The sequence below is a fragment of the Dendropsophus ebraccatus genome, chromosome 4, assembly GCF_027789765.1.
Source record: "Dendropsophus ebraccatus isolate aDenEbr1 chromosome 4, aDenEbr1.pat, whole genome shotgun sequence".
Lineage (NCBI taxonomy): Eukaryota > Metazoa > Chordata > Amphibia > Anura > Hylidae > Dendropsophus > Dendropsophus ebraccatus.
In genome coordinates this window covers 142,251,342-142,323,430 of record NC_091457.1, presented here as the reverse complement: position 1 = coordinate 142,323,430, position 72,089 = coordinate 142,251,342, and the positions used below count along the sequence as shown (strand labels likewise).

Here is a 72,089-nt window from a genome sequence, read left to right as displayed (position 1 = left end):
CTTTACGATATAGGGAAATGTCTGGAGGAAGTGAATGGGCTCAGTCCTATCATTAGTTCATTTGTGAAATTTTGGAATAAAACATGACAATTTTCAAGTTTTTCTATTTAGTTTCATGAAGGAATTTTATTTGTTTTGTTATTTTATACATTTTTCTTATTGAGCTACATCATTGTTTTTAAACCAGTGTCTTTCCAGCAGGTGCAAAACTGCAACTCGTACCATGCCCGGACAGCCGAAGGCATGATGGGAGTTGTAGTTTTGCACCCGCTGGAGAGACATAAGTTGGGGAGCATTGTCATATAAATACATTATGTTAAATTGTGCGTCTGCCCCCCAGACGTCTGCAGCCAAAACCACATACACACATAATATTGCTGGGATAGAGCAAAATTGCGTTACTATAGGTAAATGTGGTTTGTTCACCACAAAGTGGCCTTTAAGGGGTTATCCAGGCTTACAAAAAACATGGCCTCTTTCTTCTAGAAACAGCACCACTCTTGTCCTCAGCTTGGATGTGGCTTTTGCAGCTCACTTCCGTTAAAAGTGAAAAGAGCTGAAGTGTAATACCACACAACCTGAGGACATTGGTGGCGCTGTATTTGAGCAGTGGCAGGTCAAGGTGCTGTCTGCAACTAGTGCTGAGATGCAAGCGCTAGTGCGTAAGGGACACAAGAGCCACAGGCAATATTACCGTATGTATGAGAACCCTTAAAGGGAACCTGTCAGCTGGGATGACGTCGCCGAGCTCACCCTACCCCCTCCCCCCCTGCGGTGGAGCCCAAAGCTGGGTGCACTGCAGAAGTTTCCAGATTTCCTAGTAAATGCCCTTTTACACCAAGCGATTGTCGGCCGTATTTGGCTGATTATCGAACGTTACGGCTGATAATCGCTTGGTGTAATAAGTCCTGTTAAAAGGCAATGATCAGCCAACATGAACAATGTCAGCTGATCCTTGTCTTTCAACATGTTGAAAAAACTAGAATAGCGTTGGTCTGCTGGCCGTCGCTCCGTATAGTAGAAGCAGCCGCTCTCTCCAATGGGATCTCTGAAGATCGTCCTGGAAAAGGGCTGTCATAAGACACCATCTTGTTGTCTACAAGTTCTATCACAGGGATACACAGGGTGGAATATCTATGCCTGCAATAAACACGAGTGGTACCTAGGAAAGGGCCGTACTACACGTTTTGTGTAATAGCAGGCAACGATAAAACGACCAACGAGAATCGTTTGATAGAATTTGAACCTATTTTAATCGTTGATCGTTCACAAATCGTTTGAACAGAGTTTGGTGTAATAACACGTCGTACGGCCGTTCCCTGGTTTATCTGCCAGGAACTGACGAGTGCAATAACGACCATGAGTAACGATCATCTTCCTGTGTAATAGGGTGAACGATTGATTTAAGATTGTTCATTATAGCGGTCGTTTGAGATCGTTTATCGTTAATAGTTAAACAACGAAAAATCGTCCAGTGTAAAACTAGCCTTATGGTCCTTTTGCAAGGAGCGATCAATGTTCGAATTTTCACGATAACGATCGCATTTGAGGGATAATCGGCTCGTGTAAACACAGCAAACGATCAAACGATGAGCGAGAGATCGTTCATTTTGATCTTTGAACATGTTCTCAAATCGTTGTTGATCGTTCGCAAAAAATTTGCTGATCGTTCCGTGTGAACAGTCGTTCGACGATTTAACCAATGTGTGAGATAGGCTTAAGTGTTGGCAAAACGAATTTTGCGTACGATATATCGTACCGTCTAAACACTGATCGTTATGGAAAAAAAAAACTTACTCTGACATCGTTAATTGTACGATCGGGCCAATTATCGTTTAGTGTAAACGTAGCATAAGGGTGGGTTCATACTCGCACATAATGTCCGCGGAATTCCGCTGTCTGTCTGACATGTCACTTCTTTCGGCGGATAGAGGAATACGCCGGCCCATAGAATGGTGTCTACGGAGCCGGCGGAGAGGCGCGCGGCCGTGCGCGCGGACAGACAGTGGGATTCCGTGGACATTATCCGAGATAATTCCTCAGTATGAACCCACCCTAAGGGTCCATTTACACAGAAAGATTATCTGCCATAGATTTGAAGCAAAAGCCAGGAATGGATTTGAAGAGAGGAGAAATCTCAGTCTTTCCTTTATGACCTGATCTCTGTTTATAGTCTGTTTCTGGCTTTGGCTTCAAATCTTTGGTAGATAATCTGACAGATGATCTTGTAAATGGACCCTAATTCTAAATCATTCCTTCTTTTGCTGGGATCAGATGGAGTAAACGATTGTTCTGTATTATATGGTGAACGATTTCAGGTTAACAATATACAATATTGTTTGCAATCGTTTATTGTTAATCGCTAATCGTTAAAAATGGCTTAGTCCAATAGGACCCTAACAGTGCTTTAATACAGGCAGACCCATGCTCAATATGAGCCCTGATCTAGCAGACTGGCACACATTGGAAGCAATTTGTCTCCATTCACTGTATAATGGTAGCAAAGTGTAACTGCAGCTCCTGTTCAAATAAACGGGTGTTGGCACCCTGCCAGTTTATTTTGGCCTGAAAACCCCCTTTAAACTCTCAAGGACATATGCCGTACTGGTACGGCATACGTCTGCAAGAGGAGTTCAGAGGGGGACCGTGCCACGACCCCGCTCTGAACTGCCGTGATCCCGACTGCTATCTGCAGCATGGAACCGCAGCCTATTGCCGCTCCCGCTAATTAAGACGATTAGATGCAGCTGTCAAACATGACAGCTGCATCTAACTGTCTTAAATGCAGCCCATTCCTGGTGTCTAGTGGCGGGATCCCCACCCCCTCGATGCGATGTCGTGTCATAGGGCACTTCGTCCCATAGACAATTAATAAAGCAGCATTGCCCATGTGAATGCTATTCTAGTCAGATAAAAGACTCTTATGGTGGGTTTACACAGGCAGATTTATCAGACAGATTTTGGAAGCCAAAGCCAGGAATGGATTTGAAAAGAAGAGAAATCTCAGTCTTTTCTTTATGACCTGTTCCCGGTTTATAGTCTGTTCCTGGCTTTGGCTTAAAAAATCTGTCAGATAAATCTGTTTGTGTAAACGCACCATTATGTTCTGTTCTCCAGTGTACAGAATTTTATATAACTGAAATATACAGACATACATGTTATGTAGAGACAAGTACCAAAGACATTATCACAATACCACTTCTTCAATGCGCGTGTAGAGATCAATAAAACTAAACTCTGTAGAGATGTAGCAGTCAGCGACTTCCTGTCCTGACATAAATAAAAGCCTCGCGGCGGCCCCGCCCTCTTATTCCTGGAATGTAGTGCGGAGGAACACCTCTCACACACTCGCAATGCTAGCGCGGAGGGATATGACTTTTAGCGCTGCGCCTGTATATAACAGAAGACCGCGGCTCGCGCCACGTCAGTCTGCAGGTGTAATGAAGGAGAAGACGTAGAGGTTGTTGCCCGGTACAGGCCGTCACCGACTTCACTGAATTCCTTAAGGCGTTTCCCGTCAAGGAGCCCAGAGACTGTCACACTCCAAAGAGCGCGGATCAAAGCCCACAGCCATGGCTGTATAGCGGCAGCAGCGGCCAGCGGCACCCCCCTCCCCAGGCCCTTGCAAGGCGGCAGCACCCAGCGGCGCTGGCAGCACCAGGCTTCGGCAGCAACATGGCGTAAGTACCCGGGACGTTATGTACGGGGTATATATTTGTGACTATTATCGTAGACGATGTGGGTGACAGCTGCTGTGCGCGGGCTCACATGACAGCGGGTTGAGGGGATGCTTTACGGCTGTTTGTGCGGATTACAGAGCTGTTATCTTGATGATTGACGTAAAATAAATCATTCGTGGGTTAATGTGCTAATAAGTGTAATTTTCCGGCTGCCATCTCGGCTGTATCGGCATCCAGATAAAGTAAAATGGCGGCGGTGACCTGAGGGCGGGGAGGGAGACGCGAAATGGCCGCGGTGTCCTCGTGCTGTGTGGGCGTGGCCCGGGGGGGAAGCTACCATATATGGTCATGGGGAAGCAGCAGCTGTCAGGCCGGTGTATGAGGAGACTACACATGGTGACAGGACAACATGGCCTCTCTATCCCTATGGAGTTATTTATCCTGTATCTTTTTTTTTCCTATAGGCTCCCCAAGGTATCCCGCAGCAGCCTTGCTGTATACGAGAAAGAAAGCTCAATATCCATTCTCTACCTGAAAGCTCTGATACCTGACAACTATGAGCCTGTTGAGCGAAGAGATGTTGTTGGGGGACTTCTTGTCCCCCTTCAACCAGTCGTTTTTGGCGGCTGAGGAAAGTTTGGGTCTCTTGGATGACTGCATCGAGGTGCCCGGGTACCTCCCGGTGCATGGGTTGTCCAGCGATAAGGCTAAGAATGGTGTCTCTGACCTGCTGGAGGAATCTCTTGGCAGTTTCCAGGGTAAGGATCAAGGTGGTAACACTGGTTTGACAACACATGAAAATAATTTCCTCAAATGGGAGTTTGGTAATAAAGTGAGAACTACAGAGAGTTCACAGGTCTTAAAGGGGAAACTTGGTGATAAGGATATCCTTTAGGGTAGCTTCACATGTACCGTATCGCTGCGTCTTTAACGCTGTGTTTTTGGTGCGATTTTTACATGAGTTTTGATTTTCACATGAAAATCATGTGAAAATCAAAACGGGCATGTAAAAAATGCAGCGTTAAAGACGCACCAATACGGTACGTGTGACGCTACCCATAAAGAGTAGAATCAATCAACATCACCACCTATAATGGGTTGGGGAATGGTGGCCTTCCAGCTGTGGCTAAACCTACAATTCCTATCATGCCAGGATAGGCATGATGGGATATGTAGTTTTGTAACAGCTGGAGGGCCACAGGTTCCCTGTCCTTGACCTAGTAGGTGATTGATGGCCATTAGAAGGTGTAATGTTTGCTCCCGACACTGATGTGAAGGGACCCCTAGGGGTGGGTTAAGTTAGTGCTATTTGTGTTACATTACAAAGTCTATGTAGGATCCAAAGGGTTAAGATAGAGAATTGGTATATCCCTTTAAAATACAGTTCAGTCTTGCCCAACAGGAATCATTGACTATCTTTACACCTTGTAGAAAGGTTGCCTGTTTGTAGCTCATCCAGGTGTTGGGGACTATAACACCCAGCATACACTGACAGCTAAAGCTGAGATTTGTGGTTTTGCAGAAGCTGAAGGAGACTGTAGATAGCACATGTAAACACAACCTGGAAAATTTCTGTCCTTTGACTGAGAATTTCTTGTCTCCAGGGGACGCCTTCTCCGGCATGGATTGGATGGTGGAAAAAATGGACCTGAAGGAGTTCAACTTCGATTCCCTGCTCGGGATGGAAGATCTAGAATCCACCGTCTCACCAGACGAGCTCATGGCCACGTTGGATGACTCGTGTGATCTCCTAGAGGACCCACCTCTCCCAGTGGTGCTTGGCCAATTCTTGCCATCACCAGACACCATCTCTCTTGCAGAACCTTCACTGGAGGCAGATCAGGTGGCCCCTATGAGTCCAGATTCTGTACAGTCACAAGTCTCTAGTCCAGACCATTCCTTTATATTAGATGTAGGCAGCGAGGTAGATGTTGCTGAGGAGGAGAAAAGATCCTCGGCCACATACACCTTAGAAGCTCTAAAGTGCGAGAAGGAAGAGTCTTCTGATAATGACAGCGGCATATGTATGAGCCCATCCTATCTGGGATCTCCCCAGCAAAGTCCCACATCTACTGTCGAATACCCCAGTAGTGTTCAGTCCTCCTCCCCTGCTTCCCCTATATCTGAGAGACCCAAACCCTACGATCTTCCCTCTAAGGATAGAGAAGTCTCGTCAAAGGTAAAAGCTGTAGGGCAACCCAAAGTAGACAAGAAAAAGAAAAAAATGGAGCAGAACAAAACAGCAGCCACTCGCTACCGGCAAAAGAAAAGAGCAGAGCAAGACGCCATATCTGCAGAGTGCAGAGAACTGGAAGGGAAGAACGACATCCTGAACGAGAAGGCCGAATCTTTAGCTAAAGAGATCCAGTATCTGAAAGACCTGATCGAAGAAGTCCGCAAGGCCAAAAGCAAGCGAGCAAAGAGTCCCTGAGTCAGGAGGCTGTTGGGAGCGTTGTGTATGTTGTATATAGTGTATGGTGTAATGTGCTGAGTGTCTACTTAATAAATTATTTTATAGTTAAATGTATATCGTGTAGTGGCTTCAGTTCTGTGTTCTTGAGGCCCGGGATCACACTCTGCAGTAGTGCAATATGGCATTACCCATATATGTATTCCTTGTTAAATCTGATAAGCGCCTCACTACCATGGTTAACCATGTGCTGACGAGATGACTACTGCATGAAGCCTTCACCATAGAGGTAAGTCTTACAACTTTAGTAAATATATACAACAATGCTTGTCCTGATGTTGGCCATCGGTGTTGAGTATTGGTACATTTCATGTAAAGCATATATAAATGCATGTGTAGGGTATACAGGTATGTATATAAACATGGATTGTACAGGAGGTTTTAATGTATCCAAAGCCATACGTGCTGAGTTTCTCCCCCCCGATATAAGGCTATGTTCACACACTTCAAATTGAGTGCATAGCCACCATTATTTGAAAACAACCATTGCCATTATTTGAAAACAACGGCTGCTGTTTTGAGTTATTGGCCGTTATTTGACAATAAATGGTAGCTATTAAGAGATGAGCGAATCGGGTTCGAGTCCATTCGAACCCGAACGTTCGGCATTTGATTAGCTGGGGCTGCTGAACTTGGATAAAGCTCTAAGGTTGTCTGGAAAACTTTGATTCAGCCAATGACTATATCCATGATTTCCACATAGTCTTAGGGCTTTATCCAACTTCAGCAGCCACCGCTAATCAAATGCCGAACATTCGGGTTCGGATGGACTTGAGCATGCTCGAACAGCGTGTGAACATGGCCTTTCTGTGTTTACAATCCACTCCTGGTTTTGTTGAAAAATACTGAGCGATACTATGTAAACAGCCTAAGACTATACTAGGCTGGAATTGCACATGCAGTTTATGTGCCAAAACCAGAAAAGGGATTCATTAGAAAAATACAAATCCTCATTTTATATTTTCCATCCCACTTCAATTCTGTTTATTTTTTTTGTTTTGTTCTTTAAACTTCTTTGTTTCCAGCCTAAGCGAGGTCAGACAGTGATGATGGAGGAGGCCTGGCTTGCAGTCTGTTTTGGTTCATCCTAAAGGTCTATGGTGGGGGCTGAGGTCAGGGTTCTGTCAAGTGCAGACTAACCCTCCATGTCTGTATGGACTTTGCTGTGTGTACACTGGTGCGCAGTTATACTGGAACTGAAAAGAGCTGAACACAATAAAAATGACACACCCACCTTTAAAGGAGAACTCCAGGCTGGGGTGAATTTTGGCAGGATACCGGGGAGGATGAAAGAACATGCTCCAGCACTGGTCCTGAGTGGGAATGTGATGTTAGGTCTGCTTTACTTCTCCATATAAAAGTCAGTTGTTGCAAAACTACAATTAAGGCTGTCCAGGCATGATGGGAGTTGTAGTTTTGTAGCAGCTGCAGGGCCTGAGTTTGACACCTTTTTGATATAGAACAGGGTTGGGGAATCTTTAGCTCTCCAGCTGTTGCAAAACTACAATTCTCATCATGCCTGGACAGCTAATGCTAAAGCTTCGGCTGTCCAGACATGATGGGAATTATAGTTTAGCAACCCCTGATATACTTGTAGAACACACGCTACTGACAAAGTACAATGAAAGCAGAGAAGAATGCTATAACGGGGTTAGCTATAGGCATTACCTGGACTTTGGATTAGTTGGGGTTTTCCTATTGATTGCAATAAAGGAAAGAACAAAGCCACAGAAGTAGATTTTCCCTCCGCTCCAGCTCCTTTCTACTTTTAATATGTCCTTATTATGTAAGTATAGACATGTTTATCCCAGGTGGGTTTACATTCACTTACTGTAGATTTACCAACCACATTGTTTCATATGCTCCCCCAATAACCTCAGGGTGTGATCCCTTGTGTTTACTTTCTTATTTGACACTTAAAACCACCTGTACATCGGCACTGTCATTTCCACGTTGTGCCAGTTTTTCATAGACTGCAGCACTGCTCACACGTTACATATTCTCAGTTTAGCTGCAGGTAATCTCATTGCTTGCCTAAAGTGAGACTATACTCAGAAAATCCAGTTTCCCGTACTGAAAAGGCCAGTTTAGTCTGAAAGTATCACCCCGCCCTATGTGGTCACTGTAAGGGGATAGAGAAGACGTAGAGCGTGCTCACTCACGTCTAGCCCGTCTCACGGATTTTCCTAACAGGTGTTTGCTCACAACAAACAAAGCCGCGTGACGTCTACAAGTGATTACCATGACGGCCGGCGATTGTTTCCAGACCACTTGCTGCAAACGATAACATAGTCCCATTAAATACTCCTTTCCCACATAATCCATCATTGTTATACATGACTACGCAGATGGAATTATAGAAACCTTGTAGAGCGTATGGTTCTACAATTCCCATCATGCCTGGATAGACTAAGCTTTAGTTGTCCGGGTATGATGAGAAATGTACTTTAGCAACAGCTGGAGGGCTGCAAGTTATACACCCCACATGTACAGAAGAGGGGTTCCTTAGCATGGAGCAGTGTCGGCACACACAGTCTCTAATCCTTGCTTTTGCCCCTCCCCTCTCCATAGACTGCTACTGGCAGCTTATAACTGACCCCTCAGTGAGCCAATAGTCCATAATGACTCTGCAGATTGATTTCAGCTGGTTAGAAGTAACTAACCTGATATGTCCCTAGTGTTCATGAGGGGCTAAGGATGAAGGTAAGTTTCTTACAGTCACCCTCTGCACCATTTCCATGATATGAGCAGTTAAATAAATATGCTAATAGGGCATTTTGGTGCGCGGGGGGCGGGGCTACTGTTTCCAGTGCACTAATCTGGTTCGTCAGCTGATATTCAGTAAAAGGAGTGTGCTGGCCATCAGATCATCACACTGGGGGCAGGGATCGCACCCCCAGTGCACCAACACACCTAATTAGCATATGGATTTAACTGGTATTATGGAAACTGCGCTGTTACAGGTTTGTGATTAGGCACTCTCTATGGAAATTAATATCAAGAACTGCCGGGATGCTGTAGTGGTCATGCTGGTCAGCATTGTCTCTGGAGCATGTCCACACTTACATGTCCCTTTAAGAGGAAAGTAGCAGGTTAGACGAATCTAACCTGCTGATAGTTCCCTATTGCACACAGGGCACTGAGGATGATGGTATGTCTCTTACCTTCATCCTTGGTGCCGCCCCTGTGCTGTTTGAAGCTCTGGGGGCTGGGCTAGCACCCACAAAAATGCCGATCTGCCCTTTGGTTGGCCCACCCCTTCTAATGATTATCAGGGCCGGCGCAATGGGGGCAGTAGCCCCATCCCCAGTGCACCAAACAGCCTTAGAGGGCACGGGAATACAAACTGCACAGGAACGGCGCAGAGGATGAAGGTAAGACACATACCATCATCCTCAGCGCCTCCTGTGCAATAGGGACATATAGGCAGGCTAGATTTGTCTAACCTACTGATAGTTCCCCTTTAAGTACACTTGTTATGTTGCTCTAATATAGAAGCAAATAAAAAAATAAATATATATATATATATACTGTGTGTATGTATATATATATATATATATATATATATATATTTTCTCTCTTCGCCCGATGACGGCACCCCTGGAGAGGTCCACCCCCTGCTCCCATAGGACAGGAAACAGGATACAGGAAATCCCTGGATCTTTTAAAGGAGTAAACTCCCCTCTCGTCAGTTTCTGTTTCCTGTCCCTACGGGAGCAGGAGCTGGAAGGGGTCTCTCCCTTCCCAACCCTGGATAAAAGAAGTGACTGGGGCTTTCCGTGGTATACCTTACCGGCGTCCCGGCGGCATCAGACTCCGCTGGTGGAGCAGCCTTCTAGTCTCCGGAAGACGGGTCCCCGGGGCTCCCCCGGCTCTCCTTGGTGCGGCTGGTGCTCCGGTCTGCGGCGCTGTGGCATGGGTAATCGGAAGCACTGGGGAGGGGGTTGCTCTGCCGGCCGTGTTTGGCAACTTCCGGGGCTTATGCCTGCTCGGGGAGAGCGCCGGGAGGGTGGCGCCGTATCAGCGCGCGGCATAGGGGGCGGGACCAGCCGGTCACAAGGGATTCGGCGCCAAATTCAAAAGGTGCCGAGGACCAGTACATCCGAGTACTACAGCTGCTCCTTTCAGTGAGTAGCTGCCCGGTGCCGTTATACCGCTTCACTGAAGCTGAGCTGCAGTGGAATATCTGACCTCCTGATCATCTGTTATCGCTATGGAGGCTGAAAGCGCTGAAGCTATTGAAACCACTTCACCTTCGACACAGGCTCTATCGGTATGAAGTGGGTAAGAGGGGAGTTTTCCCCAGACAAGCTTATTTCTCCTTATCAGTTATTTGTCTAATTTATTTAGGAAGGGTCATCCGGTAAAAGCCAAGCTAAAAGCAAGGAATGCCCAGCTTGTAGAAAACGACTTAGTAGCTCATACAATAAACTTCTCTGTGGTAGCTGTATGAATAGAGTATTGGAAGATCAGGGAACTTCATTTGAACGTAACATGAAAAGCATCATTAAGAAGGAAATTAGGGTACGTAAAGAAAAAAAGGCTGCGAATCCGCCTCTGCCTATGGCTGCTCCGGTGGTTATTCCAATTATTGATCTTGAGGAAGCTGAGCATAGTATGTCTGTGTCTGAACCTCCATCCTCTATAGGAGATGAGGAGGAACAGAGTCTGGGCACAGAGGCAGAGGACCTGGGTGCGTCAGGAGTAGAGGGCTTAGAGGTTGCGACTGATCCTTCTCCAACTGTAGATATCAAAGCAGTAAGAGAGACGATGGGCATAGAGGACACTCCTGAATCCCAGACTATACAGGACCGAATGTTTGGAGCCTTAGCACCTAAAAAACGCTTGGTGTTCCCTATCCATCAGAATATCAAGACCTTAATCAAACACGAATGGTCTAACCCGGATAGGAAATTCTTTATTCCTGCTGCCGTGAGTGTCCTTTCATATATATAGTAGATATAGGTATATACCTATTTCTATTCTGAGATAATACGGTAGGGAGTGCATGATTATTATACATCACCCCCCCCCTTTTTTTCTTGGTTACAGTTCAAGAGGAAGTACCCGTTTGACCAGGAAGAATCTAGTACTTGGGGTGTTGCTCCCAAAATAGATCCTCCAGTGGCAAAGATTTTCAAGCAGAATGCTCTTCTGTTTGAGGACTGTGCCTCCTTAAAAGATCCTATGGACAAACGGGCAGAGATTTATTTAAAAAAGGACTGGGAGGCATCCACAGCTCTATTTAAGCCTTTGGTGACCGCTACTTCAGTCTCTAGAGCCTTAGAAGTATGGTTATCAGAGCTAAAAGAGATGATTAGCAAGGGTACACCAGCGGAGGAACTCCTTAAACCCTTTGATACTCTTGAAAAAAACATGTCTTTTGTGTCTGAAGCTTCGGCTGACGCACTTAAACTTTCCGCTCGTTCGGCTGCAGTGTCTAATTCTGCCCGCAGATCCTTGTGGCTTAAGGAGTGGAAAGGAGATGTTACATCTAGATCCAAGCGAAAAACAAAAATCCCACAGCACTCCAATCAGTTCAAAAAGAACTCCAAAAAATGAAAAAATCAAAAAAATCAAAAAAACGGATGAAGCAAAGTTACATATTCCGTAGTCCAACAGAATCAAAATCTATACAAAAGAAAAGTAACAGCATCCAGGCGTTTAAAGTGCAAAAAGCAAAAAGTGCTTTATTACCTCATGGCACATACACAATAGCGACGTTTCGACCTACATGGTCTTTCTCAAGCTGGTGTACAATGGTAACAGACAGAGTATATATATCATTGCTAACCAATCATGTTTCCACAGTTTATCCACGAGGTATCCACCCATTAATACTTTATTAACCCATCTTCACCCACAAAGTGAAATAGTGCATATATAAAATAAACAAAACTATATAAAAATCATTACCAGATCTTGTGTGCAGCCAGCTCAAGTCGGAATCGCGCGCCACTGCACCGGCGTCCTGCCGGTGCTACAGCGCATGCGCGGAAAAGAACCAATCGAAGAGCCGTCAGCTGACACGGTCACGGTCATGTGACCGTTACCATGACCGCACAGACGCTCAGCGCGGCACAAGAGGAGGAGAGAGCAAAAAGGAAAAAAAACAAAAATGATAGACATCCACTGACTGCGGATAATCCAAACACTAAAGTCAAAAACCAAAACACAAAAAAAACTATAAAATAAGCAAAAAAAGTCTATATTGTCTCGGGCATCAAGTTTTCAGCAAAGCATCTTTAGTCCAAACGGACCTACATACTCCATAGTTGCTGCAAACAGTCCGTAATAGCTAAGACATCAAGTTGGAAATCTTCAGCACAGCACCCCCAATCCGAGTCAGCAATCTAGGGTATATGGAGCACCTCGTTGCCAAACTTTCATACACCGTCCACAATCGGAGCGAACTCGCTTGATATGCAGCTGATATCACTTGTCAAGGTTGCGATCTGTTGTTAAAAGTCATGTAATAGTAACATGCGAACAAGAGCAACCATACCCAGTCATAGATCTTCACCTGTGTAGACAGGCATCATATACAGTCTCACCCATATACTACAGGATCATCCTGGTGATGTGGTCAAAAATCTGCTGCGGAGCACCAATCGACATCCACTGTGGGAAAGCAAGTAGACCCATACCGGACAGGCTCCCGATCCATTCCGGACCTCCAAAACACCACACCGGTTAAAGGGATCATCCACAGCCATACAGTCACAATCGGGGTCGACAACCGTATAGGGCCTCCATAGGTCTCATGACCGCCACAGCAGTATAGGGTAAGATGATTACTTCCATCGCTCATAGGGGGTGTCCATGTGCCCAACTTCTGTAAAAATAATCATCAGATGCTTAGCATAAAAGCTCAAACTTGTGAAGTCACGATCTCTCATTTCCAACTCACAATGGTTGACGGGACCATGAAGCTACTCAGCACCCGTCATCACCATTCACCGGACCTTGCTCCAATGGTTCCAAAAAAAATAAATAAAAAAGCGGAAAAACAAAAAAACAAAAGAAACTGCTCTCACATCCTCCAATTGTAGCCTGCCACCAAGCGCATTCCCCGCGAAGCTTAGAAGCACACAAGATGGATGGAATCTATAAAACAAGAAAAATATATAAAAACAGAGAAAGATATAAAAACAGATACAAAGTTTAAAAGCAAGATACATATATCAATCCTGACAGAAACCAATAAAAATACAGATGAGGACCACTACATACCCGGAAGGACTTTGTATTCTAAATTGAGTCCCCTAGGGCTCAATGTATCGAGTACAAAAATCCATCTTAGTTCCAATTTCTTCAGCTTCAACTCTCTATCCCCCCCTCTGACTAATGGTGGTACATGGTCAATTATCCGAAACCTCAGTTGTCTAACAGAGTGTCCTGCTTCAGCAAAGTGATGAGGTATAGGTAGATCAAGCTTCTGCGTTCTAATAGTACTTTTATGTTGCTGTATTCTTAATCGTATCTCCTGTGTCGTTTCTCCAATATAGTAAAGCCCACAAGGGCAAACTATAATATATACAACATAACTCGATCTGCACGTAAACCTTTGTTTGATCATGAATTGTTCTGCAGAGTGTGGGTGAGAAAAAGTATCACCCCTTAGAAGACCATTACAACATGAGCAATTGAGGCAAGGAAAACAACCATTTTTCACAGCCCTCAGTGTAGATTGTGTTGCACCTCTAGTGGTTCCAATATCTGATTTGACCAATCTATCTTTCAAATTGCGGGTACGTTTATAGGACATAATCGGTGGAAGACTAAACTCAGCTACCTTGGGGCAACCTTTACTCAAGATACTCCAATGCTTCCTCAATATGGACCCAATGCGTCCACTTAAGGGGCCATATGTGGAAACAAATGGAATACGCTGAAATTCAGGACGCTGTTTGCGTGTAAAAAGCGTATTTCTGTCTAACTGTCTGGCCCTATCACAATGGGCATGCACTAACTCTTCAGGATAACCACGCTTAACAAACTTATTGCACATATCTTCCAATCTAGCATCAACTAGATCTTCATTTGCCACAACCCGTCTGACTCGCAACAACTGGCTCCAAGGCAGTGAATCTATCATCCGTTTAGGGTGATTAGACTGATAGTGTAATATGTTGTTCCTATCTGTAGACTTCACAAAAAGGTCTGATTCTAACACACCATTTTTGATGGCAATATTAGTATCAAGAAACTGAATCTGTTCATAGGACCAAATCATAGTAAACTTAAGATCTACATGTATCCTATTTAGTTCCAACAGAAAACACTCCAACTCCTGAACAGTGCCATCCCAAATCAAAAAAATGTCGTCTATGTACCTTAGCCAACGACGGACATGTCTCCAGTGCGTGGATGTATACACGACCTCCTCCTCCAGGACCGCCATATAAATGTTGGCATATGTGGGGGCCACATTAGACCCCATGGCGGTCCCACGACGCTGCAAAAAAAACTCATCACCAAACGCAAAATAATTCTTACGGAGGATGAACTCCAGCAGCATCAGGAGAAGGTCGGCGCGCTCAGGAGACATGTCCGAGTTGGCCAAGGTACGTCCCACAGCTTCCAAACCCCTATCGTGCGAGATAGATGTGTACAGTGAGACGACATCGAAAGACACCAACATGCAATTACTTGTCAGCTCTACATCCGCAATTTTCAACAAAAAGTCTGCAGTGTCCTTCACATAAGAACGAGCACTAGTGGCAAAAGAGCGTAAAACACGGTCTAGAAAAATGGCGGTATTAGCAAAAATAGATCCTCGACCCGACACTATCGGGCGACCCGGGGGGGATTTCAGTGATTTATGGATCTTTGGCAAAATATAGATGACCGGGACTACAGGATGGTCAACTACCAAAAATTCTGCAAGTTTATCATCTATCAGTTCTGATTCCTTAGCTTGTGTCACCAACCCCCGCAACTCCTTCTGAAAGGTATCTGTGGGATTGCCTGATAGTTTACAATATACCTCTTGGTCATAAATCTGCCTAAAGACCTCCTGTCTGTATGCCATCTAGATCCAAACTATGTGGTGTCCCATGTGAAGGCAACCTGCTTTTTGGTCCAGCTCTGGACAGTATCCTTGAGAAGGCCTCAGACAAAAAGAAGGGGTTTCCTTTGATTCCTCAACAATCTAATCGCCCCTTCAAGGGAAAAGGAAGGAACACACAAAGGGCTCCTAATACTAATAAGAAAGAGTGGAGACCCACGAAAAAATCTAAAGGGTTCCTATTCAAGAACACAGATAATTCTAAAAAGTCTACACAATGACGCCGGGTCCCTGTGGGAGGTCGTCTTTCATGTTTATTCTCACAGTGGTGTGGTATTTCCAATAGCACGTTTGTTCTAGATATAATAAAACATGGATTGAAAATTTCCTTCTTGTCCTCCCCAGGGGAAAGATTTGTGGTTACAGATTTGTCATCAGATCCTGAAAAACATGTAGCTCTCTCACTAGAAGTGCAGTCCTTACTGGATAAGAGAGTCCTGATCCCGGTCCCAGAGGCAGAGTGTGGTAGAGGTTTTTACTCCACTTTATTTCTGGTAAGGAAGCCCAATGGTTTTTCAGAACCATTATCAATCTTAAACCTCTCAACAAGGTATTGACCTATGAGAGTTTTAAGATGGAATCAGTTTCTTCAGCCATCCTAAATCTCTCCCAGGACTGTTACATGGCCACCTTAGATTTAAAGGATGCTTACTACCATATTCCCATTCACCCAGACCATCAAAGGTTTTTGAGAGTGGCAGTAAAACTTCAGGATTCTATTTGTCATTTCCAATACCCAGCTTTACCGTTCGGTATCTCACAGGCACCTAGAGTGTTTACCAAAATTATGTCAGAAGTGATGGCTCACATAAGAGAACATGACATTATCATTGTCCCATATCTAGACGATTTTTTACTGATAAGCGACTCGATTAACTCCCTTCAGGCCCAGATCAAGATAGTGGAGGACATCCTGTCTAACTTGGGTTGGGAGATCAATGCTGAAAAATCTAACAAGATCCCCTCTCAATACTGCCAGTTTCTGGGAATCTGTTTAGACTCCAGATCCAGAAAGTCATTCTTACCAGAAAATAAAATTTCCAACATTTGTAAGAGAACTCAGGAACTTTTAGACACTCCTCTGACTACCCTCAGGAAGGCTATGTCACTCTTGGGTCTATTCTCTTCTTGCATTCCCGCGGTTCCCTGGGCACAATATCACTCCAGGGTGTTTCAGTCTCAAATTCTTGGTGAATGGGATGGTGCGACTGGGTCTCTTGATTCACCCTTTCTTCTATCTCCACAGACTCTCAGGTCTCTTTCTTGGTGGAAAGAAAGAGATCATCTCTCCAGGGGGCTCCCTTGGAATCTGGAGGACGTCGTAACCATCACCACGGACGCCAGTCCTCGGGGATGGGGAGCTCATTCAGATTTTCAGGTCTTCCCGGCCAGTGGACTCCAGAGGAAGCAAGAGACCCTCAGAACGTGAGAGAGTTGAGAGCAATATTCTTCTCTTTATCCCAGGCTCTGCCATTAATAAGAAACAGAAATGTCAGAATCTTAACAGACAACAGTTCAGCAGTGGCATATGTCAATCAACAGGGAGGCACGAGATCGCCACAGCTCATGAGGGTAGCCCACTTTCTTTTCAGACTAGTGGAACCACATTGTCTGTCCCTTTCGGCTCTCCATTTGAAGGGGGTGGACAATGTCAAAGCAAACTTTCTCAGCAGACACTCACTAAATCAGGGAGAGTGGGAACTCTCGCAGGAAGTTTTTCTTCAGATCTGCAGTCTGTGGGGAACTCCAAACATAGACCTCTTTGCCTCACGCACGAACAGAAAGACCCACAGGTTCTTCTCCCTCTGCCCTGCCGACAGACCCATGGCCCTGGATGCTCTAGCGCAGCCCTGGAACAGGGGCTTACTTTATGCCTTTCCTCCTATCAGACTGATTCCGAGAGTTATCAGGAAAATCAGACAAGACAAGGCACACGTTATACTAATAGCTCCCTTTTGGCCAAGAAGGGTCTGGTTTTCTTGGCTCAGGAAGATGTCTCTGACGGACCCCTGGATTCTACCGGACAGGCCAGATCTCCTCAGCCAGGGCCCAGTCTTCCATCCACTAGTTCAGAATCTCCACATGACTGCATTGCACTTGAAAGGCAATTGTTGATAGATAGAGGCCATTCATCGGAGGTCATGACCACTCTACTTGCCAGCAGAAAGAGGGTTACTTCGATCATATACCTGCGTACTTGGAAAGCATTTAGCAGATTTGTAAATAAACCGGTTAACGTACTGGCTGCCCTGGACATTCCTTTAATTTTACAATTCCTTCAGGAAGGTCTAAACAAAAACCTTAGACCAAGCACCATTAAGGTACAGATCTCTGCCCTCAGTGCCCTATACGACTATAAGCTGGCAGATCATCCATGGATTAAAAGATTTGTTAAAGCAGCCTTTAGACTATGCCCCACTATTAGGTCAAAGATTCCTCCCTGGGACCTTAATCTAGTTCTAAATGGTCTTACCACTAACCCCTTTGAACCCATAACAGAATGTCATATTAAATTCCTATCTTACAAATTGGCCTTCCTATTAGCCATTCCGTCAGCATGGAGGGTTAGTGAGATCAGGGCTTTTTCTATACAGGCCCCTTACATGACCATTAGAGACGATAGAATTGTTCTTTTTTCTGACCCTGCCTTTTTGCCAAAAGTTGTTACTGACTTCCACAGGTCACAAGAGGTAGTGTTACCTTCATTTTGCAACACACCAGCTAATGAGCCTGAAACATCTTTCCATACTCTTGATGTTAGAAGAGCGATTCTGCACTATCTAGAGGTCACGAAGGAATGGCGCTTGAGTAATAACTTACTGATATCATTTCAGGGAAAAGCTAAGGGTAAAACTGCCTCTACCCAAACAATAGCCAGATGGGTTAGGCAGGCAATTGGAGAATGTTATAAGGCCAAAAACATTGATACTCCAGTAGGGTTTGGTGCTCATTCAACTAGAGCAGTAGCAACCTCATGGGCGGAAAGGGCATCGGTTTCCATTGACCAGATATGCAGAGCAGCTACATGGAGCACTCCACATACATTCTACAGACACTACAGGTTACAGCTATCTTCTAATGAAGATTTGACCTTTTGTCGTAGAGTATTACAGGCTGTAGTCCCCCCCAAGGCGGTTATATCCCTATTCTATTCTCCAGGGGTGCCGTCATCGGGCGAAGAGAGAAAATGTAAATTACTAACCGGTTATTTCTTTTCTTTGAGCCCATGACGGCACACCGCCTAAATCCCGCCCTTGTATGTATATAGATATATATTTAGCTGTAAAAAAAAAACAAAAAAAAACAAAAGCACAAAAAAAAAAAAAAAAAAAAAAGTGTGTATTTGTATATTTTTTTGTGTTTGTATGTCTTGTGAGCTTCGCTCCTAGGTCCTTGTTAAAGACTGACGAGAGGAGGGGAGTTTACTCCTTTAAAAGATCCAGGGATTTCCTGTATCCTGTTTCCTGTCCTATGGGAGCAGGGGGTGGACCTCTCCAGGGGTGCCGTCATGGGCTCAAAGAAAAAAAATTACCGGTTAGTAATTTACATTTTTTATTCGACTTTAACAAGGCTTTTGGATGACTTTTATATGTGGATACTGGGAGAGAACACTGAATCAGATGACTGTCTACCTCCCTGCAGAATCTATTCTTATGGCTTATAATAGGATGTCAGCAGACTCTCACACCTGGAGCAGTTAAGCAGGTAGCTATAAATACATAAGGTAATGAATTATTACTGGTTAATAGTTTACATTTATGAGACACAATACAAAAATATTCCAATATCTAGGTATATATGCTGTTATGTTTAATATGCTATGTAGAGCCTAGACCGTCAGTGTGTGGCCTTGACCGTCAGTGTGTAGCCTGTCCTTAGGACAATCACCACTGTTCTCATTGGAGCATAAACCAGGGTGCAATTCCACTTTTGAACTGAAGGGCGGCGCCCACCCAGTTTACAATATAGGTCCCAGCATATTGGGAGCCAGAGTTATTGGTGCCAATGGCTTATGAATAGGAGAAACTAGAAGAATAGAATAATCTTACTGTGTAGTGGTGTTATAGAGAATATATACAGATAAATAATTTGCAGAGGACTAGTAGCCACTTCCAAAACTGCCAGCCATCATGATCTCTGTGGTCCATGCACTACAGTCTCTCATGTAGGCGTAATTGCTGGCAAGATATCCCGCCAGCTGTGACTACTTAGGCGCTCTAGACCGCCCACATACCTAGAGGAGTAAGTACTTTTTCAGGACATATAAGTAACGCTCATAACGCCCGAGATGGGCATATAGGAGCTTCTTTATAGCTGTAACAGCAAACTTTACATGATTGGTTCCCTTTAACAGAAAAAGCACATGTACTTTTTTGCAAATACAACGCCACCCCTGTCCTTAGGTTGTGTGTGGAAATACAATTCAGCTCTATTCACTTCAATGGAACTGAGCTGGAAAACCGCACACCCAAACTCAGGACAAGAGCGGTGCTGTTTCTGGAAGAAAGCGGCCATGCTTATTGTAACTCCTTTAAGAAATGTATGACAACATTCCATTTCTGTAGCTTCTTCTGCATTGGATTTTTGATGGCTGGATAGGATTGTGTAGACCTCTGCACTATTCCGCACCACAGCTTGAATCTATTTAAGTATAGAGTGGCTAATAGCGATAGAGGACATCACATTGGGGCACATTTGTAAAAAGTATAGGCGTAGATTCGCCCCTTCTACCTGGTGTACACCTGCCGTACGCCCCGCAGGGGGAGCTCGAGATAGGGGGGGGGATGTGCGGCAAGACAGGGAGGAGGCGTGGCCTCCTCCCGCGCCTCATTTATCATGATTTACACCTCATTTATTATGATCCAAAGCTTCACCTGCTGAAAGCAAGTGTAGATTTTTGGGTGCCCGACCGTCCGGATTCACTAAGATGCAGGGGCATAGCTAGGATTCATGGGGCCCCATAGCAAAGAACTGTATGGGCCCTCCCCTACACACTAATGTGTAAATATGTAAGTGACCCAGTCTTCTCTAACATGCTGCAACACAAAAAAGGGTTAATACAGAAGACAATTAGCTCTGATAACCCCTGACCTCTGCAGGAACACAGAGGTCAGAGGTTATCAGAGTAGTCAGGCAGAGAGCTAATTGTCTTCTGTATTAACCCTTTTTTTTGTTTTGCAGCATGTTAGAGAACACTGTGTCACTTACACACTGCATTAAATAAGGGGTTAAGCAAAAGGACACAGGAGGCTCTTATCTTCCCTGGGCCCCCTCCCTCCACAGGCCCCATAGCAACCGCCTTCCCTGCCTCTATTGTAGCTACACCACTGCTAAGAAGCATGCGTCTAGTTTTTTTCTATCATATTTTTATGGTTTTCTTTACGCCAGGGCAGCACAATAGTCGGCTTGTTTTATCAATAGATCAACACATGACACCCTCTCGAGTAACATATTCCCTAGTATTGTGTAATGTTACCGACACCAATGTTATTATCTGCTATAGTAGGAGATCTGACCTTTTCTCTCCAATGTAAAGAGTTCACAATATACAGTAGCAGTCTCTCTCTCCACTTTAGTCCTTTGGAATAGAGACTGGGACGGGGTCCAACTAGGTTTTGTAGAGAGTAAAGTGCAGTTCTCTGCTTTACTTTATCAGTCCTTTCATTTTTTTCTGGCAACGCAAACGCCCTTGGGTTCCTTCCCAAAATATCCAGCTGAACCTGCTTGGTGACATGTCACACTGGATTACTGTTCATGGTGCAAACAGTCGGCTGCGGCTGGTTAATGTGCAGAACACATGACTCTCAAGAGACCTTCACAGCTGGGAGAGGAGATGGAACTTCATTCGCTCTATAAATCCGACTATAGATGTAGTTAGTGTATGTGGGTCATGAGGGCCTGAGTGATTATTCACCATGTGTCCTGCTATTAGATTTTAGAGTCATCATCATCGTCGTATGATTTCATTTAGTTCTTGTGATACAGTACAAGGCTATGGCTAATGTTGTTAGGCTGCGATCATGCGGTTTAGGCAGAGGATCAATTGCCTCCATTTTACCCAGGGTTACAAAAACATAGCTGCTTTCTTACAAAAATAGCGCCACCCATGTCTACAGGTTGTGTGTGGTATTACCACTCGCCTACATTCAGAGCTGCAAAACCCAACAATCAAACTGGGGGAGACAGTGTTTCGATATTTAAAGTTTTTTTTTTTTCTATCAGTATGAGGTGAGTGTCTGACCTCTGGGACCCTCACAATCCTTAAAATTAAAGGGATAGTATGGGTGGTATTACACAGAGCGATTATCGTTCGAAAAATCGTTAAATCGTTCGGATTTGAACGATAATCGTTTCATGTAATAGCAGGCAATGATTAAACGACCAACCAGAAATCGTTAATCGTTTAATAGGATCCGGACCTATTTTTATCGTTTGATCGTTCGCACATCGTTCGGTGGAATAAGAATTCGCAGATGAAACGTACGCAATAGTGACGACTAAACGACCGCAAGAACGATCATAAGTAACGATCAACGTTCCGTGTAATTGGGCGAGCGATTTCGGGTCGTTTGCCTTAGCGGTCGTTTAAGATCGTTTATCGTTAATCGTCGAAAAATTGCTTGGTGTAATGGTGCGTTTACACAGGCAGATTTATCTGACAGATTTTTGAAGCCAAAGCCAGGAACAGACCATAAACAGGGAAGGGGTCATAAAGGAAAGACTAAGATTTCTCCTCTTTTCAAATCCATTCCTGGCTTTGGCTTCCAAAATCTGTCAGATAAATCTGCCTGTGTAAACGCACCATAATAGTACCCTATCAGGTGAAGCACTTTATCCCCTCCTGAGTTTTCCCCCTGCACTGCAGCGTCAGGTCACCCAGATTTAAAGGGATCTAAAACCTATAACAGTAATGACTGTTATCATGTAGAAAAAAACTCTAGGGTACGTTCACACCTACCTTACACAAAAATCCATTTCACACCCAAGAACTCGCTGATTATATGGTATGACAATACCTGCGGATTCTGGTGGGATCTCTACCAAGTAAAGAAGGTGTGAACAAACCCTTAAAGCTGGAATGGGAAACCTTTCCGTTGTTGCAAAACTACAATTCCCATCATGCCTGGACAGCCAAAGCTAAAGCTTTGGCTGTCCAGGTATGATGGGAATTGTAGTTTTGCAACAGCTGGAGGGCCGAAGGTTCCCCATCCCTGCCTTAAATAGATCACAGTATAGCTCCTACCCAGTTCCCATCAGTAGGACACCAAAGGCTGAACTACTAGAAGAGATACGTGACCTCTCCATACCCCTTCTCTTCTGGCGCCTACATGAGGTCTGGTGGTCGGCATAGTGCACAGGGGTTAATCCCTGAACAATAACCTGTCACTTTTATGCTCCGACTCTTAGCATCTATAGTTCTCCTTTCATTGTGGAGAATACATAAAAGCCCCCTATGGTGCAGATTAACGTTTGTGGCATCTATTATGCATATTTCTCTTTTATGGTATTTGCAGCTTGATGCTGAAAGGTCGCGCTCCGCTAAGGGAATCCGTTCAGGATCATCGATCTGCACAATGAAAACCTATTTTATTATGAACCAAGGGTGTGTGTGGGGGTTTCATCTGGACCTACTCAGGTGCCCACCACCCATCATTCTTTATAGCAACTCTTATGGCAGAGTTGGCGCTCACATAGGACGTCCCCAATAGTGCCCACCCGTTCCATGATGTTTACATAACCTATCCTATCAATGTGGTTGGGGTGTGGGGGTCTGCCTCAGGCACCCCTGAAAATGTACTGAATAAAATGGCTGTGATGCTCCAACAAGCATATCTGTTAGGTTTCGTAGGTACTAGGTAGGGCAGGGAACCTTCGGCCCTCCAGCTGTTGCAAAACTACAATTCCTATTGTGCTTGGACAGCCAAAGCGAAACATTGGCTGTCCAGGCATGATGGGAATTGTAGTTTTGCAACAGCTGGAGGGCCGAAGGTTCCCCATCCTTGGGGTAGGTTATACCTAATTACAGTGGTTGGACCCCACTATCAGTTAAAGGGTTTATCCAGACAGCAAAAAAGGTCCTACCTCTTCTGCTCTCCGGTGCTCCACTTATTTTGACTGCCCATAACTTCCACAGACAAGAAGGGGGCAGAAGTACGTTATGGAAGCTGCGGGCATTGCATGCAGGGAAAACCACGTTCACGCACAATGTCCTATAGTTGATGTTGCCGCAACATCAGTAACATTGAGCAGCTATTAATCACTGCCCATAAGATGCCCCCATCTCGTCTGCCGAGGTATCAGCATGGACTGGAAAGTGGAGGAAGTGGAGTACACCTTGTGTGTCTGGTATTGCAGCTCAGCTCCTTTATAGAAAATTGCTGCAATACCACAACCTACAGCCAGGTTAAGAAAAGAGACAAATTTTCCTAATCCTATAAACCCTTTTAAGATTGTAAGGTGCCCATACGCCTCACATCAGTGCCATCCACTGATGCTCCGTGTTCCACATTCCTGATACTTTGCCCAGGGAATAAGCAGCTGGCAGAGGTGTCTGGCACTGGTCATGTCCCTCTATCCTGCTGAATGAATGCTTGTCCTACTAATCAGTGGGGATATGGGGAGGGGGGTAGCTTTCCACCCTGATACTTCTATAGTGTTTGGTAGACATTCTGTATAGTCATTCTCTTACATCTCTGTTTTAAAAGACACTCAGGGGATTTCAACACAATGAATAGATGGCAGGAAGGAGATTGCATTTACGTAAGGTTGGAAAATGCTGTACAGGAAATCTCTGTGAACAAACATATGCATAGTGTAATACCCCGACCATTGCCTGACCATGTACTCTGTGTGTGTACAAGAGAAATTCACTGGAAAGATCACCACACGACTACAACCCCCACCCCTCCCCGGCTGTGGTGTAACAGTGTTCCAGGAATCAGGGTCCTCCATATATATATATATATATATATACCCACACGTATTTATATCCCCTGTACACATACATACACCCACATGTATATATATCCTGTACACATACATACACACGTATATATATCCCCTGTACACATACATACACCCACATGTATATACATCCCCTGTACACATACACCCACATGTGTATATATATATATATATCCCCTGTACACATACATACACACGTATATATATCCCCTGTACACATACACCCACACGTATAAACATCCTCTGTGCACATACATACACTCACACGTATATATATCCCCTGTACACATACATACACCCACATGTATATATCTCCCCTGTACACATACATACACACACACGTATATATATCCCTTGTACACATACATACATACACCCATACATATATATATCCCCTGTACACATACATACACTCACATATATATCCCCTATACACGTACATACACCCATATATCCCCTATACATGTACATACACCCACATATACATATATCCTCTGTACTATACATATATACACCCACACATATATATCCACTATATCTCAGTAAAGGTTAATATGACAATTACACAACATCAGAAGGAACAGAAAACTATAGAAATCTGCAGCTTGTGAGCATGAACCCTGAGCGTCTGCCATCCGTCCAGCACTGTAGGATCTGTAGACAGGATCAGTATACACGGGGGACATAACAAATAGCTTCCTGGTCCCACAGGATTTTAGGTAATTTCCCTGGATCAATTTCGCAGCATTCCCCTCCCTCCTATTAGTGTATAATGTATTCTCTGGAGAGAACAAGGTCTTCTCTACAGGCTGGAGACATAGAAGGAAGTGTAGACAATGGAGCCGTATAATATTTCCACATGGCTTTCATCTGGGGAATATATTACTATGGGGTTGAGGTGTGGCCAACTAGGACATGAATAATGGTGAGTTACTATATAGAAACCTACAGTGGGATATATATACGCTTCTCAGCACTGATCCTGCAGCACCAAGAAGGAATAGTTGTGGAATTATGGAAATCACAGGATGGATAGACAAGTTATTGATATGCAAATTATCAAAAGGTCTTCATTTATTTGAGTGTGAATGACACAGAAACACACGCACTTACACACCCTGGCATGCTATCAGTAAGGGTTATTAATGGCCACCTGAGGAATGTTTCGCCATGCTGAACGCACATCAAAACCCGCTGCTGCCAGCTCCCTTTACAATTGCAGTCAAATGAGGTCACAGATGTGCTTGACTGGAGCCGCTGCAGGCCATGGTAGCATGCCTAGGCCACACAGGCTGCTCACAGCAACATGTTGTAGCCTGGTGTTGTGGTGTGGAAAAATGCCTCTTGGGACACTTGAGAGAAATGGTCATAAAAATGGTTCCCTGACCAAGTCGCTGTAACGCTGGGCTGCAAGGCATCACATTGACACACTGAGGCAGGCAGGATTCCAAGCGGAGTTCACAGTGGGGGCTCCACGCAGAATTCTGCCTGTTTTACTTAGTGTGAACAGACTTTTAGGGTATGCTCACACTGAGGAAAAGGCAAGGAATGTCAAGCGGAAGCCGCGCTTAATTTTACATGTATTCCGCCCGTAAAATATGTACAGAACAATGTCCCATTGTGTTCAATGGTATTTCCACTCTGTTGTTCACACAGCGGAATTTACGTGCGAAATGTCCCGTCGTGGTTCTCCTGGAGTAATCCCATAAAAGTCAAGGGGGTTTTGAATTTCTGCTTGAATTCCACGCCCTATTAAAGGGAACCTGTCACCCCCCGTACCGGGGTGACAGGTTCCCGACCCCCGTTAGAGACCCCTATACTTACCTCATCCCGCCGGGTCCCGCTTCTGGATTCGGTCGGGTCCCGGAGATCTCAGCCGCTGCAGCCCGGCGCGCGCGCTGAGAGATGAGTCCAACACCCATAGAGAATGACAGGAGAGTCCAGCGCTCCGTCAGTCTCTATGGGTGTTGGACTCATCTGTCAGCGCGCGCGCCGGGCTGCAGCGGCTGAGATCTCCGGGACCCGACCGGATCCAGAAGCGGGACCCGGCGGGATGAGGTAAGTATAGGGGTCTCTAACGGGGGGTCGGGAGCCTGTCACCCCGGCACGGGGGGTGACAGGTTCCCTTTAAGTCAGAGCTAAAGAAGAGTAATTTTGAAGCAGAAAACTTTCCTCTTCAATTCCTTGCCTATTCCGCAGTGTGAACAGACCCTAACAAAGAAAAAAGCATCCTGTTCTTTGTCTAATTTAGGCAACAGAAACATGGTGTGATGATGCACAGCACCTTTTGTGTCCCGAAAATGCACTTTAACAGATTTTTTTAAAGGATAAGAAGAGTAAGAAGTCTGTTTTGTTTTTATATAGAATACTGCTCTATGCATATGGTAATCAACCGTTCATACAGTGCACACTGATACTATGGAAATATATGTAAAAACACATTTATAAATTCAGGACTAGACAACCCAATTACTAACAACTTCCTTGTACACAATAACATTTATTGTGCTGCTGCCACCTTGTGGCAGAAAGGTAGTATTGCACTTACTGTTTATAAATCCTAAAACCTAATGGCTACCTTCACACATGGCAGAAATGCTGCAAATTTAGTAAATGGAAATCCACTTTGTATTAGAATAGCAACAAAACAGATAAGGATGCCCCTACAGTATAGAAAAACATACGCAGAGCATTTGAATTCTGTGGATTTGGTATTGTACTGAAAAAAGAAGATCCACATGTAAAACAATAAAATCGCTAAATTTACAATTATTTTTTTCCCTTATTTCCTGCTGACATACCCAAAAGATGCCACTTAGGAAATATGGTCACCACATGTAGCCGAAACCACAGCCCATGTTACTGGGATTGAATAGCAACATTGCTGGTTGGGGACTGCAATGTGGAAACAGCATAATTCTACAGATAATACATATATTATTTATTACAGCTAGGACATGGAGCTCTTTAGGCTGCGGCTACACATCAATTCCCAGTCACAAGACCAGGAACCAACGTATTGCACAAATCATTTATACAAGTGAATGGGCTCGCGTTGCAACTCACAGGATGCCGGCTGAAATTATCATAGAGCACTAAGGGACACTGTGTGATCACAGCCTTCTAGCAAACCCACATCTCCTTTCAATGTTAAGCTGCACTGCATTCTCTCACACACACCAGTTATGAATCCTGGAAGAAAATCCCCCATATTTCCACACAGGGCATTTTCCCTTCCAAGTCAGCAATAGTCCTGAACTATAAAGTGCAAAACCAATGTAATTTTATTGTAATAAAGCTGGTTACAATACGTACGTGTACGTGTGAGCGCTGGTGAAATGATTGTACATTAATCCTATATAGAACCATATCATTAATACAGCAGTGGTCACTATCTCCAACATAAATAAAGAAAAACTTTTCTCATATCAAGTTTTGATTGGCTGGAGTGCTTAGACTCCCAGCAATTTTTAGAATGAGCTGGGAGAAGTGCACAGCTAAGCGCTTCTCTCCCTGTCTTGCTGGAGGACTCCATAGACTTTCTATAGCAGTGCAGCAAGATGAGAAGAGGAGCGCTTAGCTGGGCACTTCTCTTTGTTCATTCTAGCGATTGGTGATTTGGTGGGGGTCTCAGCAACCAGACCCCAGCCGATCTAAACTGTTGACACCAGAGATTTTTCAAATAACAGCGACACTTTAAATGACCAGGTCCCTCTATCCATCTTTGTACTCTTTTTTTAATTGTTTGGGTCATGTCTCTTTCCATGGTGACATATCACTTCTAGATTATATACACATAGTGATGGCCGCTTCCACAGCAATACAGTCCAATGTGTCACAGTAGGGTCGGGCACAGGACGCTCTCCCTCAGGTCTAAATTGGTCCCATTTTACAAAACAACAGGACCAAGCAGAAGACAATAGAGGTATACATAAGCCCCCCTGGGGGGTGACAGACACTTTTCCTCTTCCCTATCTTGTTCCAAAATATTCCTTCTGAAACTTCTGGAAGTCCTGATCGGTAAACACAGACGTCTCCTGCACCTTCTTTTCCTTTCGCACATGACGCTGGTCTTTGGCTTTCCTTCCACGGTGCTGATTCAGGATCTGTATTATTAATACACATAGATATATATACATAAAGCATGCTGTATACTGGCAGGCTGTAGCCTTGATTCTTATAGACAGATATGGTCTGAAAAAAGGGATATTACATTTTATCATTGTAAAAGCACTAAATACATTTTTAAAGGGGGTTTTATGACAGTGTTGGGGATAGGGGAGTCTGTCCCCCAGTACCTCCTCTGATCAGCAGTAGAGCAGAGCTGTAGGGACAGATACAGCTGCACCAAGTCAGGTAGAAGAGCTCAACTTCATTCAAGTGAATAAGGTCAGGCTGCAGAGATATAGTTCACAACTGAACGGACCAGAGCATCGGATAAATGTAAAGTGCAGTGCACCAGCAAGCAGTAACATAAGCAGTAAGCATGTAACCACCCATGATTACAACCTGCTATTAGCCATGACTGTGAAACCCCATTACATATTAAGGGCATATTACTGGTAAATGTACATCATCTGCACATGGCCATAAAAGGATTTCCTCACCTTGCTGCATGAGACATTACTTGCAACAGTCTGTGATACTCGCATGTAGCTGAGGTTCTGTTTGAAGTGATCCTGTGCTTTCTGCTTCTTATACTCCTCTATGGTAAGAAAACAAATTATACATCACTGTAATACAAGTTACACATCCTGTGGGTGCGTTCACCTGTACTGTGGATTTCATGTTGGGTTCAGTAATTTATTTACATTCTATTTCACGGTATAAAATCCACGGTATACACAGTACATGTGAATGTGACCTTAAAGGGGGTATTCCCATTTCAGCTAATTTTATACTTGTAGGACTTGTCAAGTTAAATATTTTTGTAAATACATAAATTTAGCAAACTTGTCTCCTTCTCCTGATCTGCTGCTCGTTTCCTCCCATTGTTGACAGAACGCTGTCTAGGTTACCGACCACCACTCTGCTCTAAAGCAGTGGTCTGACTGATGCATATATAGCTATAGCATACACACATAAGCTATGTTCACACAACGTATATTTTCGTGTCACATGTCAGTTTTCTGCAGCTGCTATTCAGTGAATAGCGGCCGTAGAAAACCCTGTCAGTGTACACTATTAAGCGAGAGGCTGCGGCCGCACACTCAATAGTGTGAAGTGGAGAGTTCTGATGCCGGCGCGCACGGATGCACCTGCATCAGAGCTCTGCGGCAAAAAAGATCATCCGGCCGGATGATAATTCCAGAGACCCACCATTCCGTGGAACGGCCGGTCTCTTACAACATGTGAACATAGCCATATACTGTAATTTATATATATGTGTGTGCTTTTAAAGCAGGTGGTTGGTAACCTAAACAATGATCTGTCAACAATGGGAGGAAAAGAGCAGCATATCAGGAGAAGGAGACAAGTTTGCTAAATGATTGTATTTGTAAAAATATCTCAAGTGCCTCTTATAACATTCATTTCAGCTGCATGGTCACACGCCCTATCTGCCCTCAGACATGCAAATGGGTGATTACAGACTCCAAAAGGAGCAGGACTGAGTTACCATCCGCCTCTGCACTTTGGGTGATATACTAATTTTGTACATGATGTTTGTGTGAAATTATGTGGATTTGTTCTATGAAAAAAAATTATATACAGTAAAAGACATCTATTTGAAAAGCGTTTTGTGGTTAAGCGTGGTGTTATACCTATAGACTGTGTTATTGCTGGAGTCGACAGCCTCCATTATACACCCACCTGTGATCTCAGGTGCACTTGGCATAGTGATTTTTAAAAGTGTACTAAAAATTTCTCATGTCACATATAACTATATTAGTTGATACGGGAATGCCCCCTTTAGAGTTCAAACAAAAAGGCTTGATGAAAGCACAACTCTTGTTCTTGGAGATCTGAATGCTGCTGAGGAAATATACAGCAGCTATTGATACCCCAACAGTGGGGAGGTAGAGGACTAAGAGCCCTATTCCACCGGACGATTATCGTTCAGATTATCGTTAAATCGTTCGAATCTAAACGATAATCGTTCGGTTGAAATGCAGTTAATGATTAACGACCGAACGAGAAATCGTTGATCGCTTTAAAAGACCTGAACCTATTTTTATCATCGCTCGTTCGCAAAACGTTCGCATTGAATAGGACGTCGTTTGGTCGTTCACAGTAGATACAAACACAATAGCGAAGAAATAGCGAAGAAAAAACGATCGCAAATACGATCATAACTAACGATTATTGTTCCATGGAAATGAGTGAACGTTTTCAGGTCTTTCGCAATAGCGGTCGTTTGAGATCATTAAGTGTTAACGATTATGCGAACGATAATCGTCCGGTGGAATAGGGCCCTAACCCCCTGTCACCTGAAACTTTTATACATAATCAAATAATGCGAAGAGCTAATGTCCTTCTACCCGGGGACGCAGCCCAATCTGAATATATAGTATTGTGTGTGTGTGAGGCAACCAATGCCTGGCCTGCTCTCCCAGCTTAGTCACTTCCACAGGATATACATATATGATCAGGGTCTACAGTAGTTCTTTTGCTATGAGTACAGACAACCACCAGCTATGGCACCCTACGTCATATAAAGCACTCAGGGTCCTCACCCACTGCTGATCGGATCACTCGGTCTTTGGCCGACGCTCTCTGGTTTTGGGGTTTTCCTTGCTGCTTCAGTCTCCGGCGCTGTTTCTTCATTCCAGTCTTGTGACTACTTAAGGACGCCTGGGGATTGTTGCCTTTATGTTTTTTCTTAACACCTGATAGAGGAAAAGTAGAGAATAACGTAAGAAGAGTAAGAAAGAACACAATGCAGGTAAGGACCAAAGTGACAGCTCCAGTCTTCCTCCATACGTAGGTGTCAAAGATGTCATCATCTCTGCAAACAATGTTCACTTTTCCAGCAGATCACAAGTGTTATGTTAAAAGGCAAGAAACAAACTGGTATAAACTTGTATTCCCTTCTTAGGGGGTATTCACACGGTCCGTAAATAAGACCGATTTTCTACAGAATAAAATTCAGAGTTCCTAGCATAATGATTCATAATGATGCCAGAAGCTCTGAAACTGCCTGGAGAAGATGATAATTGTCTAGAAGACAGGGGCAAAAGTAACATAATAAGCAAGTCCTACTTACCTCTCCCTGTGCCTCACCACTCCAGGACCCCGGTTCTGCAGTAACGTCACAACTCGATGATGGTCGGCCTGCTCAGCCTGTCAGTGACTGGGGCGGGTCACAGCTGCAGTCACTGATTGGCTGATCAGACAATCCATCAGCCGGGTCGGGTACTTTGTAGCGTAATCACAACTGGGGGCAAAATTAGTTCCCTGACCCTGTGTCGTGGCACTGCAAAGGCACAGAGAGAGGTAAGTAGTGTAGTTTATTACATTCCCCACCGCCTAATGGAACATTTTAACTCGTTGTCCCCACTGCCTCTTTGTCCTTTGAACTGAGAAGCAGCCAAGCTTCAGAACATGGCTGAGTACCATCTTCCCCACTGTTCCCTGTCTGGTGGCTCTCCACCTATTGCAGAACTCCCATCAGTTTCAGATGGGAGTTGGAGTTTTGCAACAGCTGGAGAGCCACAGGTTGGGGACACCACCATAGACTTTCATAGGAGCGACAGTGTGGTTATTATTTTCTTGCCAATTCAGGCAGAAGACTCAGAACCCCCAGCAAATCAGATACACGTCCCCTATTCTGTAGACAGCTAGTAAGTTGTAAAAGTCAGAGCGCCCCCTTTAAGGCTCAGCAGCTGCTTTGAAACTACAACTCCCAGCATACCCTGCAATGCATGCTGGGAGAAGGTGATATCACATCAGATAGGGAGTCACAATTTGCAGTTAGTGTATATTAGCGCAGTTCTCCACAGTACAGACGATCCTCACCTCCAGGATCAGAGCCCAGCAGCTCCAGTCCCTTCCTGAGCAGCGAAGCCGACATGTCTTCTCCTGTACACGTGGGCTGCCCAGAAGCTGCGCCGCCGCCAATCACCTACGACTTCCGGCATCATGTGACGCACTTCCGTACACAAGTTGCCGGGACCTAGTTACTACCATAGAGTTCTCAGCACTAGTACTAGAGCGACCTATTTCTACGTCAGTGATTGTGGCGCTGCAGTATACACCACCGGTCACTAGATGGCGATAATAGAGGACGAATCCAGAACGTGATAGGAGTGTAATGGCTCAGTACTTACCATGATCTCTATAAGGTGCAAAATAATTTAAGTTTATAATAAATTTAAAAAAATCAGATAATCTTTTTTGTGGTTGTTATTGTGTAATAGTCATCACCCAGTTTTCCCTACACCTGTATATCCAGTTTGAACTTTGGGCTATGGTCACATTTGTGATGGAGGATCCCTTTAAGGCATGGATGGGGAATCTTCCGCCCTCCAACTGTTGCAAAACTACAATTCCCACCATGCTGGACAGCTGAAGGCGCTAAATATGAGTCTTATCGATTCACCATTGTGTGAGCACACGTCAGGTATTTTAGAACTGGAAATTGGAATTTGATTTCAATTTAGCATGGAGAACTGACATGTTAAAGGGGTAGTGCGGCGTTAAACATTTAGTCACTAAAGAACACACATTACAAAGTTATACAACTTTGTAATGTGTGTTATTTAAGCGAATGGCCCCCTTCCCCGTGTTCCCTTCACCCCGGAAGTGTGGTGCAGTATACTTACTCAATTGCTGTCATCAACTGCTCAGCCGCAATTGGCTGAGCATAACTATGCTAAGCCAATCGCGGCTTAGCAGCTGATAACGCGGCAGAGGGGGGCCAGCATTAGAGACGGCTGGAATGATCCGGCTGGCCTCCCGAAGATGATGGGTGGGGTCGATAGCAATTGAGTATACCACACCACACTTTCGGGGTGGGGGAACATGGGAAAGGGGGCCATTCACATAAGTTGTATAACTTTGTAATGTGTGTTATTTAGTGAATAAATGTTAAACGCCGCACTACCCCTTTAATTCTTGATATAGATTCCACGTGGAATTATTCTGTAGAAGTAAATTACAAATCCATGGCACTTTCTGGCACCAGTGGATTTAAAAGATTTTTTTTATTTTTTTGCTGGCGTTAATACCATTTAAGGCCATGTTCCCACGTAGTAAGAGACCAGCGTCATGGAACTGCCGGTGTCACAGAAGATCATCCCGGCTGGTACTGCAGTACCGGCCGGATGATCTTCACTGCAGTGGAATTTGGATGCGGTCGCGATTGTGCGCACCTGCATCTGACTTCCCCGCTGCTCACAATGGAGCGCGCGGCTGGAGCCGTACGCTCCATTCTGTGAACTGAGAGGGTTTTCTACGGCCACTATTCATTGAATAGCAGCCACAGAAAACTGACAAGGCAGTTTCTTCCTGCGCCACTAGGGATACCGGCCGGAGTGTATACTATGGGGGGATTTACTTGTATACCGGTCTTATTAGGCCCCGCCCCTTTTACCCAGCAGGATACACTAAGAGGCGCATGCCTCTTCGTGATACGGACAGCCGGGTGCCCAAGTCGGTGCCCGGCGTACAAAATTTACATCTGCTTTCAGCAAGTGTAGATTTGGATCATCATTTACGCCTGCGAGCAGGCATAAATCATGATAAATGAGGCGCGGGAGGAGGCCACGCCTCCTCCCACCTTATCACTAGAGATGAGCAAACCTGCCGAGGTTCGGGTTCGTATGAACCCGAACTCTCGGCTTCAGATTCCCGCTGTCTGCCCGCTCCGTGGAGAGGGTGGATGCAGCCGGAGGGCCGCCAGGAAAACTAGGATACAGCCTATGGCTATGGCTGTATCCCAGTTCTCCAGGCGGTCCTCCGGCTGTATCCACCCTCTCCACGGAGTGGGCAGACAGCGGCAGTCAGAAGCCGAGAGTTCAGGTTCATATGAACCCGAACCACATCAGGTTCGCTCATCTCTACTTATCACACCCCCGCCAGCCCGCCCATCGGGCAAGCGGGGCTTACGGGAGGCATACGCCAGGGAGAAGGGGCGAATGTACCTTTCTTAAATGTCCCCCTATGTGTATACACTCCGGCCGGGATTCCTTAGAAGATACCACTATGTAAGTTCCGTAGTATTCACGACCGTGATTACTACGGAACTTACATAGTGGGAACATGGCCTAATACTGTAAGAAAGCTGGGTGATGGTGACTACCCTTGTGAAAGTCATGTTGACTGTCACCTTGACTTCATAAGAAAAAAACCTCAAGTTGAAGAATAGAAATGTTAAAGGGATATTCCTATGTTAGCTTGTTATCCCCTATGCAAAGGATAAGGTCATAACTCCAACAATCGGCTTGCCATCCCCTATCCTTTGTATAGGAGATAAAAAGCTGAGATGGGAATTCCCCTTTAAATGGCATCTCTCTGACAAAGCCAGTGATTCTGGGGAATTCATCATTTAAAAGAGCAGATTTACTAAGACTGGTGATTCATACAACATACGATATATGGATGTGGATTCTAGGACAGTGAGGCGTGCACCCCAGCCTATCGGTCATTCATTGAATACACCTATTATTTGTCATACAGATTGTAGTGGAGACCCCCCACCCCCTCTCTTCAACCCCACACACTTTTCACGACACATTTTTTAAAATTGGCAAAAGGAGAGACAAGACACAACCTGTTGCATATATATGACATCAATGCTGCTCATTGGGTAGCGGCATCGCCTCGTGTTGAAGCTAATCCTATAAGGCATGGGAAATACTGGCAGTACACAGTTTACCCCACATGAAGTGTGGCAGCCCCTCTCAGAGCCAGGCAGTGCTTCTGTCTCCACGCTGCTTTGGCTGGAGTCTCCATTCTGCAGAAGGACCATTGAAGGAGGAGCTGGGAGTCAGCGGACTGAGAGGGGCCATGGAGTTTCAGGAATAGGTAATAGCAAAGCTTGGCGGTGTCCAGGGCCTGTGTAGGCGAGCAGGGCTGCCTTCTGAAAATGAGTGACACATACATGGGGACAGCATAGAAAAACACTGCAGGGTCATGAGCACTGTACCCCATGGGCCTACTACGGACCAGGACATTGTCTCTGTATCAGGGAGGTCCTGTTTGGGACTCAAGAGACCATAGATGAGTTAAGACTTGGTCATCAGTCTGGACTTCCAGTATTACCCTGCAGTGACTGGCAGGGCTGTTGGACTATTAAAGGAGACCCCTGGACTGGTGTTATAGATTGTAAGCCCTCGCGGGCAGGGTCCTCTAACCCCATGTACCGGTCTGTCTTTTGCCTTCATGTAATGTGTCCTGATCTTGTACTGTTCCTGCTTGTTACCCCTATCTATTGTATAGTGCTCTGGAATTAAGGGCGCTTTATAAATAAATAAATAATAATAACTGTGGTGATTTTTGGCAGAGTGCTGCAGAGGGGGAGGATGAAAGAAGTAATATGCTCTCACCTCCCCCGCTCCAGCGCAGGTATCTTGCAGCTCCGGTCCCCTGGTCCTGGAGGCTTCTGTGTCTGAGTGGGGACCTGGGACATGACTGGCCCGCTCAGCCAGACAGCGGCTGTAGTGGGGTCCCGCCTCGGCCTCTGACTGAGCGGGCCTAACACATCAAACCTATGCACTGGAGAGGGCCCCGGCGCCCCCCTGTGTAATAATATCCCCTCCACTTGGTGACGCGCCTACATTAGAATCATATATGGCTGCATCGCTGAGGGGATATCATTACACTGGGGGCACCAGGCCCGACTCCAGTGTATAGAGCAGGCCAGTTACTGGAGGAAACAGAAGAATTATGTAAAATGAATCATATTTCAAATGTACAAGCATGTCTAATAATGTCCTGTATGAGAGATATAGACTCTCTAATCCCCCATGTGCCTGCATTGTTTTCATAACCTGTTGCCCTTGGTTACGAACCACTAGGGTGGGCCAGGCATGCTCAGCTCTACTGTAATCTCCAAGAAGTACTGGCAGCTGGTCTCCACTGAACCTGTAAGCAGGAAGGTGTGGGCACTGTTACATGGCAACAGTACGGTCATGGGGGAGAAACCAGGAAGTAATACAGTAATATTTACTGCAACACACCACATTGTAATCTACATGTATATACTGTATATTGTACACATCAGATTTTTCCAACCTTGCCTTAGGGTATGTTCACACGGAGTAAAATAGGCGGAATTCTGCCTATTTTACTCAGTGTGAACATACCCTTATGACCCCACCCCTTGATGAGAAACTGAGAACCACCTACCTGTGTATAAATTGAGGTATACAGTAAAGGTATTAATCATTGCAGTTTTATACTCCTATTTATGTGTGTCCTTATTTTTCTGCTTTGACCCCCATCTTACCTCTTGGAGTACCATTCACTACAATGGGACAAGCTATAGTACCAGGTACGGCTGCTTATGGATGAAAATCCATCACATCCACTATCTCTCCACCATCATTATTGGTCGGTGAATAGTCATGAGGCCCCCATACACCTTATACCATCAGTCGGTCGGAGTTCTTGAGCAGGGCCTGAGGAGAGGTGAATTAAAAAAAGGATTTATATTCACCTTCCTGGTTCTGACACCGCCACCCATACAATGCTGCTCCAACCTCAGATGTGCAGCCACTTCCGGGTTTGGGGTCGTGATGTCATAGGTCGACCAGCCAATCAGCAGCTGCAGTGGGGACTGGGGTTGCATAACACATGCATTATCATCATGGTGGCCCCTTAGGCACAATATTACTTACATTCCTCAATAGGTTCCATTATTTGTGACTGTGATAAGTAAATTGATTTTAATTCACCATTTTTTTAGACTGTAATAGAGATGGTCAATGAATGCTCAATATATCTACAAGATATCAACCTGTTAGGTTGCTATGTAAACAATATACAGATACTGGAGCGTTTGTAATGGTTTGTCCTAATATACAGGATACGCAATATACATAGGTAACATTTCTCCCTGCACAGAATAATGGGCTCAGGAGTGACAGACATATATGTTATATATGTAACTCATTGTATTGTCTTCAGATAGCAATAGTAAAGCTAAAGGGAACATTACGGCAACCAATCCGGAATTCCGCACGCTTTCCTGATATGTATCAGGAAAGCCTCCAGAATTCTGGGCGCTCCCATAGACTTCTATGGGGGCGCCTGTGCCAGAATTCCGGATGAAAATGAGACAGGATCTATAAAGTCCTGAAGGGTATCCATGACAAATGTAAATCTATGGGTCCAGAAATTCATCCGGATTTTCTGATAAGAAATCCGTTCAGATTTTCTGGCCATGTGAAAGGGGCTGAACAGAAGCAAAACTAACCACCATCATGGCTATAGTTGCAGTACATCAAGCTTGTGTGATCAGGTTGGCATAGTCGCTGCTCTTCACAGGATCTGCCAAGATCAACATTGAAAGTGTACGGTCTATATAAACTTGGAAAGACATTTCTTATATCTACTTTTTCCAGTATAATTCTCATTCCCTGCAGACTAAGGGGTTAACCACATATACTTTATGTTTACATGAATCTCCGCCAACACATTACAGATTACAAGCCGCTGTGAAGTGCTTGTCTTGCAAGAATTTCGGAAAGATCTGTGAAATTCTGCCGAAACTTTCTCAGACTTTTAATGTTATAATATCAGTAAACATGCAACAGGTCAATAGCTGGTACAAGGGTCCTATTGTCTGGGGCATCACTATTCATACTATCATTAGAAATGAGGGCAACTCCAGCATGCACGATTCCCATTGTTCAGCAATTAAATACTGGAGGCCAAAGAAGTTGGATGCAGCCCTAAGGCTGAATGTAAAAAATAGATACAGCCATAAGCCATAGGCTGTATCCATGTTTTCCAGGGCTCCCTAGGGCTGGATCCATCTTCTTCAACCACCGTTATTCAACTGGCGAACAATCAGATTCAGCATGCTCGGGTTTCACTCATCTCTAACTATTACCCATAATATTGTTCCACACTATCATCAAACTAAAAATCCCTCCGGTGGACTCATCTGGCCAGGGTCCTAATCTGCATCTCAGCGCTGGCCTCACGTATACGCTTGGCTACATATTCCTTATAGTTGCGAGTCAACAACGTATACAGAAGCGGATTCACACAACTGTTAGCATAGGTTAAGCAGGTGACGCCAAAGTTCAGGTATATCTGAGCAGATGGTGCCAGTCCTAAAAACTCATATTGATAAGACTTTGCCAGCTGCCATGCCCAGAAAGGAACAAAACAAGCCCAATATACAATGATGATGGTAAATATACGCAACATAACACACTGATTTAGCTTGCCGCTTGACCGTCGTAGTTCTTGTCCAGACATCCAGTACGCCCTTGCCAGGCATGTATAGAGGTACAGTATGATCAGACCAGGACCCAGGATACTTGTGAGGAAAAGGGCCGTCAGGTAGTGTCGGAAAGACTCAGGTGTCCACGTAGGAAAGCAAATCTTCTTCTCCGACCCATGCTGGCTATCCTGTAGTCGCATCATGCACATCATAGGCAAGGTAAGGAGAAAAGATATAAGCCAGATTGTCAAGCTTGTCAACTTTCGATAGCACCGGGATACACGGGCCTTCAAAGGCTGCACTATTCCCTGGTATCTCTCCAAACTCATGGCCGTGAGTGTATAGATGCTGGCGTGCATGGTGAACAGGTCCATGCTTAGAAGAAGTCTGCAACCAATATCCCCAAAGTACCAGTCTCTGGCCAGGTATGTGCTGACCACGAAAGGAATGGTTGATAGGTACAAAAGATCCGCCAAAGCCAGGTTTACCACATGGACACACATGGAGCCTACCGGTCTGTGCCATAACACAGTGATCGCCAGTACATATAGGTTGCCGGCCATCCCTAGGAGAAACATAACAGCAAGGACCACACTCAAACTGGATGTAACAAGGACCTCTTCAGCCGAGCCTGGAGACTCCATGGACATGTTGGCTTCCTCCTGTACGTCCATTCTCCTGTACACCAGAATAAGATGTCGTCTCAAGAGTCTATTGTAGTCTTCATGAACAATGAAAATAAATGACTTGGTCCTTAAGCCATTAACTTAATTATGGTACAGATCAATTGTACCTCTCCAACAGAACGGGAATGCTAGATGTTATTCCCATAAGTCTTCATTTCTGGTCTCTACCTTTCTATCCGTCATACGTCCATCAGGCAGCCTGGGCATAAAACCAAAAGCTTCCTTCACATAGAGGTGCATAGAGTGAACTAGCAGTGTGATTTACGTGGTCTTCTCGTTGCCTCCCTGCTCTCCTCCCCTTCACGTCTTATACATACTTCTATTGATCCATGTTCATTGCTCTTTTCTGTGCATATTTTTTTATTTTTTTTACCTAAAACACATCAATCTCATAACTAACGGCGAGAGACGGCACTCGTTATGTTTTCTTGAAAAGATTTATTAGACAGTGCAAACACTTTGCTTGGCACGTAGTTACAAGAGTAGTTACCATACAATAATACAGACTTATATACAACAACATGCTGAAATGGAACACATGGATATCAAAGCAGTCCAGTGTCTGAATGGCTGGAATGAGGGCGGTTTGCAGGATCGGAGGGTATCTGGTGGGTTCGGGGAGCGTTGTGTTAGGAACGATGTTTAAATTGAGCTTCAACTAAAAAAAAAATAAAAAAAAGAACAAAATTTAGAAAAAAAAATTAAGGGACGTTGTACTGAACTGTAATAGCTGACAATAATATACATGACGCTGTGTGGTGCTTCTACCCACAGATTATTTATTCAGGCTCTGTTGAGGGTGCGGAAATCTCAAATTTTTTTAATTGGTACAATTCGATGCAAAATTGCAGGAAGGCCCCCATTATTGTAAACTGCACGATTGATTTTCCTTTTTCACGTCTGTCAAAAATGATGCTGCCAGCTAAAGGGTTAATCCGTTTAGCTCACCCACTGACTATTATCATCCTTATAGCAATGCAGTGGTATGAACAATCAACCTAAAAGTGGAAACTTAAAAGGTTTTCAGCTCTCTTATTCCTTCTCGGTTCCTATATCCACAGTGCTGTGTATTCAATGCTAGATGGGGTTTTGCTATTTCGTATATTACTCCTAGCGGTAATGGAATTGATTGTGTGAACACTCTGCGTCCTTCATTATATCACAGCTGTCTAGTCTTGCCTGACCCCTGTCATCTCCGATTGTGATAAATGTCACACCATAGCATTGTCTTTCCTATAAGTGACATTGCTTTGGCTTCTGCAGCTACGTGGGAAAACATATATTTAATATTTATTTATTTATTTATTATATATCTATATATTTATTTATTTATTTATTATATATTTATTTATTTCACATTGTTTATTTTAGTTTAAACATATAAAGAAATATTTAATATATATTTATTTTACATTTATTTATTATTGTTGAAACATATAAAGAAATATTTATTTATTATATATATTTATTGATTTATTTCATATTTATTGTTGTTTAAACATATAAAGAAATATTTAATATATATTTATTTATTATATATTTATTATTTATTTTATATTTATTTATTTTTGTTTGAACATATGAGGAAATATTTATTTATTTAGATAAATAAATAAATAAATAAATAATGGAAATTGGAACAACCTATTTAAAGAGAATACAAAATGACAATTAACCACATCTGAAATTCTAACCCACTCGGAAACACTGCAAACATGAAATATTAAAATCCTGGTGAAAAAAAAACGGAAAAAAACCCTGAAAAAAAAGTCTGTACATGAGCCCCCAGAGTCCATGCAACATATATGTGAATACATTAAAAGGGGATTTTAAGGAAGGGGGGGGGGATTACATTGAAAACAACGTGCCCCTCACTGAGCTGCTTATGGGGCTAAGATACAAATATTATATGCATCACCAGTATGCAACTCACAGATCAACTAAGCCGAGACTTCCTGTAATATATATCAGATACAGAGCTCATATACTGACATGAATTGCCAGAAATACATTTATGTTAGTCCGCTGTATTCATTTCAACATACATTATTCGTTTTGGATTATAGGCTACTATGACATAGATTGCTATGTATGAAGCCTTATTTCCTGTTCTGTATGAGAACATGTATGTATAAGAGATGGGAGCCATTTTACCTGCATATTCCCGCACAGTCATAGGTAGACTTAGAACCTTCTTGAACACGTTCAGCCAGCTCTCCCGCTCTACTTCACTTTCGCAGGTGAATATATAAGTACGTTCTGGTGTACTAATGGATATGCCATAATTCCACACATTGCTGTACGAGCTGGGGACCATCTCAGCCTTCACCTGATAGCCATTCTCACTACTTCCCAAAAACACCTCACCCTTAGCGAAAGCGTCCTGAACAACAAATGGAGAAAACCTTGTTATTGCATATCCTGAAGTCAGTAAGGTTTATAATGAAAGACATATCTATGGTGAATACTTGTGATCAAAGTATTTTAGTAGTTATACCTTTATCGGGCAACAAAAAAAAAATTCTGGCTAACACGGTACTATACTATATATATTTTTTTCTAACCATAATGAAAGACAGTAATTGTCCAGTATTTTTATGGTCTAGGTCCTAATAAATACCCCCCCCCCCTCCCCCATACTGATTATTTTGCAGTTGGAGGTGCAGTTTTTATGGAGTTTTTGATCCAAAGCCAGAAGTAAATCCATGAGGAGTAAAAGAATATTTTGTGTGACTTCTTCCTCCAGCAAATGTGGTAGAATCAGAATTAGCTGTGATCATACTGTACATGTGGATCTCAAAAGAGCAGGAGGAGATGAGCAGATTAAGATTTGTAATCTCTGTTCTTTCTAGGCTTGGGAGTCAAGTGGGTGGTCCCTTTACTGCTCAACACTGTTCATTGGGCTTAAAGGGGTTGTACACAAAGCAGAAGAGGGCTAAAGCGGATACTGACTTTTTTCCCGTAAAGATATATATCAATCTGCTCAGCTCTTCCTGCTCTATAACATGATACTGATAAATTATATAAAAGGAAAGCTCCTTTAAAGGGGTTATTTCACAGGATAGGGGGGCAACCAGCTGATCAGTGAGGATACAACTACTGGGACCCGCAATGAGAATATTCATGATCGTTTATTTAGGCCCAAACCTAAAATCATCAGACACCCACCGTGCATCGCTTCATGGAATAGCGGTGCGCGGCGGGCGACCGACGATTTGAGAAGCAGCATACATTACCTTGCAGGGCTTCTCCTGCGCTCCGTCTTCCTCCCCGGGTCCCACTCGCAGCATCAACTCCGGAGCGGCCTGACTGAGCTGTCAGACCGCTCAGCCAATCACTGGCCGCGGCGGTCCCGGCCTGTGATTGGCTGAGCGGTCTGAGAGCTCAGTCAGGCCGCTCCAGAGTTGATGCTGCGCCGCGGGACCCGGGGTGGAAGACCGAGCGCAAGAGAAGCCCTGCAAGGTAATGTATGGTGCAAGGGCTGCAAGGACATCGGTAACGATGTCCCTGCAGCCCTCGCGTAACGATCATTGGGCCGTGGAATAGGCCCAGTAAACGAGCGCCAATCTAGCAGATCGGCTCTCGTTTACACTGTTGATCGGGCCTGTGGAATAGGGCCCTAAGATCTGAAAGTTGGCAGGGGCGAACATAACAACCAATCCTTACTTACCTCTCCCCTTGACCGCAATTCGCCGGGTAACCGTCACCAGGAGAGTTGTTATGCCCGTCCCAGCTGATGGACTGGCCACATAACCAATTAGTGATTGCAGAGACGGCCCACCCTAGTCACTGACTGGCTGAGTGGCCAGTCCATTAATCGGGTCATGACGTCAACTCTGGTGGAGATACCGGAGCCTGGAGGGGTCCTGGAGCAGCGATTCAGGCACAGGAAGAGGTGAGTTGTGTTTTTTTATGTTTTTCAATTTTTTCTGTGTGTCCCCCCTACTGCCTTTTGAAAAAAATAAAAAAATGACATGGCTGGACAATTACCAGGGGGTCTTTGAAGTACATTAATCTTCGGTGATCTAGGGTAAACCATCTCTTTTTAAAGGCATCAGTAGGCTATAAAAAATAAAAAGTAAAGCAATGTTATATCATGCTACGCGATTGACAAAATGCTAATATTAGTGATCCATACAGTGTTACTGCTCAATATGAATGTTAAAGCGGAAGGCCAAAAAAGTCCAAAACAATAATAAAATACTGGGTCACAATGGTGAATAACATTCACCTGGAATTAAGGGCGCTTTATAAATAAATAAATAAATAAATAAATAATAATAATAATAATAATAATAGTAATAATAATAATTTTCTGCTTTTGCCTCTATGTTCCATTGATATTTGCCTACATCGTATATCACACATCACAGACACACACTTCTCCTACGCTCCATATGGGGTGGAGGAATTATGGCAGCGCCCAACACCATGTCTATTGCAATGACTACTTCTAAAATAGTTATCCAAAAGGACCATCCAACGCTATTTTTTTTTACACCTTTAGGCTAGGTTCACACTACGTAAGTTTCCGGACGTAGCGCGTTCCGTGAATAAGCGGCCGGAGATTTACGTAGTTTGCGCACAATGGAAAGTATACGATATACAGCTGCACAGTTCACACTACGTAAGAACTTACGCGGCGGTGTAAAAAATGAACCAGACCATTGTTTGAGGACAAAAAAGCTGTAACTTACGCCTGTAGCCTGTAGTCCCGTACGGAGTGGTGATTTCTTCATTTTTCCACTTTTCTTTGCCGATCCAAAAGGTTCTGTGGGGTGTCCGGGGCTAGGCGAAGCTTTCCAAGTAAAAAAGCGCTGTCAGATCGCTACGTACGCTGCTCGGGAAGCGTAAGTAGACTACGGGCGTAAGTTCACGGACCGTACGTAGCCGGCTGCAACTTACGTAAATCCCCAGCCGGAGTTTAACATGTATATGTCCGGCCGCGAATGTAAAATTTTGCGGCCGGACATATACGTAGTGTGAACATAGCCTTAGGTTTTATTATAAGCAATTTCTCTTCACTTTTGAAAATTATTTTCACCTACCTTTGGTCCGGTCTTCTCCATATATCCCTCCTTCAGGAAATTCTGGGGTAACCGACTTAAAATCTAGATGATAAATATAAACATAGTCTTGAATCTTTTACATGGTACCAGTGACATCAGCTAAGGGGTACTCCGGTTTTCAAATCAACTGGTGTCATAAAGTTATACAGATTTGTAAATTACTTTTATTTAAAAGTCTCAAGTGTTCCAATACTTATCAGCTGCTGTATGTCCTGCAGAACGTGGTGTATTCTTTCTAGTCAGACATAGTGCTCTCTGCTGCCACCTGTCCATTTCAGGAATTTCCAAAGCAGGAGAGGTTTTCTATGGGGACTTACTACTGCTCTGGACAGTTACTGTCATGGACAGAGGTGGCAGCAGAGAGCACTGTGTTAGACTGGAAAGAATACACCACTTCCTGCAGAACATATAGGACATTGATGTTGGGTGTGATATGCTCCTCTGAACATATGACATGCCCCTGGTACAAGTTTCAAGCCAACTGTTTGTGTGGTATGAACTGAGCTAAAGGTGAATGTAGCTGCTATTTTATGGATATCTCTGTTTTCCTCCCCGAACCCCTGCCCCAATCTTTCACCTGGTTACCTCTTTGTCACTTGCTGTGGGAAATGCAACTTTCATGTAATGAAACTGAGCGGCGCGGATGGCATTAAACCAGCTGACGATTTCCTATAGGAAATAAAGTATAGAGAATTAGATGACTGTCTTTATAACAATCTCTCCTGAACATAATCTGCTGTCAAACATTGCAGCAACAGTTTCCTCTGCAGGGTCGTGGTACAGCATTGCATGGCACCCAATGGGATCAATGGGCTGACTATGTAAGTTCACCGACGGGATTCCGCTGCAGAATTTCGCAGATTTTACTCAATGTGTACTGGCCCTAATGCAGGGAAAGGCAAAGTCCCATAGAGATGCTTTCTGTTAATATGCCAAGGGAGGGGACTGCTTCTACTAACAATTCTCTATTATTATTCTCTATTATTATAGTAAAAATCTAAATTATTATTATTATTATTATTATTATTATTATTATTATTAATAAAGTAAAAGTCTAAAGCAGGTTTTGGGAACCTTTGGGCCTCCAGCTGTTGCAAAACTACAATTCCCATCATGCCTGGATAGCCAAAGCTAAAGCTTTGGCTGTCCAGGCATGATAGGAATTGTAGTTTTGTAACAGCAGGAGGGCCGAAGGTTCCCTATCCCTGGTCTCAAGTATTAGCATTACTATTATAAATATTATTGTGACTGCAGAACCTTGTGATTTGATTAATTTTACCAGTTTGTAATGGGATGTGAGGGATCAGCTAACCATTAGTGCCCATCATGCCTGGCAGCTAAACCTTTGGCTGTCCAGGCATGATGGGAAACGTAGTATTGCAACAGCTGGATGGCTGCAGTTTGGAGACCCCTACTCTAGATATTGTGTTCAATTATGTGTATGTTCTAAGGAGGGAAATTTACTAAGACCTGTGGCTCACATGGTCTAAATGGGGCTTACTAGCAACAAAGATTGATGATCTATCCTCAGGATAGGTTATCAATTACTGATCTGCATGCTCCATTCACAGCTTTTAGCCCTGTTCACACTATAGGGCGGGTGCTGATGACCTACCCTGTGGATAGGCCAATTTGTTTTACCTGGAAGACACCTTTAAGTAATCCCCCAGCAGCGCACAGGTATGCTGAACTTACGCAGAGGCGCCCCTGGGGCTGTCTTTGTGCCCTCACTGAAATCTATGCCTGCTCAGAGCTAGGGTAAATTTGGGGCATACCTGGCGTGCAGGTATAAATTGTAATCAATGCAGTGTGAACAGACTCCTATGACTCCTTCTTTTGAAGTTGTGCCTCCTGTCCGTCCCGCCACAAAAAGTTTGAGCAAACACTTTGTGACTGGAGCGCACAATGATGGCTCCCCCTTCTAAGTTTCTACATGATTAGAGGAAATAAAATATGCATACAAGATCATCCACCCTTATTGTCTATACACTGCCTCTCACTGGGGTCGGGTGTACTGATTATACAAGCAATAGTTCTGCTTTACTTCACCTTCCCATCATTGTGGTACACAAATAAGTTTCTTGCTCTGTTGTCTTTAACGTATGTGATCTGTAAACCATTGGTTTGCTTCATCTTCTCTGGCTGAAAGATGGCATTAATACTGTCTACTTTAATTACAGCCTTTGGCTCCTTTGCCTGAAATAAAAAGCATCAGCAGTGTATAGGTAAGACAGTAGGTGATGTTCACAGCTCAGTCTCCCCCTCCTAGTAGGTAACAGAGTACACGGTACACCCAGAAACCTTTTCATTTATGTCAATGAGACAGCTCCCATCCATGGGATTTTCTGCAAAGCATATCTGTAAATGGTGTTAAAAAACATCTCAGTTAAGGTAGCAGTCCCCATATTAAAGCATTAAAATGAAAAAAAAAAAAAATATATATATATATATACAATAATAATATTATATATATATATATATATATATATATATATATATATATATATTTAGATTTATTTTACAATTAGAAAAAAAGAGCATTGTTTTAGTAGCTGGCTCAAATCGGTATAAGAAATATAAGGTATACATTCCCTTTAACACAAACAGTGGCTTTCCGTAGAAGTAGTGATTAAGCTATAGGGATTGTATTGTGTCCAGAGACTAGGCTCCAAAACCAGAGGATCCACAGGCCCCTTGTCACACTAGCAGCATTGTGAGGAATCCTGGATGCTACATTGCTGATTGATCAAGATTGAAAATTAAAACTATGGATGGTAGCATGGTGGGCATGGCAAGGGGAGGGGGTGAGTACTGGGGAGAACTACTAAGTCAAGCAGCTATTAAAGGGAAAGTGTCATGTGGGCTTGTTATCCACCATTCCATAGATTAGGGGATTTTAAGCTGATTGCTTGGGGTCTGACCGCCTGGACCCCCACCAATCCTAAGAACAGGGAATTTGAGTACTCAGTGTGCCTCCACTGCCACCCTGGCTGGCGCTTCATTCAATCACTGTGGACCCACTATATGTATGTGATTTTAAAAAATACAGAAAACAAGGAGGCAGCTATCCTATTATAGAGCCGCAGACAATGGAGGCTGATATACAGGCCTTTATTAGGATTCTGATCATCTCAGCTCCATGATACTTACATCTGACTTAATAAAATATTTCAAGGTGCCGTCCAACTCTGTCAGGACAAACTTCCTTGCCAAATACTGTCCGTTATCTCTTCCTCGCTTCAATAAGATTCCTTCTTTCACACCTGAAATGAAAAACATGACTTCTGATGTTCCACAAGTATCAAAGAGTTTACTGTTATGATTGTTATTACTAATATTAAAAGGGGTAAATGTGTAAATCGTAATCTGCACTAAGATTGGTCCCTTACTAATATACTGCTAATGGCTAGCATGCCTTTATAATCTGGTTTCACATGCAGCTACAAGGTCATGCTCCTGTTGTTTACTTCCTTCATATGTGATGTCCTGGTTTTGTAGTTATCACCCCTCTCCTGCTACCTGTAGTAAAGGATGTCACACATTACATGCCCACATCTCCCTGGGTTTTCCCTCTCTTCTAGTTTTCAGGATGGATGGTGTTTAACATGCTGGGCAGCAAAGCAGAGCTTGTGTTTGTGTTATGTGTGAAGCTAGTGTGTAATTATCTATCTTACACTGTTAGGCCACGTTCACACACTGTATTTTTACGATAAAAAAAAATCCGCTGTTTAATGACGGCATGGAATCGCATTAGTGTGTATGGAACAACGGCCGTAATGTATACACGCTGTATACACTACGTTCGGGTCTATTTTGTGCAACCACTATTCAGTGAACAGTGGCTGTACGAGATTGCCTGTGCTCACATTGTACGTCCGGAACCCGTACTTTGCATTGTAGTCTATGGCTAAACGGAGTGCGGGAACACCCAAATGTGCCCGCATTCCACTTGGAATCAAATTATGTTCATCCGGCGGATACTGCAGTACCAGCCAGGTGAACACGTAAGACAGTGGCCCTAATTTGACACAGCCGTGTCACACAGTGGCTGCTGTTCTTGCAATGTGTAAACATGGCCTAAGAATGCAAGCATCTATAAATAGAGACAATGGGGGAGATTTATCAAACATGGTGTAAAGTGAAACTGGCTCAGTTGCCCCTAGCAACCAATCAGATTCCACCTTTCATTTTGCAAACAGTCTGTGAGGAATGAAAGGTGGAATCTGATTGGTTGCCAGGGGCAACTGAGCCAGTTTCACTTTACACCATGTTTGATAAATCTCCCCCAATGTATAGTAGAAGGGAGAGCAATAAGGAGAACTGTAGACCTTTACATTGGTAAACCAAGGCACAACAAGCCCTGGCAGCATCAGAACAGCTGTGCTGCATAGAGATGTGGATTATCTAGTGACCATTCAGGCACATATATGTACTTTTCAGGGTTTTTTTGTTTGTTTTTCTTTTTTATAGCTTGGAAAACATTGCCTTGAAACACACAAGACTAAATGCTGTGCAATAGAAGAAGTTTTGCCCTAAATTTCTAACTGTGAAGAGTATACAGCTGCCATGTCATTTTTGTAACGTGACTATTAATTTATAATAGAATTTGCATGCCGTGTTCTCCGTTTCTCCTTACCGCCAGAAAAGCCATCAGAACCTTCCTTTTTCATGAACTGTTTGCGTTCATATTTGGCCCGAATCCACTGTTCTCGCAAGACACTGCAGATGAGATTATAAAGAACGTATAAAGTGTTAACTATGCATTAACAATAATCACATTATTACAGGCAGCACAGGGAAGTACAGTCTTTTTTTTTTTTTTTTTTTTTAGTTATGGTTCGTGAATGCAGCATAACCAGCATTGCTGTAGGGATCGCAAAGGCAAACAAGGAACGTTCAAACAAAGCAGCGAATGGTGTAAACTTGGCCCAATCCTCACATGTGGAGCCCTCTGAGGAAACCTTGACCTATGTTTTTTTAGGAAATGAATTATAGCTCGAACAATAATAAAATAAGTGCTATTAGGTGATAGAAATATTATTTATCTCTCCAATACTACTGCCATGGTGCAAGCATAATGCATAAAGAATACTAGTAAAATGTATACCTAAATAATACCAGCAAAGTGCTCAATAGTGCTATACAGGTGTAACAAATAACGTATACTATATACTGTATACATATATAATATCAACAAAATACCCATAAACAGTGCCATGTGTTCCTATACTACCATGTATAAGAAATCACAGTACTATACGAGGATATAATACAAGCCAAGTGCTTAAAGGGGTTATCCAACGCTACAAAAACATGGCCACTTTTCCCCCTACTGTTGTCTCCAGTTCAGGTGTGGTTTGCAATTAAGCTCCATTTACTTCAATTGAACTGAGTTTCGAAACCCCACCCAAACTGGAGACAACAGTAGGGGGAAAGTGGCCATGTTTTTGTAGCGCTGGATAACCCCTTTAACAACAGTGATGTGTATTGATATACAACCCCCATACAAGTACAGAAAATAGCAGCACTATAAAGTATATACATATTGCTATGCAGTGCTATGCTACCAACATGTACGTATAGCACTATAAAGTGTATACCTAAATAATATTAGCAAAGTGCTCAATGACAGTGTCATACAGTGCTATGCTAATACAATACAAATATAGCAAATACCACTGTATAATAAATAACTAAATAAAACCAGCTCAATAACAGTGCCATATAATGCTACACTACCACCATATAGGCATCACAAAGGACAGCACTATACAGCGTATACAGTACATAGATCATAGGGCTGATCATACAGAGCAATACACTATTCACCACATAAAGGATACACAGTGAGTTTTCTATGTATGTATGAATGGTAAATACATCTACCACTACCCAGAGAAATCGACCAATGGAGCACTTTTTGCGTCGGTCACATTGTATTGTACTAAATAAATACTGACATGGGGAAAAAAAATCCTCAATACTGGTGCAAAAAGGGGTTTTACACAAGTTTATAATAGGATCATATTTGCAGCCATATTACAGGATTGTTGACACTAACTTAAAATATAATTGATCCCTATGATAGACCAACAAAACACAGTTATCACTGAACTCAAGGAGAACAGTGAAAAAAATTCTAATGAAGTACTCAATCAAGAGTCTTCACTGATGCGCCCATGGAGCCTCGGTTGCGAGTCTCAAAACAGGGGATAGCCAGACATCTCTAGCCTGTTGCCATGGGATGCCTCCATGATAGGGAGAGCACCACACCACCCTGATAAATAGCCCCTTAAGTCCCACTCGGTTGCGAGTATTGGAACATAAATAGGGAACCACCAGGGTGGTCCCTTTTTGTCAATGTCTAACTCAAGGTGCGAGTATTGCGATCATGACAAGGGTTTGCCAAGGCAGACTTCCATCCACAGACAGCCGTTTCAGGGTTTTTGCCCCTCGTCAGTGTGGAGTAGGATTCTGGCTAGTCGGGACAATGACAAATCAACCAACAAAACACAGTAATCACTGAACTCAAGGAGAACAGCGAAAAAAACTCCAATGAAGTACTCAATCAAGAGTCTCCACTGATGCCCCCCAAAATTTTAATATGCAAAACAGGAGTCCGTGGAGCCTCGGTTGCGAGTCTCAAAACACGGAATAGCCAGATATCTCTAGCCTGTTGCCACGGGGTGATCCCTATGATACTATGAGCTCTTGTTACTAAAGTCATGGTTACACCAGGAAACTCAGCTATAGCAAAGGCGCAAAGGTGCATCTGTGATATCTGAGTAACATCGACAGAGGAGTAGAGCATCCTACACTTGTTAAAGGGGTTGTCCAGCTGATTTCTTTCAAATCAGCTGTGTCAGAAAGTTATATAGATTTGTAATTTACTTCTATTAAAAAATCTCATGTCTTTCTATACTTATAAGCTGCTGTATGTCCTGCAGGAAATTTTGTTTTATTTTCAAGCAGACACAGTGCTCTCTGCTGCCATCTCTGGCCGAGACAGGAACTGTCCAGAGCAGGAGAGGTTTTCTATGGGGATTCATAGAAAACCGAGAAAGAGTTCCTGTCTTGGCCAGAGATGTCAGCAGAGAGCACTGTGTCAGACTGAAAATAAAACAACATTCTCTGCAGGACATACAGCAGCTGATAAGTATGGGAAGACTTGAGATTTTTCAATAGAAGTAACTTACAAATCTATATAACTTTCTGATATCAGTCGATTTGAAAGAAAAAGATTTTCGCTGGACAACCCCTTTAACGGAGTTTCTGAAACCTCATTTATATATTCATTCATTTATTCCCACACAACAGAAAATTTCCGCACAGAAAACAAACAACAATCTGCGATAGAAATTAGAAGCATGCTACGAATGTGCACAGAAAAGTCACGGATTAGCCCATTGAGTGATAATGGGGCCAAATGCTGTGTGGGTCCAAGGCTGTAATCCCATGCAGGTCTCAGATTTCTTCTCACAGATTCTTTAAGTAAATAACTATGATATTAAATCCGACACGTGTGAGCTCAGCCTAATAGCATGACCATCAATGCCTCAGCCATAATGTATAAAGATCACAATAGTTGTTCTACTGGAAAGACGCCATTCAAGTTGTCAATCAATTATTATTGTTTGTAGAACCTGCTGAATATATATACAGTTCCGATGTAGCTTCAGATACAGCAAAGCAGCTTAGGATAAGCCGAGAAATATAAAGAGTAAGCTTACTGGCAGTCCGCATGTGTGGGTCTGTAGTAATAGATAGGAACGTGAGCCTCATATTTCGCTTTAGCTGCTACATTGCCGTGTCTGTCAAGAAACTGAGAAATCAGGAAAGTACATTAGTAAAGCACAACAAGGAAACAATGATAAACTATGCATTACAAGGCTCATTCTAGATTATGTCTTGCAAAGTCCACATCAGGGGAATTCCCTGACCTATACTTACTAAGAATACTTAGGCCTCCTATATATTGTTGTCAGCTGAGGAGTAAAGCGTTTAAAGGGAATCTGTCGCTATGTTTATTCTGCCTTAAATGAGGGCAGTATAAACTAATGACTGAAATGCTGAACAGATCAGTGTATTACTTACATGATTCTTTTCATCCGTTCTCCTAATATGCGGGAGAATAGGATTCTTGCCGCACCCCTCCCCCTGCCCTCCAGCTGCTGATTGACAGTTGACTGGATATACACAGCATGGATGGATAACTGCCAATCAGCAGCTGGTGGGCAGAGTTTTCTGCTTCTCATGAATATACAGGACTACTGGGCTCATGCACATGATGGAGAGCACTACTTATTGTCCATGTTATTCAGGAGGATATCTCTGGATCAGCTGCACACAACAATGTAAGTGATACATCATTCTGTTCAGCTTCTCTGTCACTAGTTTATGCTACCCTAAGATCAGGGGCGGATTAACTTTACCATGGGCCCCGGGATGTTCCCTAAGCTTGCCCCCCCCCCCCCCCCCCCCAACCCACTGTAACTATGGCGGCACTAGCTTTAGTTTTTTAATTTCACAATGCAGCCTGTAAAGGACCTGTGGTGACATCATTGTCACATGATAAGGTCCTTCAGTATGTTTTCTAATGTTACTGCATTGTCTCCTGGCTGCAGTTTTGCCCTGATTTGAGCAAATTGCGGTAAAAAGCAGCAATTTTTATGCAAATCATGGCAAAACTGTAGCCTAGAGATAATACACCACTGAAAGTAGAAGTCTGTTTGGGGGGCCATAGGCCCCCAGGAGCTCAGGGCCCCGGGCTACCGCCCAAAACTGACCTATTATAATCAGCTACTGCCTGAGATAGGACAGCAGAAACCTAGTGACAGAGTCTCTTTAAGCCTGCACTTCTCTCTGCTCATTTTACTGATCAGTAGGGGTCTAAGCACAGTTGCAAAGAGTAGACAGATGGGCTACAGACTAAGTTATCACAGAACCCCTCTGGTGGAATAAGCACTGAATGTAATCCAGCAGCTTGTATTGTATTGTAAGACATAAAAGCTGCTCAAAAATTGTAATGCAAATCAACTGAAAAGGGTTTTCCAAGTTACTGAACATTTTCTTTCTGTTAGGAGATGAGATAAAGAACAAGCAAGACTATACAAGACTATACCCAGGTACTCGTGTCACCGCAGCATCCAACCACTAGTCTCTGAGGTATACTGCATACGAGTACCGAGGCCAGTGACTGGCTGCAGCCCTGACATAGGTAACATACAGTGCCATCATTAGTGGGGCCAAGTAAACAAAGCCCACTGGAAGGACTGGGATGGTAGCACTAGAAACTTTAGGGATTAAACTGGTGAGTGTAGTTTTTTTTTTTTTTTTTTAATCTCAGCTCCTAGATGTTGGCACGTGTTTTTAATAGCTAGGAAACCTCTTTAATAAAATACATAGCAAGCAATAAAAGCAAAAGGCAATAAAACAAGGTCTACAAAGTGTAATATTTATAGTAATGTTAAGTTTCAGATTTGCTGCACCAGTCTGTATTTAGAATATACATTTAAGACGAAGGGGTCATTGTCGATAAATCGGTGCACATTCTCCAGAAGCGACCCCATGCAGTAGTTAGATGGAAGACTAGATCAAAACATAATTTTCTTATACATTTACACAAGCATTCATCTAGGAGGATGCTAGTGTTATGGTGCGTTTACACAGACAGATTTATCTGACAGATCTTTGAAGCCAAAACCAGGAACAGACTATAAACAGGGAACAGGTCATAAAAGAAAGACTGGGATTTATACTTTTTTCAAATCCATTCCTGGCTTTTGCTTCCAAAATCTGTCAGATAAATCTCTCTGTGTAAACGCACTCTTAGTGGAGCGATTTTTAACGATTAACGACTAACGATAAACAATCGCAAACGAGATTGTTATTGTTAACCTAAAATCGTTTACCATACTACACAGAACGATGGTTGTTAGTTATGATCGTTACTATGATTGTGTATTCCTTCTGATCCCAGCAAAACAATGAACAATGTGCAATTACACTGGACGATTAGTGAACAAATGCGGAACTTGAGCGAACAAATGTGGAATTACAGTGAACGATTAGCGAATGATTAACGATAATTACAGGTTCAGATCTAAATCAACGATCAACGATTTCGATCGTTTACTGCAATTACACCGAATGATTATTGTTTAAATTCAAACGATATAGCATAACGATAATTGTCCCGTGTAATAGGGCCCTTATACCGGTACCATATACCCACATACAGGTAGGCTTAAAGGGGTTTTCTTGGCACAACATACTGATGAGTAATGCTGCATTTACACAAAACGATAAGTGTCCCAATCGTACGATTAACGATGTCGGAGTAACAATTTTTTTTCTTAACGATCAGCGTTTAGACTGTGCAATATATCGTACGGAAAATTTGTTTTGCTGTCGCTTAAGCCTATCTCACACATTGGTTAAATCGGCGAACAACTGTTTACACGGAACGATCTGAGAATTTTTTGCGAACGACGATTTGAGAACATGTTGTGAGATCAAAACGAACGATTTCTCGTTTATCGTTTGATCGTTCACTGCGTTTACACGTACGATTATCGTTCTAATTCGATCGTTATCGCGCAAATTTGTACAATAATCGTTACGTGTAAACGCAGCATTACTGTGGCTAATTGGTGGAGGTGTCAGGTGTCGGCATCCTGCTGATCAGTGACTGATGACCTGTCCTGTAGCTCATCAGTATATTTTGCCTGGAAAAAAAACCCCTTAACATTCCTGGTGATTTCCCTAAGAATACCAGCAATAGATACCATCTATTCATCTCTCTAGCTACTTATTTCTCTTTTATGTCAGCCATTTCCTAAATGTTTGTCCTCCAGGCACAATGCCATTATTATCCTGTAACAACAAGCATCACACTCTACAATACGGCTCTAGTCACTTTCATTACCTCAGACTTTTAAAGGGGTTATCCAGTGCTACAAAAACATGGCCACTTTCCCCCTACTGTTGTCTCCAGTTTGGGTGGGGTTTTGAAGCTCACTGGAGCTTAATTGCAAACTGCACCTGAACTGGAGACAACAGTAGGGGGAAAAGTGGCCATGTTTTTGTAGCGCTGGATAACCCTTTTAACATTCAGCTCTATCTAGCTTTTGCTATCTGTCCATCCCTGCAAGAAAGTTTTCCTATATTTCAGAAAATGATAACTCTTAGTGAACATACACTTTGTAGTACATGTCCATGTTTGTTATATTGGAGTGTGTGTATTGGCAATAAAGCAACAGCAATGAGCAGTAAAGTACAGAGACCAGACTACATACAGAACCTTATAGATGACGTCCTTGCCTCGCTGCATATCTGGTGACACCAAATCAGTGCTCCCAGTGGACCCCCTACCGATTGTGAGAATGAAGGGTCACATTGCTGGTGTAGTACTGTGCCCCTTTCACTGTTTTTCCACTGCACATTGGCTCCTGCCACTTAGCTGTGCGAAAAACTGCAACACAACCCCATTCAAGTGACTGGGTGGGTGGCTGGGAGCGTCAATGTGCAGCGGGGATGGATCGTATACCAGAGGCCACATTAACATGGTGACATGGTGCACTCAGTTTGATCAAATGGTTTGCTAACATACTGAATTTTTTAATATCTACAGAACAGGTTTTTATGGTGTATACGCAGAGTGGAGTATGTACGATAAGCACTTGCATCTGTAGGTTGCTGTTGCACTTTTTGCTTTTTGTTCGTATACCTGATCTGCATCCCCTCCATTCTCACAGGTGATGGGAGTCAATCAAACACCCACTGCTTATAAAGTGGGGACATATTTTGATGGTGTACCATGGCTTTTTAAGATATGAATATCCCTTTAAGAGTAGAATGTAGGCCCCTGTGTAATCTAGTTAAAACTATAAATTTGTGAATTCAACCAATGCCTACTTAGCCTGAAATATATCCCCCCCCCCCCCCCAATCCATAGGAACCTACATTACAATGGACATGAGCTTTTGGGCAGTTTCATATGCTATAAAGGTCCATATGAATTTAATTATCTTGAATAACATCTTCAATAAGTGTTTTTCTTATCATTATATTCACATCTAGGATTGATGAGAAGAATACATATACATATTGTATATTCTGATCTATAGTAATAGATATATGAAGGAGATTGAGAATGGGTTGAGAAGGAAGAAAAGGGTTTCCATTACCTCAATCTGCTCCTCCTCCCAGTTGGCCATAGTCAACGACTTCACTTTGCTGATTTCAGAGAGGTTCCGGTGAATACCACAACAGGTCACACACAGGAAGACACCGAGCGTATAGGAGGCCCATTGAGGATCTTAAATAGAATAGAAGACAATCATTGTTGCAGTAAAATCATAGCGATCATAGGCCTCGTCCTTATTGTCAGTAATTTAAACTCTTTGATTCTCCATTGTTTTACACTATATAAAATTACACCCACTTGTATAGATCTATAATATAATATAAAAAAGTGCTTAATTACAGACAAGTCGTAAGCAGGCAACAGAAGCATACAACGTTCATTGATGTCAATGCTGGCAAAGTTGCTTGTGACTTGCAGCCTGACCAAAAATCTAACAAAAATGGATTTATTTATTTTTTTTGCAATTGACTAGAGATGAGCGAACTGGGTTCGGGTTCAAGTCCATCCGATCCCGAACGTTCGGTATTTGATTAGCTGGGGCTGCTGAAGTTGGATAAAGCTCTAAGGTTGTCTGGAAAACATGGATACAGCCAATGACTATATCCATGATTTCCACATAGCCTTAGGGCTTTATCCAACTTCAGCAGCCACCGCTAATCAAATGCCGAACTTTCGGGTTCGGATGGACTCGAGCATGCTCCAGGTTCGCTCATCTCTACAATTGACCCATTGTGTTTCAAGTCACTCCACCATAAATAACTATGCAGAATATTCCAATGCAACACTGCGACCAAAGTGGCCTCACAGTACTGGCCTTATCCACATCACCGGAAAACAGGATCGGCATCCAATCCTGTTTTTGGCACCAGACGTATGTCTGTCATTACGTAAATGTGAATAAGTTCTAAGTCAGTGTTTACTGTGGTCAGGTGATGTAGCAGGATATTGGGCAACGTCCCAGTCACTTCCTATTAGATATAGGAAAATAACTAGCCACTGACATGGATCTCCACAAAAAGTTTGACAAAAGTTTACAGCTTCTACCCCTTTAGGTACGGTTCCCATAAATAAGACCTGGACACCTATGTGGCATTAGGCTATGTTCCCATACAGTATTTTTGCTCAGTATTTTTCAACCAAAACCAGGAATGGATTGAAAACACACAAAGGCTATGCTCACACGCTGTTAAAATTGAGTGGATGGCATTTAACAATAAATAACTGACATTGTTTTAAAATAACGGCCATTATTTCCCATTAAATGGCAGCCATTCACTTAATTTCAACAGTGTGTGATCATAGCCTTTCTGTGTTTTCAATCCACGCCTGCAAAATACTGTGTGGGAACATAGCCTTATAATGTAATTCCTTAATTTTGCAAAAAAAGTGCCAATATTTCCTGGAGAAAGTAGAGTCTGTAAGTGACGAAGGTTTTCGCAGCCTGATTATGTGCTAGTCAGACAAAGCTGCACGACACGCTAAGGTACGTAGCAAAATACAATACAAAAAGTGCAAAAATTTGTTCCGAGAATTCCCTTTAATTTTTTCTTTCATTTTCTCCTTTCCTCCTTTCCTCTCACCTGGCTCTCCGCAGTCTGCACATCTTGTATTTCCTTCCTTCTTTGACAAAATCTTCACCGTCTTTTTGTTCCAATCCTGTTCCCCAGACATTGTAATGGATAATTCACAGCTACAGTAACACTTGGCAGCGTGGAGATCTTCATGGGCCAGATAGGACGGCCATGTACTGTCCAGGTGTAACAAAGCTTATCTACGTCCGGGTGCCGACATCCACAGCGTCACACAGGGCGAGGTGACTAGTACTGTCTGCAGGATCCAACCTCTTGTACCGACTGAAGGAAAGGGGGAGGGAGTTTTTAATTAGTAAACCTGTTTTTCTACATTTCAGTCTCACAAGACACTTGAGGGAGGCCGCACGGTATTTGCCACAACTTGTGTGCACACACGCGCACACTGCTCTCACACCTACCAAGCGAGGACTATGTAAATTATACGACGTGTCTTTATGTGTTCTTTAGTGCCACTAATAATGACATAAATATGGTAATACCTGCCTATAAGTAGCATTTACATTTCACAAGAGTTCAACCAGAACAAGATCTACATGGAGTGTGTATGATCTCCCATGTACCCAAAGACTCTCAGAGGCCAAATTCCTGGACGTTGAAGTGGCTACTGCACGTCGATGAATGCCATGTCCTCTTTATTGTTTACACATGCATAGCGGCTTATCCATATGAGAAGTTGTACCTGGTATTATTATTCAATCCACTTGCATGGCCCCTTACTGTATTGATCAGCAGGGTTTTCTGGATAACTCAATATGTTGTTAATGTAGCAGAGAATACCTTTCCTTATGTATTGGAAGATAATACGTCAGACCCCTCATCACTTTCCAAGGCTTACAATTTTTGGATACGTTTAGAATATCATGAAACGTAGGCCCCTTTAACACATCCACAATATACAGTTAGTGCACAGACCGTACATTGCGGACGTGTGTCTGGGCTTTTAAGGTGACCATACACCTTTAATAATCGTTGAGTTATCGTATAGTAATCTCTCCCGTCCCCCCCGTACATATCCAGGCTTAGAAACACATGGCCACTTTCTTCCAGAAACAGCACCAAACTGGAGACAAGAGTGGTGCTGTCTCTGGAAGAAAGCAGACATGTTTTTCTAAGTATGGATAACCCCTTTTAATTTCCTGTGTACTCTATGAGGAGGGCTAGGTCACAGTCACACAACTCTGGCGGCGGCTTACCCCTTTGAGAACAAAAGGGGTTTGGCATTGATTTTAGATCATGCCTAACTCCCATCTCCAGTGACTTTTAACTGTCAGTGGAGTCTTGGGGGAGCCCCATACACTTAAAACTGACATCTGAACTTGCCGCAATTCCCATCATGTCCGGACAGCCAAAGCTGTTACAAGAGGCTAATACATTGTAGAACATAAGAGCACATACAGGGTCTTGGGGGGGGGGTCCCCTGTATGCAGTATTTAGTACCTTGAAGTGGTCCATGTAAGGACAGGGCCATGGATGTCCTGTAGCCTATACTGCTATAAATACTACTTGTTATTGAAATGGTAACACCAAGAGGGCCTAGACATGAGATTACACAAACCGAGGAGGGAGCGGGTGTCACTAATATCTACAAATTATCAAGCTCCAATACCATTTTGTTCTACAAGTGAAATTAGAAGTAGAAGTGAGCCAGATGATGCACTGATCGTGTGATCGTAGCTCCTGTCCTTTTTTTTGGAATGCGTTTTTATGTCTGCACTTACCTGAAAATAAAGCAACCTTGAGCACTATTTGGTGAGTTGCTGCTATTGTATCTCTACCTTCTTAGGATTAAAAGTGAAAGTGTTATAGCCGTGTTGCTGGACTATGGGAGGTGCAGACAACGCCAAGGAGCATGCTGGGTCCAGAAAAATACTTCCAAATCCAAAAAAATGCTTCAGCACTCGAATCCCATAAAATCGAGTCCTTTATTGTAGAATCACAGATAAAACTGTGTCCATACCAAAACAAGCCTAGGGGGTCATATAGTATCTAAAGCTGGCATGACATTGGGCTACAAGCCAGACATCTATATATAGGTCTTCCACTGACCTCACACCACTGCTGCATGTTATGGTGCAGAGCAAGATGGCAACAGAGGTCAAGTCTCTTCCCTGTAGGCCAAGGGTAGTGTCTGGAGAGCATGTGGACCACGCTATGAAGAGGCCATGACTAGGAAACATCACACTGGTCCTATTATTAGGATTATGGTGTGCGGAGAATAATAATGTGTGCTAGCCAGACCCCTCTAGTCTTTATACAAGGTAGACAAAGGGCCCTATTATCATCGCTCTGTCCAGACCTAAAATCATTGGCAGTCAGGTATGCATTGCTATGTGTAATAGTCATGGCTAACAATTGCATAAACTGTTCATACGATCACAAACTAGATCTTTTATGGTTATCCTGAAATCGTTTATCATATTATACAGAACGAAAGTCGTTACTACGATCGTTTACTCCCCTGATCCTCCATCTGTGGAATTACACTAAAGGATTACTGAATGAATGTGGAATTAAAGTGAATGATTAGCAAACGATTAACCATGATTTTGGTGTCAGCACCAAACAAATGATAAACAATTTCTTGTTGGTCAAGAAGTGTTAAAGGAAAAAAATGACAGCTGGCAGGGGCTGAACATAGTAATCAATCACTGCTTACCTCTCCTTGTGCCTCTCCAGCGCTGGCTTGCCGCTCCTGGACTCCGGAATTGCACGCTCAGCCAATCAGTGATTGGAGCAGCGTTGTGACGTTCGAGCAGCAAGAGATCTCATAGCCCAGCAGGCAATGAGATCTCTTGCTGCTCAAACATCACGACTCAGTTGATGGACTGCCTGATCAGTCAGTCAGTGACTTGGGCAGGGAGAGAGGTAAGTAGTGGTCGTTTATTATGTCCCCCCCCCTCCCGTTGGCTGTCAATTTTTTTTTAAATCTCTTATCAGAGAAGGTGTCACCAGGGCTCATCCACTACTTTGTTGGTATTTTAATTTGCCATGGATGTTCTGGATTGAAATCTACTGTGTATCCATTCTGAACATACTGTAAACCTGACAATGCCCTAAACATGATATGGCTGTCTAGGCATCAATACTATCTGTTTTTTTCCCACTGTCAGGTTTATCTGAAGTGGCAAATGCGTACCAAATCTGTGGATTTTGAAGGAGTACTCTGGCTAAAAAAATTTCTTTAAAATCAACTGGTTTCAGAAAGATTTGTAATTTACTTCTACTTAAAAAGCTCAAGTCTTCCCATACTTATCAGCTGTTGTATTTCCAGCGAGAAGTGGTGATTTCTTTAAAGTCTGACACAGTTCTCTCTGCTGCCATCCTGTCCATGTCAGGAACTGTCCGGAGCAGTAGCAAATCCCTGAAGAAAACCTCTCCGGCCCTGGGCAGTTCCTGACATGGACAGATGTGGCAGCAGAGAGCACTGTGTCCCACTGAAAACAAAACACCACTTCCAGCAGCACATACAGCAGCTAATAAGTATGGGAAGAGTTACGATTTTTAAATGGAAGTAAATAACAAATTTATATAACTTTCTAAAACCAGTTTATTTGAAAGACAAATATTTTTTTGCTAGAGTACCCCTTTAATGTTGATTTGGGGACAACTATGGAAATCTTTTAAGTCATATACTTTATTTATTGTGGATTATGACCTTTCCACAAACAATCCACAATAAATCAGCAACAGATCTGACACATTTGACTCGCTGTAGATTTTAAATCTGCACTGCGTATGTAGTAAGGATTTTGGAAATCTCATCCACTTTGTAGATTTGTAGAGGAAATTCTGTGCTGAAACTTCTCACCTTTCACCATTTACATTTTTGACAGATGACAAGAACAGCAGCAACATGTATCATGGACCATGACCTAAATATGCTTAAAATGCAAGTAATTCTGGATTGTTTGTCAGGAGTGGCACTCTCCCTTTTCACCTGCATGTAGCACCTCACATGCCCTGGGGCTTAGTACTGACCCTTTTCTCAGGTTTAAAAGGGAACTCCAGGTACAGGGGGGAAATATTAAACTTCTGCAGAAGTAAATAGCATTACTTATGTATCTATCCAGGGGCGTAACTAGAAATGGCTGGGCCCCATAGCAAACTTTTGATTGGGGCCCCCCGCCCGCCCCCTGTCGATCGACCACTACGCCATCAACACACTCAGCTCTACATAGGTCCTGTACACCATATAAATTACAGTACAGTTATATCAGGTGACTTACAGGGGACGTCTTCTCTGATCGGAGTTCTTCCCTTTTCATTTTCTTCTCCATCTCCTTCTCCGAGCCACAAATCCACAGAATCTGCCAGAAAAACATATTAGGCTCCTCACACTGGCACCATCCTCATCTCTCTATACTGCACATCTGCATTGGCCCCTTTACACCCTCATTTAGTGGGAAGGCTGACTCTATGTGATCCCATTTTATTATATGGCCCTCCTCTCTGTCGCCCCTCCTTATAAATAGCCCCCTTATGTTGCCCCCCTTATAGAAGCCCCCCATGCTGTCCCCCTTATAGATGCCCCCCATGTTGTCCCCTAATAGATGGTCCCCTATGTTGCCCCCCCTATAGATGGCCCCTCCTATGTTGTCCTCTTATAGATGGCCCCCTCTCCCCCTATATTGTCACTTTATAGATGTTCCCCTCTCCCCCAATGTTGTCCCTTTATAATATCCCTCTCCCCTATGTTGTGCTCCTCTCCCCTATGTTGTCCCCTTATAGATGGCCCCCTCTCCCCCTATGTTGCCCCCCCTTATAGATGTCCCTCCTCCCCCTTCCTTATAGATGGCCCTCTCTCCCCCCTCCCTTATAGATGCCCTCCTCTCCCCCCTCCCTTATAGATGCCCTCCTCTCCCCCCTCCCTTATAGATGCCCCCTTCTCCCTCCCTTATAGATGTCTCCCTCTCCCCCCCTTCCTTATAGATGCCCTCCTATCCCCCCCCTTCCTTATAGATGCCCTCCTCTCCCCCCCTTCCGTATAGATGCCCTCCTATCCCCCCCTTCCTTATAGATGCCCTCCTATCCCCCCCTTCCTTATAGATGCCCTCCTCTCCCCCCTTCCTTATAGATGTCTCCCTCTCCCCCCCTTCCTTATAGATGCCCTCCTATCCCCCCCTCCCTTATAGATTGGTCTCCCTCTCCCCCCTCCCTTATAGATGTCTCCCTCTCCCCCCCTTCCTTATAGATGCCCTCCAATCCCCCCCTTCCTTATAGATGCCCTCCTCTCCCCCCCTTCCTTATAGATGTCCCCCTCTCCCCCCCTTCCTTATAGATGCCCTCCTATCCCCCCCTTCCTTATAGATGCCCTCCTCTCCCCCCCCCTTCCTTATGGATGCCCTCCTCCCCCCCCCCTTCCTTATAGATGCCCTCCTATCCCCCCCTTCCTTATAGATGCCCTCCTCTCCCCCCCTTCCTTATAGATGCCCTCCTATTCCCCCCTTCCTTATAGATGCCCTCCTCTCCCCCCCTTCCTTATAGATGCCCTCCAATCCCCCCCTTCCTTATAGATGCCCTCCAATCCCCCCCCTTCCTTATAGATGCCCTCCTATCCCCCCTTCCTTATAGATGCCCTCCAATCCCCCCCTTCCTTATAGATGCCCTCCAATCCCCCCTTCCTTATAGATGCCCTCCAATCCCCCCTTCCTTATAGATGCCCTCCTATCCCCCCCTTCCTTATATATGCCCTCCTCTCCCCCCCTTCCTTATAGATGCCCTCCTCTCCCCCCCTTCCTTATAGATGCCCTCCTATCCCCCCTTCCTTATAGATGTCCCCCTCTCCCCCCTTCCTTATAGATGTCCTCCAATCCCCCCCTTCCTTATAGATGCCCTCCTCTCCCCCCCTTCCTTATAGATGCCCTCTAATCCCCCCCTTCCTTATAGATGCCCTCCTCTCCCCCCTTCCTTATAGATGTCTCCCTCTCCCCCCTTCCTTATAGATGTCTCCCTCTCCCCCCCTTCCTTATAGATGCCCTCCAATCCCCTCCTTCCTTATAGATGCCCTCCTATCCCCCCTTCCTTATAGATGTCCCCCTCTCCCCCCCTTCCTTATAGATGCCCTCCTATCCCCTCCTTCCTTATAGATGCCCTCCTATTCCCCCCTTCCTTATAGATGCCCTCCTCTCCCCCCCTTCCTTATAGATGCCCTCCTCTCCCCCCTTCCTTATAGATGCCCTCCTATTCCCCCCTTCCTTATAGATGCCCTCCTATCCCCCCCTTCCTTATAGATGCCCTCCAATCCCCCCTTCCTTATAGATGCCCTCCTCTCCCCCCCTTCATTATAGATGCCCCTTCTCCCTCCCTTATAGATGTCCCCCTCTCCCCCCCTTCCTTATAGATGCCCTCCTATCCCCCCTTCCTTATAGATGCCCTCCAATCCCCCCCTTCCTTATAGATGCCCTCCAATTCCCCCTTCCTTATATATGCCCTCCTCTCCCCCCTTCCTTATAGATGCCCTCCTCTCCCCCCCCCTTCCTTATAGATGCCCTCCAATCCCCCCCTTCCTTATAGATGCCCTCCAATCCCCCCCCTTCCTTATAGATGCCCTCCTATCCCCCCTTCCTTATAGATGCCCTCCTATCCCCCCTTCCTTATAGATGCCCTCCTATCCCCCCCTTCCTTATAGATGTCCCCCTCCCCCCCTCTTCCTTATAGATGCCCCCCCTCTCCCCCCCTTCCTCATAGATGCCCTCCAATCCCCACCTTCCTTATAGATGCCCTCCTCTCCCCCCCTTCCTTATAGATGGCCCCTTCTCCCTCCCTTATAGATGGTCCCCCTCTCCCCCCTCCCTTATTGATGCCCCCTTCTCCCTCCCTTATAGATGTCCCCCTCTCCCCCCCTTCCTTATAGATGACCCTCTCTCCCCCCCTTCCTTATAGATGCCCCCTTCTCCCTCCCTTATAGATGGTCCCCCTCTCCCCCCTCCCTTATTGATGCCCCCTTTTCCCTCCCTTATAGATGTCCCCCTCTCCCCCCCTTCCTTATAGATGGCCCTCTCTCCCCCCTCCCTTATAGATGGTCCCCCTCTCCCCCCTCCCTTATTGATGCCCCCTTCTCCCTCCTTTATAGATGTCCCCCTCTCCCCCCTTCCTTATAGATGTCCCCCTCTCCCCCCCTTCCTTATAGATGCCCTCTTCTCCCCATCCCCCTTATAGATGCCCCCTTCCTTGTAGATGCCCTCTTCTCCCCATCCCCCTTATAGATACCCCCTTCTCTCCCCCCCCCCCCCCCCCCGGAAAGCAGGTTTAAAAAAAACAAACAAACTCACCTTACAATGCGCTCCCCCGTCGAGCCTTTTTCCTGTCAGTCCCCCGTCTGATGCGCGGCTGCCGGGGGTGTCGCGTCCTATCCCCGGCAGCGTGCGTATCATAGAGCTCTCTGTGGGCTTGTGCTACGGCCGCGACTTCCGGCACACAGAGAGCTCTATAATACGCGCGCTGCCGGGGATAGGACGCGACACCCCCGGCAGCCGCGCATCAGACGGGGGACTGACAGGAGCGCTGTCGGTCGGTCCCGTGCTCCTCCTGGCCCAGTGACTCCTTTTCCCTATGGTTGGGGAAAAGAGTCGCCGGGTCAGGAGGAGCACGGGACCCGCGTCACGGGCCCCCTGATGCGGCGGGGCCCCGTAGCAGCCGCTATGGCTGCTACGGCGGTAGTTACGCCAGTGTATCTATCCCAGTTTTGAAACTACTAAAAATCCATTTGTTTTGGGGGTTTTGTTCTGTATTGTGTGGCTGTACTTCCTGGTTTAGCAGTTATACACAGTACTACAGGTTCCAGAATGCAATGCTTTCCCACAAATGTTCATCACAGTCCTCCACCCTGCCCATTCCCCGCCCAAATCTGTTGCAGAACATCTAGGCTGTGTTCACACATTGCCGTTTCATTGTGTTACTGAATTATTTGCAGTACTTTATCATTTCATTGTGTTCCTATCCACACAGCACATGTAACCTGTAACACCACACAGCACGCTGTATTCTCTACCTGTAACACCACACAGCACGCTGTATTCTCTACCTGTAACACCACACAGCACACTGTATTCTCTACCTGTAACACCACACAGCACGCTGTATTCTCTACCTGTAACACCACACAGCACGCTGTATTCTCTACCTGTAACACCACACAGCACGCTGTATTCTCTACCTGTAACACCACACAGCACGCTGTATTCTCTACCTGTAACACCACACAGCACGCTGTATTCTCTACCTGTAACACCACACAGCACGCTGTATTCTCTACCTGTAACACCACACAGCACTGTATTCTCTACCTGTAACACCACGCAGCACACTGTATTCTCTACCTGTAACACCACACAGCACACTGTATTCTCTACCAGTAACACCACACAGCACACTGTATTCTCTACCTGTAACACCACACAGCACACTGTATTCTCTACCTGTAACACCACACAGCACGCTGTATTCTCTACATGTAACACCACACAGCACGCTGTATTCTCTACCTGTAACACCACACAGCACTGTATTCTCTACCTGTAACACCACACAGCACGCTGTATTCTCTACCTGTAACACCACACAGCACGCTGTATTCTCTACCTGTAACACTACACAGCACGCTGTATTCTCTACCTGTAACACCACACAGCACGCTGTATTCTCTACCTGTAACACCACACAGCACGCTGTATTCTCTACCTGTAACACCACACAGCACGCTGTATTATCTACCTTTAACACCACACAGCACGCTGTATTCTCTACCTGTAACACCACACAGCACACTGTATTCTCTACCTGTAACAGCACAATGTATTCTCTACCTGTAACACCACACAGCACACTGTATTCTCTACCTGTAACACCATACAGCACTGTATTCTCTACCTGTAACACCACATAGCACACTGTATTCTCTACCTGTTTTTTTTTTGTTTTGTTTTTTTGTTTGTTTGAACATCACTTGTGATCATTGACATCTTTAGTTATTCAGATATTCCCCCTTTTCTTTGGGTCTTCGATTATTTCAAATTCTTTATTAGCCTTGGGTCCACATCTATCCCTTGGTTGATTATATTTCATATATCTAAGGTGTGTGTTTTTCCTTACTAGGACATCTCTATTGATTAGGCTCCATGGATAAACCTTGATATTTCCTGAGGTGGCAGTACATCCGTATTTTTTGGTTACTTCAGACTCCACTTGCTTCTCCACCAGACACTAGCATATTTTTGCTTGCTTCTCTGCCCAGCGGAATATCCCTGGCCCCAGGGCTGTCTTCCAGTGCCCAACGGGCTTTACGCTCCCTTTGTCCTTATAGGGGATTTAATGGCACTCCAGTTTTGTTAATGCTATTTCATGATTACTCTTTTATATGGTTTTATCATTCGTACTTGATATGTGATCGATTACATACATACCCATTGGGGGCACTATGTGCCCACAATGGTGTTAGGGTCAGGGTATTGAGGCTGTTTGGGGACACGTGCAATATATTATTATTTATATTGTTTTCTCTCTTTTTTTGACATTGAGTGGGAATTATGTATATTTATTCAATAATTTATGAATTATGTATGTGCACGTTTTTTTCTTGTTTTGTCACAATTATGAATTCTTTTTTGGGGGATCGATTAATATTATAATAATTATGTTCACTAGTATATATATATATATGTTTTTTCACTAGTATATATATATATTTTTTTCTAATTATCTATTTATTTAATTTGTATGGATACCCGTTATATCTGCTTCATATACAGACTAAGTTACTAAGTCCATTTTAATAATAGTGTTAAAATTGAGTTGTCATTTATGGTTACAGGCTATGACATGTAAGTGCTGTTTTAATCCCAATTAGATCTACCAGACGGCAATTGCCGCTGTGTTGCTTATCCGCGCATGCGCTGACACTTAGTGATAATCCTTTATCCTGTTGTCTGGCATGGGATGCGCATGCGCGGCAAGTACGCCGGTTTCACTAGTCTCTGGCCGGGAGTTACATCTAGTACGCGTGCGCAACACTAGGATCCATACCGCAGGTATATATTAGTGACAACAATGTCCACATCATACAGTGGACCTAGTGGCTACATGCCCATGGCTTTATAGAACTATTTTTCTTTACATATAAACTACGGTCATATAATTTAATACGCATACGCGATATGTTATTGCGGTTCAGAGGGCACTTCCGGTCCGCGCGGCGTGACGGAATGACGGCATCAGGTGACGCTTATTGCAAGCAGATTTACAGGTATATAAGACAGTACAGAACATTAGATTGTTGTCCCTGACGAAGTCGCACTGTGCGACGCAACGCGTTGGGCGGTTCTTCCCTATTGTCCATTTGATATTGGCTGCGGTACAGGTTGTATTTATTAGTCCTTTTTTCTGGGGCCAGTGTATGTTGTACTTAGGCCTGTCTGTCTATAAAGGAAAGTGGCAGTTTATTATGCACTTGTGATACCTTATTTTGTACTACCTGCACTTTGCCTTTATACACAGGTAGTTATCATTTTTCTTTCCTTATTGTGGGATTTAGGCAGCTATTTGCTGCCATCTTATGGACAATGGTCTTTAGTGCGACTTATCATGGTATGCACTATATGTATATGTTTTTAAATGTTTTTATGTTTGTGTCTGTACTTCAATAAACTTATATTTTGTGATATATTATTTTGGGTGTGCTGGTTCAGTACTTTCTTTTCTCTTTTTTTATTTACAGTATTCTCTACCTGTAACACCACACAGCACGCTGTATTCTCTACCTGTAACACCACACAGCACTGTATTCTCTACCTGTAACACCACACAGCACACTGTATTCTCTACCTGTAACACCATACAGCACGCTGTATTCTCTACCTGTAACACCACACAGCACACTGTATTCTCTACCTGTAACACCACACAGCACACTGTATTCTCTACCTGTAACATCACACAGCACACTGTATTCTCTACCTGTAACACCACACAGCACACTGTATTCTCTACCTGTAACACCACACAGCACGCTGTATTCTCTACCTGTAACACCACACAGCACGCTGTATTCTCTACCTGTAACACCACACAGCACGCTGTATTCTCTACCTGTAACACCACACAGCACTGTATTCTCTACCTGTAACACCACACAGCACTGTATTCTCTACCTGTAACACCACACAGCACTGTATTCTCTACCTGTAACACCACACAGCACGCTGTATTCTCTACCTGTAACACCACACAGCACACTGTATTCTCTACCTGTAACACCACACAGCACGCTGTATTATCTACCTGTAACACCACACAGCACGCTGTATTCTCTACCTGTAACACCACACAGCACATTGTATTCTCTACCTGTAACACCACACAGCACGCTGTATTCTCTACCTGTAACACCACACAGCACGCTGTATTCTCTACCTGTAACACCACACAGCACGCTGTATTCTCTACCTGTAACACCACACAGCACCCTGTATTCTCTACCTGTAACACCACACAGCACACTGTATTTTCTACCTGTAACACCACACAACACACTTGAAAAGAAAACAGTAACTGGCACTACTATAAAAATGTTAATACCAAAAGTTTCACTTTATTTTGGATATTGCATAAACAAGTTGTGCTCACTACTGCTTGTAATTGTTTATAAATCCAGTGTATATAGAAAAATGCAAGGTGAGCATGATGTGGATGCCAGAGCTCCTTACTCAGTGCTACAGCTGTTGCACAATAATGTAAATTTTGGTGCTGTGCTTGGTTGGTTAAAAATTTGTGACAATTTTACACCCAAATCTACAAAAATAAAATAAAATTCCCCTAACAGTGTATATAGCATATATGTAATGAGCTTAGTTGTGGTACTATACTCTGCATGGATTATTTATAGTGTATATGTACTGGGCTTGATTCTGATGCCGTAAAGATGTAATAACCTTAGTTTTGGTACTGTATTTATGCACGGTGCCAGGTGCTGGTGGAGATACCCTGCAAAAGCAAGGAGCCAAAGACGCATTCTGAGCTGGATGTAAGCAGGGCCGGGACAAGGAGTTCTGGCGCCCCAGGCAAAGGCGGCAAATCGCGGCCCCCCCCCCCCCCCCATAATAAAAATAATAAGAATTTTACATACAGACATACTCCCTCACTAACACATACATATATACACGCACCCTCACTCACACACATACACCCTCACTCACACACACGCACCCTCACTCACACATACATACATACACACACCCTCACTCACACATACATATATATACACACACTCTCACTCACATATACATATATATACATGCACCCTCACTCACACATACATACATACACGCACCCTCACTCACACATACATACATACACACACCCTCACTCACACATACATATATATACACACACCCTCACTCACATATACATATATATACATGCACCCTCACTCACACATACATACATACACGCACCCTCACTCACACATACATACATACACACACCCTCACTCACACATACATATATATATACACACACCCTCACTCACACATACATATATATACATGCACCCTCACTCACATATACATATATATACATGCACCCTCACTCACACACATACATACATGCACCTCGGCCCTGGATGTAAGTGAGTTGTTAGGGTATATATAGTGAAATAGGCGAAGTTCTGGTCCTGTATACGTATACTGTGCATGGTTTTGATTATTATACACAGGGCTTGTCCCTGGTGTAGTGTATATGTGATTATCGTACGGGTGCTGGGTATTCATGTAGTGTTCTTGCTTTTAGTAGTGCATGTAATATGTTAGATGCTTTATAAGGCGCCAGTACATCATAGCACTTGCTCTATTAGTGACTGAAATACTGTATACATTCTACGACGCTGTAGCTGTTGCAAAACTACAACTCCCATCATGCCTGGACAGGGATTGTAGTTCTGCAACAGCTGGAGGGCCGCAGGTGCTGTATGTAATCTTCTTGGCGCCATATACATTATATCAGTGATGGCTAACCTTGACACTCCAGCTGTTGCAAAACTACAACTCCCATCATGCCTGGGCAGCCAAAGCCATATCTTTGGTTGTTCAGGCATGATGGGAATCGTAGTTTTGCAACAGCTGGAGTGTCAAGGTTAGCCATAACTGCTTAGATCTTGGTGTTGTTGCTGTGCCTCTATGTGCTGAACGGGTTTGAACACGTATGACACTAACACATGATGGGAGTTGTAGTATTAAAACAGCATCACGTGGTGTCACTGCATAGCATTTCCGCCAATAGACCGCGGACTGACTTGCGGCGAGTTTAGTGTCGGTAATGCAGCTACAACAGCGAAATAGAGAGTCAGCAGAACCAGATGTAAGGCGGACGCGTTTCGTTGTAAATGTACCGCGCAGTGATCTCGCCAGTAGGTGCGGCGCACTAAAATGACGTCTCAGCAGCGGCCGGAAACCGAGATCAGGCGCATGCGCTGTTACTTCTTCTGTCCTGCGAACTGCTGGCATGTGAGTCCCGGAGTTTGTATTCATTGCGTTCTGATCTCTTGTAATGTGAGAGGGTCTGCCGGCAACAGAAGCCACAGGGACCTCCAGGTGTGACGGCACTATATATAGTATATGGAGGGTACAGGAAGTGTATGAGGGGTACGTGTGAGCTACCTGAGGTGTATAAGGGAGGTGCATCAGGGATCCCTTAGATGTATGGGGGAGGGGGTATGTGTGGGGCCCTTGAGGTGTATGGGGGACGTCACGTGAGTTGCATGTGGGGTACCTGTGATGTGTGTTTGCCAAAACTACAATCCCCATCATGCCTGGAGAACCAGTGCTAAAGCTTTGGCTGTCCAGGCATGATGGGAATTGTAGTTTTGCACATTTTGAGGGCCTGAGTTTGACCCCCCCTGGTTTAGCACATGGAGGGTGATAAGCTCACTTATTATCATAGTATGTAGGTGACATAGTATACTGGGTAGGTGATCAGGCCGTGCTCTGGGGCTTTACCTCCTCACTTTCTCTTTCGGTAAATGTTACTGCTCCCTATATCAACCAGTCTGGCTGCTGCCCTGGTTGCTACGAGCAACGTCCATATAT

At 43.9% G+C, this 72,089-nt stretch overlaps 5 protein-coding genes across 5 annotated transcripts in view; 2 read left to right on the top strand and 3 right to left on the bottom strand.

The window, feature by feature from the left end:
• The first annotated feature begins 3,413 nt into the window (after nucleotides 1–3,413).
• Nucleotides 3,414–6,207, top strand: ATF4 (activating transcription factor 4). Its single transcript, XM_069967258.1, has 3 exons — nucleotides 3,414–3,680; nucleotides 4,145–4,438; nucleotides 5,285–6,207. The coding sequence occupies exons 2-3, from the start codon at nucleotides 4,237–4,239 to the stop codon at nucleotides 6,109–6,111; spliced, it is 1,029 nt and encodes a 342-aa protein (XP_069823359.1). The 5' UTR covers nucleotides 3,414–3,680; nucleotides 4,145–4,236; the 3' UTR covers nucleotides 6,112–6,207.
• Nucleotides 6,208–27,396: 21,189 nt separating this feature from the next.
• On the bottom strand, nucleotides 27,397–32,262 carry RPS19BP1 (ribosomal protein S19 binding protein 1). Its single transcript, XM_069968905.1, is given in 5 exon segments — nucleotides 27,397–28,290; nucleotides 28,792–28,889; nucleotides 30,859–31,011; nucleotides 32,141–32,205; nucleotides 32,207–32,262. Coding segments are annotated over 5 exon segments (507 nt in total). The 3' UTR covers nucleotides 27,397–28,155.
• A 5,968-nt stretch (nucleotides 32,263–38,230) lies between these two features.
• On the bottom strand, nucleotides 38,231–39,193 carry LOC138790002 (urotensin-2 receptor-like). Its single transcript, XM_069968904.1, has one exon. It carries the CDS (start codon nucleotides 39,191–39,193, stop codon nucleotides 38,231–38,233), a length of 963 nt encoding a protein of 320 aa, XP_069825005.1.
• Nucleotides 39,194–39,623: 430 nt separating this feature from the next.
• LOC138788880 (arf-GAP with dual PH domain-containing protein 1-like) lies at nucleotides 39,624–58,276 on the bottom strand. The gene is made up of 11 exons (XM_069967257.1): nucleotides 58,003–58,276; nucleotides 56,463–56,593; nucleotides 52,005–52,096; nucleotides 48,911–48,993; nucleotides 47,425–47,537; nucleotides 46,324–46,470; nucleotides 44,860–44,943; nucleotides 44,254–44,316; nucleotides 43,196–43,267; nucleotides 41,360–41,588; nucleotides 39,624–39,863 (listed from the first exon to the last, which is right to left on the bottom strand). The coding sequence occupies exons 1-11, from the start codon at nucleotides 58,091–58,093 to the stop codon at nucleotides 39,835–39,837; spliced, it is 1,134 nt and encodes a 377-aa protein (XP_069823358.1). The 5' UTR covers nucleotides 58,094–58,276; the 3' UTR covers nucleotides 39,624–39,834.
• A 13,129-nt stretch (nucleotides 58,277–71,405) lies between these two features.
• The window catches only part of NOL12 (nucleolar protein 12), a 12,086-nt gene continuing 11,402 nt past the window's right edge, over nucleotides 71,406–72,089 (top strand). The window contains exon 1 of the mRNA XM_069968903.1: nucleotides 71,406–71,507. The gene's annotated coding sequence lies outside the window, so the exon portion shown is untranslated. The remainder of the gene's footprint in view (nucleotides 71,508–72,089) is intronic.

What these genes read in the sequence shown, in the direction of transcription:
- LOC138790002 (XM_069968904.1), bottom strand. Translation starts at nt 39,193, where the DNA reads ATGGACGTACAGGAGGAAGCCAACATGTCCATGGAGTCTCCAGGCTCG.
- LOC138788880 (XM_069967257.1), bottom strand. Translation starts at nt 58,093, where the DNA reads ATGTCTGGGGAACAGGATTGGAACAAAAAGACGGTGAAGATTTTGTCA. An exon ending in TGTACCACAATGATGGGAAG is followed by an intron (nt 44,944 to 46,323) that starts GTGAAGTAAAGC and finishes TATTTCCTATAG; the next exon opens with GAAATCGTCAGCTGGTTTAA. An exon ending in TGGAGAAGACCGGACCAAAG is followed by an intron (nt 43,268 to 44,253) that starts GTAGGTGAAAAT and finishes TATTTTTTATAG; the next exon opens with CCTACTGATGCCTTTAAAAA.
- ATF4 (XM_069967258.1), top strand. Translation starts at nt 4,237, where the DNA reads ATGAGCCTGTTGAGCGAAGAGATGTTGTTGGGGGACTTCTTGTCCCCC. An exon ending in ATCTCTTGGCAGTTTCCAGG is followed by an intron (nt 4,439 to 5,284) that starts GTAAGGATCAAG and finishes TCTTGTCTCCAG; the next exon opens with GGGACGCCTTCTCCGGCATG.